The 72,089-nt window shown below is 42.2% G+C and overlaps 1 protein-coding gene and 1 pseudogene across 1 annotated transcript; both read left to right on the forward strand.

The window, feature by feature from the left end:
• LOC110435605 lies at positions 11,117 to 12,151 on the forward strand (annotated as a pseudogene).
• On the forward strand, positions 21,046 to 54,020 carry LOC8064404 (obtusifoliol 14-alpha demethylase). Its single transcript, XM_002449391.2, has 7 exons — positions 21,046 to 21,115; positions 21,272 to 21,794; positions 22,969 to 23,687; positions 48,837 to 49,114; positions 50,547 to 50,652; positions 53,755 to 53,837; positions 53,938 to 54,020. The coding sequence occupies exons 2-7, from the start codon at positions 21,300 to 21,302 to the stop codon at positions 54,018 to 54,020; spliced, it is 1,764 nt and encodes a 587-aa protein (XP_002449436.2). The 5' UTR covers positions 21,046 to 21,115; positions 21,272 to 21,299.

The following is a 72,089-nucleotide window of genomic DNA, read 5'->3' on the forward strand; positions in this document are numbered from 1 at the left end:
CTCACATTGCGATCCGGACACTTGTAGAATATACGACCCTTGTTTACTCCCTCTTTCGACAATTTGTACTCCATCACAATCTTCTGCCCACACTTGCCACAAGTAATGAGAGGGAGTTCCGGCCGGTATCGCTTTTGAACCTGTTGAGAGACCGAAGACCCGGTCACGGTTGCCATCTACTATCCATACTCAATTTTTAAACAACTATAAATTCCACATTTACTAGTAAACATGTATGATTAAAGAAGAACCTAATAATATCCTTTATTTGTCTAGTTACTTCAACAAATCTTCTAAATTATACAATGGACATTATGTAGTAATAAAAATAAATCAAGTGATATTAACAAACCAATTAATTTAAACTATCCTACTTTCTAAGATCATAAAAAGATACTATAATTCATTCTTGCAAACTACATTAATACTAGGTCAACCATGAAATATGATATATATATATGGATACTAATTCATGTGAATGATTCAAAATAACAAAGTGGATTTGAGCTAAAAATGATGAGAACATCACAAGTCAAAAACAACATGAAAAAGACAAGAAATGCTGAAGTTAGTCACCTCCAAGCACGAAGAGACGATGACGGAATCGAAGAAGATCAACTATGGGCGTTGGAAATGAAGAACAAATGAAGAAGAAGCAAGAAGAAGCTCCAAGAACAGCAATGGTGCTCTCGGTTTCAAATGGGCAGAGGGGAGGAGGGGGCGGGCCTATAAACCGGAGCTTTAGCACCGGTTCACGACAAAAACCGGTGCTAAAGGGTCACCCTTTAGAACTGGTTTGTGTGCCAAACCGGTGCTAAAGGGTTTGCCTCGGCCCATGGCACTGGCCGGTGCCAAAGGGGACCCTTTAGCACCGGTTGGTAACACGAACCGGTGCTAAAGGGTCCCTGCCCCGACAGCACCTGTCAGTAGCCGTTGGGCAGGACCCTTTAGCACCGGTTCGTGTTACGAACCGGTGTTAAAGAGGCCTTTAACACGGGCCGCAAAAAGGCCGAGGTTTTTGGCCATTTTAGATATCGATCAATGCCTGTGAGGTCCATCAGTTTGTGTAGTCATGGCTCCGGCCAAAGTGTTGGCACTGACCAACGTCTGCACCAGGATCAACCCAAGTCTCTACCGGCCGGGACGAGCGCGCCATCCCCTACATCCCATCTCCCTGCATGCATGCACGCACACAAACGTGTGGCACCGTGCGAGCAAGCAGAGCAGTCGGGAGGGCATGCCATCTTGCTAGCTTGATGATGATGTGATGACTACACGATGACATCACTTGAGTTTTGTTGACGTTTTTCTTTAAAAAACAATTCTAGAAATACAAAGTGAGTACACAAGCTTGAATTGACCATATAATCTCCGTTTTAATTCCGTTTTGATCCGTTCAAGTTGTGTTAGACTCATAGCAATGTAATCTACGTGTTAGTGCTAGTGTTTCCATGTCACATGTTTTCCATATATTGCTAAATATTTAATTTCTTAATATGATTTTAGTTAGTTTTATAATTAAAAAATAATATAGGTTTCTTTGTAATTATATGAGCATGAATTTAGCTAATATAGCAACTTGAATATGTTTTAATTATATGTTGCTTAGACAATCACGATATATACCATAAAACTTATTTCAATTTAAGTTTAACCGGCATAAACAATATATGTATGGATAAAATATGATCATCTCCAACAGGTATCATGTATAATTTGAATAGATATTCTCAAACGTTCTTTGAAATGTTAAAGTTTACTATGATTAAAATGATGCGTGCATGCTTATATTTAAAATATGATTATTGATTATATAATAGACATGTTCATAAGTAAAATATAACTTGACTAATCTGAATTAGTAGGTTACACATGATTTCTCTTAATTTAAACATATTAAAATCATAGTTGTTTCTTTTTAATGACATTTTTGATTGACGCGTTGTTCTTAGTTGTTTCTAATTGTTGCTTGTATGTTTGTTGGTGTGCTTGGTTGCTGCGATGTGCGAGTAGACAAGAACCACGCTTGTGAGTGTTTAAGATGAGAAGATGATGACCAAAAGCTGATGGTGTGAGAATTGAGCAAGTGCTTAAGGCAAGTATAACTTGGGACTATCCTCGTTACCTACACACTTTTAATACATATATTATATGCATGTGTCCACCTTGATGACCTTAGCAAAATCATAGATGATTGTTATCCTGAATTCCTTGTTACCTATTTGGATATGCATTTGGGTAGTTCTTGCTAGTGCTTGACTATAATCCATGATCTTGTAACATGAATATTTGGATATACAATAAACAATAAAATAAGCTTTCTAGCAACTTGAATATAAAGGGTGGAAAGAACTCTAGCTTCTGCTAGATTGATCTTGACCCTCCATAAGGACATATCCCTTGGCAAAAGCTGGGACAACTCGTACAACCATGAGGGCTATATGGCTCTTGCTTTAGCTCAGTATGAAGACCTTTTCTAGCTTGTTAGAGGTTACTCGAAAGGGCGGAGGGGCTGAACCGACACGAGTATAGTGCGAGCCCCTGTCCCTATGTGTATAGGCTGCGCGTCATTGTGCCATTCGGAAGGGGGGTATCTGTATCTGCTCGCGAAGGAAACCTTGCGGCCCTAACATGTTAGACGATCTTTTGAAAGGCTTCATAGTGATCCCTGCCGACCTCCCTAGGAAGGGGGTTAAGAGACTAGCTACCTCGGGCGAAAGGGTAAATCATGAGTCATGGATAAAGATGTACAACCTCTGCAGAGTGTGAAATCTGGTATACTAGCCGTGCCCACGGATACAGGCGGCCCAGAAAACTGACGGAATAGATGGACACTGATGAACATAATTAATGATGATAAATAATGGTTTATTATGTTGTCCATATGTGATATTCTTAATTCTTGTATACATTGATCATGTGGTTATGGGATTTAATTATGCTACCTTGACATTTCTTATCTAAATATAAACTTGCTATCTACATATAAAAGCTAAATGCAATAAAACCAGTGTCAGCTTATTGAGCCTCATGAACCCCTGGTTATACTTGTTGGGTACGACATGTGCTCACTCTTGCTATTTCCCACCACTCCAGTTTACTAGTAAGAGTGGATCAGAAGAGCAATGGAGTCACGAAGGACATTCTTCGGATACAAGAAGTGCTAGGCATATGTTACCCCCAGTCAACCGTCCCTGTGAAGATTGAGCCTGAAGTTTATTTACCGTTCCGCGATACTCTGATGTAAGTGTTAATTATAAGTATGTTTCCGCTATATAACATTGTTTCTGATACTGTTTCTTTCTGTTGTTATATGTGTGGACTTCGTGGGCACATATATAGCTAGCCTGGTTTTGTTCTTTAAAACCGGGTGTGACAGAGTGGTATCAGAGCAGTGTTGACTGTAGGACGTATGCCTAGGTAGCACTGGTCGATTTGAAAAGTCTAATTTGCTACAAAACTATTTTCTTATCCCTTGACTCTTTGACTTTGATTATTTCTCAATCCTTGTCTCGTTGTATCCCCTCCTTGGTAGCTTCCTTTGAGCTATTACTGCTTACTCCCTTGATTTTTGTTTTATATAGTTTTACAAAAAGTTTTCTGATCCTACCTCATTCAAAAGTTGGATGGCCTTTCATCATCTCTAATCTTCCCTTTAGGATGACCACCATTGTTGAAGAAACACGTGTAGTATCGATGTGTGTTGTGTGCTTGTCTTGTTTGGTGTGTTGCTTACATGTCGTCTCTGTTCTTGTGTTTTGAAGGAGGCCCACAAGGTATTGTCTTGAGAAATAGCTCAATCTTGTTAAGTGGGGTAGCGTCCGCTACCGTCATTTAAGTATCTCAAGTTTCAAGATATGACCTAATGATCAATCTTATTCTTCTTGCATATCTCTTTCTTGTATACAAAATTTTATCTTTTCCATTATCAATCTTCAACTTCTTATGCTTCTTTGTAAGTCTTTACCTCTTGATCAATTACCCTACAATATAACAACCTAAAGATCAACTTCACCTTTCCTCTGCACTTTTCTTGTCATCGATCTGTGTGTTTCTTAAGAACCAATCTTTGACATCCCTGTCAACTTTTTCTAATCCTTAATTCCTAAATCATGTCCTGTCAAAAGTCTCGAAACAACCTTGATGATCTACTTTATCATGATCTATAGTCTCTCTAGATCTCGGGACGAGATTCATGTGAAGTGGGGTAGATTGTCACACCCCAAAATTTTTAATTTTGGGTTGTGCATAGAAAACACTAAACAAATATAAAATGAATTTAATATTTGTATAACATTTGCCAAGTTTAGTTGAGTTAGTGCGAATTAGTTCTAGAAAAAATATTAATTTCCAAATTGTTTTGAATGATGTGATATTTGCTTGCTACTTGACTTTGTGTTTGAGTGTATAGAGTTTTCAAAATACGTTTAGAAAACATCACCCTTGCTAATCCTTCGCCAGTAGATTTGTTCGATCTTAGGCTTTCAATTTGCTGCTTGCACTTCTTTCATTAACGTGATGATATAATATAGTATAAAATAATGATCCATTAAAGGAAGTAATCTACTGCTCCTAATTTTCTTCCTTATTTAATTAGACGTTGGTTTTCTTCTAGCTGAGTAGTTTCCTTTCCTTGGATCGTGGATGATCTCTCCCTATCCAAGATGTAGGACGTGCACTACAAGGACTCCATCTCAATCTCTATATGACTACGACGTTTGCCCTATGACCATATCTAGTTATATTAATTGAAAGCCTAGGCCGTCGTTTCTTTTCTATACCCTAAAACCAAGCCAATCAATCATGATCCAGCCGCCGCCGCCGCCGTTGTGCTCGCCGTCTGTGGCTCCGCTGCTGCCCAGCACGATATACAACTTTTCATAACAAAGTAGCCGCTGCCGAACGCCGACGCTGAATGTATCCCCGTCGTCAAGCTCCACTTTCTGCTCTCCGTATTAAGGCTTCGAAGCTGAAGCTCCGCCGTCGCAACGAACTGCACGACCTTGTTGTCCGTTCTCTACCGACGAGAACCATAGGTGAGGTCTGCTTCATCGGCTCTGTCACCCACCAGGGCCATCAGTTTTGAAAGAGCATCTAGGCCCCTAGTGGTTTCGGTGATTAATGACATTGTTGGTTACTATGACTAATGTGTGTTTTGCAGAGGCAAAGTCATAGGTAAGGTCATGAAAAATAGGTACTCGATGGACAGGGACGTACATGCCAACTTAATAGTGGAAATCGTTTCGGTTTTCAAAGGATGGAAGGACATCGTCGAGACTAGACTAGGTCTAAGTGCCATATGGTGAAGAAGGGCACTTAGAGTAGTTTAGGACATTGTTTTCCTTTGACCGTACTATTAAGAGGGGCTTTGATCTAGTAGCTTGACTTAGGCAAGGCTTTAGGTTTAGGTGTGGTGCACACTTGGTAAACCTAGCACTAGGCAGCTCAGAGATAGTCCTAAGATCGAGAGGAACCAACTTCGTTTTGGAGCGATCGCGTTTCGACGAAGTTTGGGTGCCCAAAGGGGCACCGGACGCTCTATGAGTGCGTCCGGTGAGGTCCTTAGCCATTAGAACAGTGCCGTGCTTAGGGTTAGGCACCGGACGCTAGCACCGGACGCACCGGGTAGCGTCCGGTCCCTTACCCAGGGAGCTTGCAAAGTTCCCCTGAGCACCGTACGCTAGCACCGGACGCACCGGGTAGCGTCCGGTCCCATGCGCAGGGAGCTTGTAATGTTTTCTCGAGCACCGGACAGTGCACTGGACGCTGAGAGTTTAGCGTCCGGTGACCTGTCAGAGTAAAGCGCAGGTAGCCGTTATGTCACACCGGACGCTCGGTGCAGTGCGTCCGGTGCAACATAATGTGCGTCCGGTGACCCCGTTTTCTGTGAAAAACGGTTGGCCGAGCTTTGGACTTGGTGGATAGTATTTATACTCCTCCACCTCGTCCATGAGACCTCTCTTGCCCATTTGAACATCAGAGAACCTTGTTGTGGAGCAAGAGAGTTGCAAGAGCTTAGAGAGGATTGAGATTTGAGTAAATTCTTAAGAGAATCCTCATCTAGTGAGTTCCAAGAGTCAAGTGTGCTTCCACCCCTCTCTAGTGCCTTGTTTGGGTCAAGTGAGAGTTCTTTGCTTGTTACTCTTGGTGATCGCCATCACCTAGACGGTTCAGTGGTGATTGGAGGCACGAAGATCACCCGGAGTTCTTGTGGGTGGCTCGTGTCAAGCTTGTGAGCGGTTTTGGGCGATTCACCGTGACGGAGTGTCGAAGAATCAGCCCGTAGAGAGCACTTGGTCCTTGCGCGGACCAAGGGGGAGCAAGACCCTTGCGCGGGTGCTCCAACGAGGACTAGTGGAGAGTGGCGACTCTCCGATACCTCGGCAAAACATCGCCGAGCACCTTCTTCCACTACTCCTTTACTTTCTAGCATTTACTTTGTGCTTTTACATTCTTAGAAATGTCATGCTAGAATAGGATTGGAACGAGGTTGCAAAACTTTTATCCGGTAGCTCTCTAAGTCACACAAGGCACAAGGGGTTGAATTGGAGCTTATAGGTTGCTTAAATTTTTAGAGAAGCCCAATTCACCCCCCCTCTTGGGCATCTTGATCCTTTCAATTGGTATCGGAGCCTAGTGCTCATTATTTAGGCTTCACCGCCTAGAGAAAGATGTCTAACGGGGATGGACCGCCACCCATGTTCGATGGGGATGACTTCCCGTATTGGAAAATACGGATGGAGTCATACCTTGAGGCATGCGATGTAAAGTGCCTAAAACCCGCGGCCGAAGGGTTTGCCCCTCCGGAAAGAGCCACCGCTCTTACTCCACAAGAGCAAGAGAACAAGAAGTGGAATGCAAAGGCCAAAAACCACATCTTTAGAGGTCTTTGCAAAGAGGTGTTCAACCGTGTTCGGAGCCACAAAACCGCCAATGAACTTTGGAAGGAACTTTGTGCGCTCCATGAGGGAACTAAGAGTGAACGCGAGGAACGCTATCACCTAGTGATGAACAAGCTTAATACTTTTGAAATGCTTCCTAAAGAAAATGCTAATGAAATGTATTCTCGCTTGAATGTCATTGTAGAGGAGCTAAATGGACTTGGGCTTAGACAAATGAGTACGGCGGATGTAGCAAGGAAGATACTATGTGTGCTTCCCATTGAGAAATATGGGCACATAGTAACCGTGCTTCATCAAGGCGATCTTTCCACCGCTACACCAACCACCATATTGGGGAAGATCAATGCTCATGAGATGTACATGCACATGAACCCTCAAGATGGCTCCTCGTCGGCCAAGAAAGAAAAGAAGGACTTGGCTCTCAAAGCTTCTCAAAAGGGCAAAGCCAAGAAGATTGAAGTTGAGTCATCAACTTCAAGTGATGATGATGCATCTATTGCCCTCTTGGTGAGAAGAACCACAAAGATGTTGAAGAAGCTCAACAAAAATGGAGTCAACTTTGACTCCAAGAAGAAGAAGTTCTTCACAAGTAGCAAGAGGAAGCCCATCTCCGAGATGGATTGCTACAATTGTGGTGAGCTTGGTCATCTTGCCCATCAATGTCCAAAGCCCAAGAAGGACAAGTACAAGAAGAAGAACAAAGAGCAAGATGATTCAAGTGATGATGAGAAGAATGACAAGAAGAAAGGTGGCAAGAAGAAGGAGCACTACAAGAAGAAGAATGGCAAGGCTTATATTGTTGGTGATTGGCTCACCGACATTGAAAGCTCAAGTGGTGACTCCTCCGAAAATGAAAGTGATGATGAGAAGGTTGCCGCCATCGCCATCGATGCTCCATCACCATCATCTTCACCACCATCTACATCCTCTACACACCTATGCCTTATGGCCAAAGGTGACCGGAAGGTACAAAGTGAGGATGAGAGTAGTGAAAGTGATAGTGAATATGAATCACCTTCTTATGATGAACTTGTAAAATTGCTAAATAAGTACACTAAAGTCATAAGAAAATCTAGAAGTGAAAATGAAAAGCTTGAACTCGAAAATGAAACACTTCTAGCAAAGCTTAAGTCTAGTGATGAGCTTAGAGACCAAAATAAGATCATGACCACTAAGCTCAAGGAGCTCAAACTCTCTCTTAAAGAGCTCAAAGAAAAACATGATAAACTTGAGAGTGTTCATGATGAGCTTATCACTAGATATAGAGCAATGAAAGAAGAACTAACAACTCTAAAAGCAAACTATGAAAACCTTGAGATTGCTTATGAACTTGCAATTGATGAAACACATGTTGCTACTAACAATGTTGCTAAGCTTAATGTAGCTACATCTTGTGATGACTTACTTGTGGAGAGCACAAGCAAATGTGTTGATTGCAAGGGCAAGAAAGTGGTAGTGGCCGAGAGTTATGAGGACACTATCAAGCTCAAGGATGAGATTGTCATGCTCAAGAAAGAATTGCAAGAACAAGTCAAGCACAAGACAATTGTGATTGAGTCACTTGATCAAGACAAGAAGCTTGCATATGAGAACAAGTTACTCAAGGAAGAAAATCAATATCTCAAGCTTGGCTTGATGTATGATAAGCAAGAAGAAGATGAGACATTCATCTTGGATGAGTTAGCTAGCAACAATGACCCAATCATCAAGAAGCTAACTCAAGAGAACAACAAGCTCAAGAAAGAGAAGGAACACCTAACTATGGGGTTAGCAAAGTTCACAAAGGGGAAGGACCTTCAAAGTGAGCTTTTCATGAACACCGTCATGAAGATGGACAAGAGTGGGATTGGCTATAAGGCTCATCAAACAAAGCTCATCAAGTCTCTAGCCACTCATGATCAAGCAAGCAAGCTAAAGCCAAAGAGATGCTTTGAGTGTGGTCAAGAAGGACACTTTGCTCATGAGTGTAAGGCACCACTACCACCACCCTTGCCCAAGCATGCAAGACCATTTGCCTTCAATGCTCATTACATTGTAAGGAAAGACAAGTGTGGCAAGGTCAAGGTTAGCTTCATGGGGCCATCAAACAAGCAAAGGCCAAAGAAAATTTGGGTGCCAAAGCAACTAGTAGAGAAGGTCAAGGGCCCTAAGCAAATGTGGGTGCCAAAATCTCAAGCTTGATCTCTTGTGTGTAGGTGAACTACAAGACCGGTGGATCACATTGGGTAATTGATAGTGGTTGCACTCAACATATGACCGGAGATCCCCGGATGTTCACCTCTCTTGATGAAGATGTTGACAACCAAGAGAAGATCACATTTGGTGACAATTCAAAAGGGAAAGTCAAGGGACTAGGAAAGGTTGCTATATCAAATGACAACTCCATCACCAATGTGCTCTATGTGCAATCTTTGAGTTTCAACTTGCTCTCGGTTGGACAACTTTCTGATCTCGGATTTGAATGCCTATTCAAGAAGAAGGAAGTAATTGCGACCAAGGAAGATGACAATGAAGTGATTTTCAAAGGCTTTCGGCACAACAACTTATATGTAGTTGATTTCTCATCAAATGAAGTTGATGTCAAGACTTGCTTATTCACCAAGACTTCACTTGGGTGGTTGTGGCATAGAAGGTTAGCACATGTTGGAATGGGCACACTCAAGAAGTTGATGAAGAAAGAATTGATTAGAGGCTTGAAGGATGTGACATTTGAGAAAGACAAGCTTTGTAGTGCATGTCAAGCGGGCAAATAAGTTGCAAACACTCATCCAACCAAAGCCTATCTCTCTACTTCAAGAGTGCTTGAGCTACTTCACATGGATTTGTTTGGACCAACCACATATGCTAGTCTTGGAGGCAACAAATATTGTTTGGTCATAGTTGATGATTACTCTCAGTACACTTGGACATTCTTTTTGCAAGACAAAGCCGAAGTTGCATCAATATTCAAGAAGTTTGCAAAGAATGCTCAAAATCAATTTGATGTGAAGATCAAGAAAATTAGAAGTGACAATGGCAAAGAGTTTGACAACACCAACATTGAAGAGTATTGTGATGAAGTGGGAATCAAGCATGAGTTCTCCTCAACATACACACCACAACAAAATGGGGTTGTAGAAAGAAAGAACCGGACATTAATCACCTTGGCAAGAACAATGCTAGATGAGTATAACACTTCGGAGAAGATGTGGGCCGAGGCAATCAACACCGCATGCTATGCATCAAACCGGCTCTTTCCTCACAAGTTCCTAGAGAAGACACCATATGAGTTGCTCAATGGGAAGAAGCCTGATGTCTCATTCTTTAGAGTGTTTGGATGCAAGTGCTACATCTACAAGAAGCGTCAACACTTGGGAAAGTTCCAAAGAAGATGTGACATTGGCTACTTGGTTGGCTATTCATCAAAGTCCAAAGCATATAGGGTTTTTAACCATGCCACAAACATGGTTGAAGAAACTTTTGATGTTGAATTTGATGAAACAAATGGCTCCCAAGGAGCAAGTGATAATCTTGATGATGTAGGTGGTGAACCATTGAGGGATGCCATGAAGAACATGCCGGTGGGAGACATCAAGCCTAAAGAAGATGATGATGATGTGCAAGTCATTGAGCCACCATCCACCTCACAAGGACCACAAGATGAAGACAAGGATGTGAGAGATGCCCATGAAGACACTCAAGTCACTCATGAGCAAGCAGTGGCACAAGCACAAGATGTTGATGCTCCCCAACCAATCCCTCAAGTGGCACCAAGAAGAACATCACATCTTCTCCAAGATCACTCTCAAGATCTCATCATCGGGAGTCCATCACGTGGTGTAACTACTCGGTCTAGACATGCTTTATTTATTGAACATCACACTTTTGTGTCTCTTGAAGATGAACCAAAGACTATAGAGGAAGCTCTTCGTGATGTGGATTGGATCATGGCCATGCAAGAGGAGTTGAATAACTTCACTCGCAACCAAGTATGGACACTTGAAGAGCGACCCAAAGATGCAAGAGTGATTGGAACAAAGTGGGTCTTCCGGAACAAGAAGGATGATCAAGGCAAAGTGGTGCGAAACAAGGCAAAACTTGTGGCAAAAGGCTTTTCACAAGTGGAAGGTCTTGACTTCGGTGAAACCTTTACACCGGTGGCAAGACTTGAAGCAATCCGTATCCTACTTGCATATGCATCTAGTCATGATATCAAGTTATTTCAAATGGATGTGAAAAGTGCCTTTTTAAATGGTTATATTAATGAGCTTGTCTATGTTGAGCAACCCCTCGGTTTTGAAGACCCTAGGTACCCCAAGCATGTCTACCGGTTGTCCAAGGCTCTCTACGGTCTCAAGCAAGCTCCTAGAGCTTGGTATGAGAGGCTTAGGGACTTCCTCATTGAGAAGGGTTTCAAGATTGGGAAAGTTGACACAACACTCTTCACCAAGAAAATGAATGGGGAAATCTTCATTTGCCAAGTTTATGTTGATGATATTATTTTTGGCTCTACTAATGAAGATTTTTGCAAGGAATTTGGTGATTTGATGTCCAAGGAGTTTGAGATGTCCATGATTGGCGAGCTATCATTCTTCCTAGGATTTCAAGTCAAGCAAATGAAGGAAGGGGTCTTCATCTCTCAAGAGAAGTACACTCAAGATCTTCTCAAGAGGTTCAAGATGATGGATTGCAAGCCAATCAAGACTCCCATGGCATCAAATGGGCATCTCAACTTGGATGAGGGAGGTAACCCTATTGACAAGACTCTCTATCGCTCCATGATAGGAAGTCTACTCTACCTCACCGCATCTAGGCCCGATATAATGTTTAGTGTGTGTATGTGTGCGAGGTATCAAGCTATGCCTATGGAATCTCACTTGATTGCCGTCAAGAGAATTCTTAGGTATCTAAAATACACACCTTGCCTAGGCTTGTGGTATCCCAAAGGTGCAAGATTCCAACTTGTAGGCTATTCCGATTCGGATTATGCCGGGTGCCGGATTGATTGAAAAAGCACATCCGGAGGGTGCCATTTCCTAGGTAGATCTCTTGTCTCTTGGATGTCAAAGAAACAAAATAGTGTTGCTTTGTCAACGGCCGAGGCGGAATACATAGCCGCCGGTGCTTGTTGCGCACAAATACTCTACATGAAACAAACTTTGCTAGACTATGGAGTAGTACTAGACAAAGTACCTTTGTTGTGTGACAACGAAAGTGCCGTAAAACTTGCAAACAACCCGGTTCAACACACCCGCACAAAACATATTGACATCCGCCACCACTTCCTTAGGGATCACGTTGCTAAAGGTGACATATCCCTAGAGAATGTGGGAACGGAAAATCAATTAGCGGATATCTTTACAAAACCCCTAGATGAACCTAGGTTTTGTATGTTGAGAAATGAACTTAATGTGCTTGACTTGTCTAACTTCACTAAAAGATAAAAGTTGTGTGTTGAATCTTGTAAATAACCTTTGTTTTGCATATCATGCATACTAAAACTAAAAATATAACTTGCATGTAGGGCTTGTCTAACATGGTTAAGATAACCCCCTTGAGTGTGTGAAAAAGCTTAACCTTGGATCAAACTTGACAAGCATTAGCTTACTTTCAAGTTTTGCATTAAAACTCATATCATATGCATGCTTGTTTATTGACCGTTTCTTTTCGGTTATTCGTTGAGCATCCGCTGTGTTCGTCCACAGATAGGGGGAGCATTCAAAGCTCATTGTGATTCCAACCCCTAGCTTTATGGCCATACGATGCTCCTTGATGCTTTCTCGAACTATTTTCATAAAAATCTACTAAGCCTATGGCTAATTATTTGTGAAAACTTGAGGGTTTGAGAGATGTCACTCCTACCAGTTCCATTTGGTGTTTACTTGAGTGTTTTTGAAGATGGAACTTGGTTGGATCAAAGTCGGACATGGTGCTTAGTTGAAAAAGTGCTCAGAGGAGCACCGGACGATGCACCGGACGCTGCCTCTGAGCGTCCGGTGTGGTGAGTGTGCTAGATTGCACTCACCGGACGCAGGAACAGTGTCCCTGTGGCGTCCGGTGCGGTGCGTCCGGTGCTCACCTGGCGTGACCCAAAGCACCGGACGCTAAAGCCAGCGTCCGGTGCCCCTCGTCCGGTGCAATGTCAAAATGCAAACCTCTCTGCGCATGAGTCCGGTGGTCACCGGACGCGTCCGGTGCCACTTTAAGTGCGTCCGGTGACCCCGCGACGGGCGGATAAAGCCCGCGCCCAGAGGGTTTCGCGGGCAGTTTCTCTTCTTCCTCCTCCAAATCTCTGGCCGCGCCCGTGCCCTAGCGCCGCCGCCGTCGTCCTTGCGCCGTTTCCCGGCGAGTTTGGAGCTTTCCCCCGCGCCAGATCTGCTAAGGGACTTCTTCCCTTCCCTCTCCTCGCTCTGGTTTCCTTCCTTGCGAAGAAATTAGGGCTTGGGGTAAGTTCTCTGCTCTATCTCCCAAGGTGCTCGAGCCTTTGTGTTCATGACTTTCGATTTAGGTTTTGATTCCAATCTCGATGGTCTTCTCGTTGCAGCACCTCTAGGAGAAGTTTCGTGGTCTCCGGAGGTTTCCGATCGCGACTTTTTAATCCTGAACGCGTCTCGTCAGTCGATCGTAAGCCGTTCGTGCCCGTGTCTTATCTTTTCTTGCGATCCATAGGTTTATCTCATCTCTAGTCGATGTATCTTCTTATTTAGACCCTATCCTGTCCATTCTCTGCAGTGCATTGTTCTCCATTGCCAGTCAGTTGTTTATCGGACGCTTGAGTTGCTATGGCTCGTTGCAAGAATGTTAGCGGTCCGACAGCTGGCTCAGGAGGTTCCCCAGGAGGCGATGGTGGAGGTGATCCTCCTCGTCGTTTCTCAGCGGCAGAGAAAGGCAAGGGAAAGAAGCTGGCCACCAAGAAGCGCAAAGTCAGTGACAGAGATGCAGAGGTCGCCGAGGCAGTTGCAGCAGCGGCTGAGGCAGCCGAGAGGGGTGGTCGTTCTGGTTCTCTGAGGATTGGGGATGATCTTACGCCGCGTCAGAGGCGTGCAGTGCTTGAGGCAGAGGCTTTCCATGGATCCCCTCCAGGCACCGTGACGATTGGAGGACAGAGGGTTAGGCTTGTGGTCAGGGATCCAGCTCAGGAGGATCCAGACACTGAGACAGAGACCCAGGCAGAGGGTCCAGCACAGGAGCAGGAGCAGGAGCAGCCACTCAGGAGGTCGACTCGTGCTCGTACCCAGGCCGTTCCTCAGACCGGCATGCCGGGTCAGTCCACTTCCACAGCTCATGCCACACCAGCGAGAGGTACACCAGCTTCACGCCCGAGGCCAGTCAGGATCCACAGGGATCTTTCTCTTGTGTCAGCCAGAGAGATCCAGCAGCTGAGGTTCGTTCCGTTTCCCACCTGGTTTCCAGCTGCCAGGGATCCTAGAGCCGGTGCCAGGTTCTACACAGTCATCCAGGAGGACATCTATGAGGCACTGGTTTGCTCTCAGGCTCAGTTCAGGGAGCACAGAGTGATCGACCTGGAGATACTGGGGAACGTCGTTGGAGCTGATATTCGTCAGTACTTTACCTACCTCCACGGACTTCCAGAGTTACTAGCACTTCCCGGGACTTACTGTGAGCAGTGGGTCAGAGAGTTCTACGCGTCAGTGTGGGTTTCTCCAGATCACAGCTATATCCACTACGCACTGGCGGGGACAGACTACAGAGTGACAGCTCAGAGGGGCAGAGAGGTGCTTGGACTGCGAGCCTCTCCCACCAGGATTCACCAGCTGTGCTACGGGAACGTGGATCCCCCTCGTCGTCCTCACGGTGGTGAGATACCACCAGTTGACTTCGTGGCTCCCTGTTTCCGTGCACCTTTTGGGGAGGGCTCCAGCAGGACAGTGGCAGACTTGACACGCCCAGCCAGGATCCTCGACTTTGTGTTGAGGAAGACTCTTCTCCCCAGGACAGGCTACAGAGATGGATTCACTCGTATGCAGCAGTGGCTCCTCGCTCACCTTATCTCCCAGACACAGTTTGACTTGTGGGATCTTATCGTCTCAGAGATAGAGGACACCATCTCAGAGAGCTTCAGGGGCCGGCGTCAGTTGCCCTACGCACATTGGATCACCCTGCTTATACTTCGTGCTAGGCCACTGCCCCTGCCAGCTCACTTGCAGAGTGAGTTGACAGAGTCAGACACCGTCTTCCCCCACTACGACCCCCGGCAGATGTTGAGAGCGCATCACGACCTTCGCGGTGCACCTCCTCCTCGTGCTCCATGTGGACCCGTGCCCCCACTTTCTCCTAGGGGCACCCGCAGTACAGCGGCAATTGCAGAGACAGAGGAGCAGCAGGATATAGCTATTGGGGCGTTCGCCGATGCAGAGGCAGAGGGCGAGTTTGACTTCGCCTCAGACAGTTCAGACGACAACTATCAGCCGCCAGTGACTGACCTTCCTCCCAGAGCTCACGACCACGAGGCAGGCGGTTCTTCGAGTGCTTCACACCCTGCCCTGCTTGCTATCCTAGAGGGGATGAGGGCAGATCAGCGCCGTGCAGCTGAGGAGCAGGCGAGGCGCGACAGGGATCAGGCTGCTATCAATGCAGCCATGCAGGCCAGGTAGGATGAGCTCCAGCGTCAGCTTCTCACCTTTCGGGGGCAGCAGCTTGCTTTTCAGGCCCAGCAGACAGCGATGTTGGCCGCTCTCATGGCCGCCTCCGGGATTCAGCTACCGCAGATACAGCTCCCAGGCACGTCGTCCATCAGGCCCCCTACTCCTGCGCCCCAGACTCAGAGCCCGTCTCAGGAGCCGCTCCAGCTACCAGCTCAGAGTCAGCCGTTTTCGACGCCCCAGCACCAGGTCTCTCAGGGTGCTATCTCTTCAGGCTTTGAGCAGGTACCGCAGTTTACCCCTCTCCGCTCAGGCTTCACCCCTCAGTCAGCTTCAGCATCGCAGCTTGTGTGGGACTCGCAGACAGATCCACACCTCAGCTTCACCTACAGTGCTCTGACTGGTGACCCTACGCCTCCTCCTCTGCAGGCTCCTGCAGTCTTTACGACGCCAGTTACCACTACAGAGCTTCTGTCGTCGTCCGTAGCGTCGTCCGAGCAGCTTGCACCGTCTACTACCGTACCAGAGACGACAGCTACAGCGACCGAGTCCGTGCCAGCCTCGTCAGCCGGACTTGAGCAGCCAGCACAGCCTGTGACAGCGCCAGAGCAGACCCGGACCGCTTCTCCAGCACCTGCAGCTTCAGAGGGTCACTCCACCTCCTCCGCCTCGACGGCCGACACCTCAGATGATGCAGCTCGCTTCGTGGCCGCGCCGAGGGACTCTACTGCTCCGCCTCCTCCGCCGTCTTCTTAGGTTTTTGGCGCTTGATGCCAAAGGGGGAGAGAGTGCATATGAGAGAGTTAGGGAGTTAGGGGGAGCTAGCTAGAGAGAGAGTTTATTCTTATGAGATACTTTCGATGTGTACTATGTGTGCTACTTCATCATGCATCATGTTTACTTTTACGCATTGCACTTGTGTGAGGTACACTGGTTATGAGACATGATTTGTGCTTTTTGTGATATCTTCTTGTCATGTGTTTGGCTTATATTATCTTTGCTTCCGCATTTTTACTCTGATATAACTATGAGCCTTATGTTTATATCCTGTCGTATTTCACTCACCTATTTGGATGCAGGGTATTGGATTTGGTTGATATAAGCATGACTAATTCCTTTGTTCTTATTGTATCATGCTTATTGAAACCAAGTCCCCTTTAAAAACCTCAACTCTTTTCATACTCGAGGTTGTCATCAATCACCAAAAAGGGGGAGATTGAAAGAGCATCTAGGCCCCTAGTGGTTTCGGTGATTAATGACATTGTTGGTTACTATGACTAATGTGTGTTTTGCAGAGGCAAAGTCATAGGTAAGGTCATGGTAAATAGGTACTCGATGGACAGGGACGTACATGCCAACTTAATAGTGGAAATCGTTTCGGTTTTCAAAGGATGGAAGGACATCGTCGAGAATAGACTAGGTCTAAGTGCCATATGGTGAAGAAGGGCACTTAGAGTAGTTTAGGACTTTGTTTTCCTTTGACCGTACTATTAAGAGGGGCTTTGATCTAGTAGCTTGACTTAGGCAAGGCTTTAGGTTTAGGTGTGGTGCACACTTGGTAAACCTAGCACTAGGCAGCTCAGAGATAGTCCTTAGATCGAGAGGAACCAACTTCGTTTTGGAGCGATCGCGTTTCGACGAAGTTTGGGTGCCCAAAGGGGCACCGGACGCTGCACCGGACGCTCTGTGAGTGCGTCCGGTGAGGTCCTTAGCCGTTAGAACAGTGCCGTGCTTAGGGTTAGGCACCGGACGCTAGCACCGGACGCACCGGGTAGCGTCCGGTCCCTTACCCAGGGAGCTTGCAAAGTTCCCCTGAGCACCGGACGCTAGCACCGGACGCACCGGGTAGCGTCCGGTCCCATGCGCAAGGAGCTTGTAATGTTTTCTCGAGCACCGGACGGTGCACCGGACGCTGAGAGTTTAGCGTCCGGTGACCTGTCAGAGTAAAGCGCAGGTAGCCGTTATGTCACACCGGACGCTCGGTGCAGTGCGTCCGGTGCAACATAATGTGCGTCCGGTGACCCCGTTTTCTGTGAAAAACGGTTGGCCGAGCTTTGGACTTGGTGGATAGTATTTATACTCCTCCACCTCGTCCATGAGACCTCTCTTGCCCATTTGAACATCAGAGAGCCTTGTTGTCGAGCAAGAGAGTTGCAAGAGCTTAGAGAGGATTGAGATTTGAGTAAATTCTTGAGAGAATCCTCCTCTAGTGAGTTCCAAGAGTCAAGTGTGCTTCCACCCCTCTCTAGTGCCTTGTTTGGGTCAAGTGAGAGTTCTTTGCTTGTTACTCTTGGTGATCGCCATCACCTAGACGGTTCGGTGGTGATTGGAGGCACGAAGATCACCCGGAGTTCTTATGGGTGGCTCGTGTCAAGCTTGTGAGCGGTTTTGGGCGATTCACCGCGACGGAGTGTCGAAGAATCAGCCCGTAGAGAGCACTTGGTCCTTGCGCGGACCAAGGGGGAGCAAGACCCTTGCGCGGGTGCTCCAACGAGGACTAGTGGAGAGTGGCGACTCTCCGATACCTCGGCAAAACATCGCCGAGCACCTTCTTCCACTACTCCTTCACTTTCTAGCATTTACTTTGTGCTTTTACATTCTTAGAATTGTCATGCTAGAATAGGATTGGAACTAGGTTGCAAAACTTTTATCCGGTAGCTCTCTAAGTCACACTAGGCACAAGGGGTTGAATTGGAGCTTATAGGTTGCTTAAATTTTTAGAGAAGCCCAATTCACCCCCCCTCTTGGGCATCTTGATCCTTTCAAGTTTGTGTAGTCATGGCTTACAGGCCATTATTTTTTGATCACCCGCTAGCTCCGGCCAAACTGTCGGCACTGACCAACATCTGCACCAGGATCAACCCAAGTCTCTACCAGCCGGGACGAGCGCGCCATCCCCTACATCCCATCTCCCTGCATGCATGCACGCACGCAAACGTGTGGCACCGTGCGAGCAAGCAGAGCAGTCGGGAGGGCATGCCATCTTGCTAGCTTGATGATGCTGTGATGACTACACGATGACATCACTTGAGTTTTGTTGACGTTTTTCTTTAAAAAACAATTCTACAAATACAGAGTACACAAGCTTGATTTGACCATATAATCTCCGTTTTAATTCCGTTTTGATCCGTTCAAGTTGTGTTAGACTCATAGCAATGTAATCTACGTGTTAGTGCTAGTGTTTTCATGTCACATGTTTTCCATATATTGCTAAATATTTAATTTCTTAATACACTTTTAGTTAGTTTTATAATTAAAAAATAATATAGGTTTCTTTGTAATTATATGAGCTTGAATTTAGCTAATATAGCAACTTGAATATGTTTTAATTATATTTTGCTTAGACAATCACCATATATACCATAAAACTTATTTCAGTACTCACATGTTACATTATTTTACAAGTTTAAGTTTGACCGGCATAAACAATATAAAATTATGTATGGATAAAATATGATCATCTCCAACAGGTATCATGTATAATTTGAATAGATATTCTCACACTTTCTTTGAAATGTTAAAGTTTACTTTGATTAAAATGATGTGTGCATGCTTATATTTAAAATATGATTATTGATTATATAATAGACATGTTCATAAGTAAAATATAACTTGACTAATCTGAATTAGTAGGTTACACATGATTTCTCTTAATTTAAACATATTAAAATCATAGTTGTTTCTTTTCAATGACATTTTTGGTTTCGACGTTTCTCGTAGCCTTAGCATCAAGTCGTGTCGTTTAGTGCGCTCTCTTTTAAAGCTTTTCTTTTCGATTGATGCGTTGTTCTTAGTTTTTTCTATTTGTTGCTTGTATGTTTGTTGGTGTGCTTAGTTGCTGCGATGTGCGAGTAGACAAGAACCACGCTTGTGTGTGTTGAAGATGAGAAGATGATTGCCAAAAGCTGATGGTGTGAGAATTGAGCAAGTGCTTAAGGAAAGTATAACTTGGGACTATCCTTGTTACCTACACACTTTTAATACATATATCATATGCATGTGTCCACCTTGATGACCTTAGCAAAATCATACATGATTGTTATCTTGAATTCCTTGTTACCTATTTTGATATGCATTTGGGTAGTTCTTGCTAGTGCTTGACTATAATCCATGATCTTGTAACATGAATATTTGGATATACAATAAACAATAAAATAAGCTTTCTAGCAACTTGAATATAAAGGGTGGAAAGAACTCTAGCTTCTGCTAGATTGATCTTGACCCTCCATAAAGACTTATCCCTTGGCAAAAGCTGGTACAACTCGTACAACCATAAGGGCTATATGGCTTTGGCTTTAGCTCAGTATGAAGACCTTTTCTAGCTTGTTAAAGGTTACCCGAAAGGGCGGAGGGGCTGAACCGACACGGGTATAGTGCGAGCCCCTGTCTCTATGTGTATAGGCTGCGCGTCATTGGGCCATTCGGAAGGGGGGTATCTATATCTGCTCATGAAGAAAACCTTGTGGCCCTAACATGTTAGACAAACTTTTGAAAGGCTTCATAGTGAACTCTGCCGACCTCCCTAGGAAGGGGGTTAAGAGACTAGCTACCTCGGGCGAAAGGGTAAATCATGACTCATGGGTAAAGATGTACAACCTCTGCAGAGTGTTAAATCTGGTATTCTAGCCGTGCCCACGGTTACGGGTGGCCTGGAAAACTGACGGAATAGATGGACACTCATGAACATGATTAATGATGATAAATGATGGTTTATTATGTTGTTTATATGTGATATTCTTAATTCTTGTATACATTGATCATGTGGTTATGGGATTTAATTATGCTACTTGACATTTTTTATCTAAATATAAACTTGCTATCTACATATAAAAGCTAAATGCAGTCAAACCAGTGTCAGCTTATTGAGCCTCATGAACCCCTAGTTATACTTGTTGAGTACGACATGTGCTCAGTTCCCACCAATATAGTTTACTAGTAAGAGTTGATCAGAAGAGTAATGGAGTCACGGAGGACATTCTTGGGATACAAGAAGTGCTAGGCATATGTTACACCTAGTGAACCGTCCCTGTGAAGATTGAGCCTTAAGTTTAGTTACTGTTCCGCGATACTCTGATGTAAGTGTTAATTATAAGTACGTTTCCGCTATATAACATTGTTTCTGATACTGTCTCTTTCTGTTGTTATATGTGTGGACTTCCTGGGCACACGTATAGCTAGCCTGGTTTTGTTCTTTATATAGAGATAGATAGATAGATAGATAGATAGATAGATAGATAGATAGATAGATAGATAGATAGATAGATAGATAGATAGATAGATAGATAGATAGATAGATAGATAGATAGATAGATAGATAGATAGATAGATAGATAGATAGATAGATAGATAGATGGATGGATAGATAGATAGATAGATAGATAGATAGATAGATAGATAGATAGATAGATAGATAGATAGATAGATAGATAGATAGATAGATAGATAGATAGATAGATAGATAGATAGATAGATAGATAGATAGACAGATATATATATGTAGACGGAGACACACAGACATCATTGCCCTTTGTAAGGAACACATAGTGTAGCTTGTGTAGGTCATTACGTATAGTGATCCATCCCTTGTGTATTGTGCTTCCTGTTCTGCCTCAGATTACGAACCTACGTCAGGTGAGGCTACATACCCCACGGATTGTATGTCTAAACTAGCCATAGACATTTTTTAGAAAAATTCTAAAGTTCTCTTGCTTGTTTTTTGTTCCCTGTATCTCTTGAATAAACTTTCAGTGCAGTACTGCTCTAATTACATGTCACTTGGTTCTACAGGTTTTCAGTAAATATTTGTAACTGCAGCATGGACATGTTAACCAGTAGTGTCGTCCCATTCTCCATTGCACTTGTTTTCATCACTGCAGTAATCACCAAGGTTGCATGGGCAAAAGTAACAGCTGATCCGGCATCATCAAGCAATAATACTCAACCTCACCCCCCTATGGTTATCACTGGCATCACCTCAGCTATTCGACTTCTACATACACTTCTCACCAAGGGTTTCATAGCCATGCTTCATGAGCAATACACAAAGTTAGGAAGTGTGTTCACAATAAGTTTCTTAGGGATGAAAACAACGTTCCTAGCTGGGCCGGAGGTCTCAGTTCATTTTTACCAGGGACTGGAGTCTGAGATCAGTCATGGTCATTTACTTGAGTTCACTGTACCCATGTTTCGCAAAGATGTTGCTTTTGGTGTGGATATCGTCACCCGAACTGAACAACATCGCTTCGATATTGACGCACTAAAACCAGCTAAGTTGAGGTGCCATGTTGCTCCAATGCTTCAGGAAGTGGAAGTAAGTAACATAATATGCATGCACGCCTACTTTCATTCATTCTCCTTTGCCCGTCCTCTCGCTTTTTCTCACACACACATATGATGCATTGTCAGAAAATTAATATAGTTAACAGGATATATATAGTTTTAATGTTATATATATCCATCATACAAAATGTAACAACTTTTAGTAAGAGCAACTGAGCATGAACAAATAATGAAATAAATATGAGTTTATTGGCAAAACAACCATCAAAATAGGTTCCTCTTGGTTTGTACTGATTTTTGAATTTTCTCTCATGTAAGTGGATATCCTGTTGTGTTTGTTTCCATCCGTTATTGCCTTGTATATAAGAAGGATGAAAGGCAGAGTTTCATCAATGTTAACTAGAAAAGTATGACATGTTAATTCATTTAGAGTGTATTCTTTCCAAAAACAAATTATTTTTTCTGAAAGATGGATAAATTAATTCGATTTAAGGTAACAGGCAAAAAGGATATATATCTTCATTTATTAATACTCTCTCCATTCTATATAAGGTGTCCAATCATTCAAAATTTGTCCTAAGTTAGTAGAGTTTTTAGGAGAAATAACTCTGCACAACTCAATATAGAAGACAACATCCACATGCATCATGGGTAATCACATCTTCCTAGTATACGTTCTATTTAGGACACAATGTAATCTTTAACTACTTATCATTATTCAGAATTTTCCATTATATGTTGCATTAGCATATACTTTACTTATAAACTATTTAGGCTTGATATATAATTTCCTGTGTAACTATATAGGTCGCTGTACTATATCACTATGGTATGTGTGCGTACTAGATGACAGATGACCATACCATTGTGGGTCTGTGGTTTCGTATCGCTATCATTTTTCTAATTTTGTTGCTCCATCTAGTGACAAATGGAATATATATTAGATCAAGAATTTTTGTTGCCCAACTTCGCAAGTATGACTATAAAGATATGTTTCAAATTATATATTACGGAAATCTGATAATGATATTATAGACATGCCTTGACAAGTAAAATCATAACATCAATAATTAAAAAAAAGAATGTAGTGTGGGCATAGCTAATAGATATTGAAGACTGCATCACTATTAGGAGTATCTAAAAAAAAGTTCTTGTCCAGAATACTACATATATGTTAATAAACATACATGCATTTTTGTATGCAGAAATACTTTGCAAAATGGGGACAGTATGGTACCGTTGATCTAAAGCAGGAACTGCAGCAGTTACTCATGCTGATCTCAGCACGCTGCCTACTCGGGAAAGAGGTTCGGGAGAATATGTTCGATGAGGTTTTCTCCGGATTCCAAGAACTCACAGAAAACAGCTTGCAGCTAATCAGCTTACTATTTCCATATGCCCCAACGCCAATGACTCGACGGCGCGATAGGGTGTGTACTATGCTCTCAAGCATTTTCACTCAGATTGTTCGATTGCGTAAGAGCTCCAACAGAGTCGAGGAGGATGTTTTACAGAACCTGATGGACTCCAAATACAAGGATGGACGCCCCACAACTGAACCTGAGGTTACTCGGCTCATAATTGCCATCCTCTTTGCTGGAAAGCAGACAAGCACGACCAGCAGCACGTGGACTGGAGCTCGCCTTCTAAGCCACAAAGAGTGCTTGGAGGCTGCCCTTGAGGAGCAGCAGAAAATCGTCAAGAAATATGGGGACAATATAGACTATGATATCCTCCTGGAGATGAGCTTCCTACACTGTTGCATCAAGGAGGCACTACGGATGCACCCTACAGCACCAATGTTTCTTCACAAGGTGCACAAGAACTTTACCGTACAGACTAGAGAAGGCTTTGAGTACGAGATTCCAAGTGGGCATACCATAGCAAGCCCTTTGGTCATAAACCACAACATTCCATACCACTAGTACAGGGAAAGGCTTTAGCCCCGGGTGGTAAGGGCCTTTAGTCCCGGCTACCGAACCAGGGCTAAGGTTTCGGGACTAAATGTCCCACCTTTAGTCCCGGTTGGTAACAGCAACCGGGACTAAAAGGCGCGCCAGGATGTGCCATCTGGCCTCCACTTTTAGTCCCGGTTGTTGCTACCAACCGGGACTAAAGATTTTTTTCTTTTTTATTTTTCTTTTCATTTGGTTTTCCATTTAGGGTGTACAATTATGTTATTGTTATTTTCGAATGCGTATTGTTTGCTGGTAGTTTATGGAACGCGCATCTATAATTTATATAATTTAAAGAATTATATAGAAATATACTATAAAACACTATATATATATAAATAATATGTATCTATAGGTCCATAATATAATATTTACACATATGCTTCACAGACAAAGTATTTACAACACAATTTATCTCCGCCACTCAAGCATCGTACAAATGATCATCCTTATTTGGTTTCATTGGCTTCTGATGGTTGAAGTAGCACTCGCCGCCGGGATTCAAGACTTGGTCGTTAAGAAATCCTGCGATTGTCTCCTGAATTCCTTTTAGACGCACCGCATCCAACACCTGCTCCTTCAGCCATATCTCCTTTAATAGACATTACAGAAAAAAGTTAGAGGTATGAATAGGATTTATTAAATAGCAACAAATAAATGAAATAAACATATTATATATACATGTTACATACTTTTAGGTGCTCAAGATTAGTTCTTTTGGCGTACACCGTCATAAACTCGCACACATAGTAGTCACACAAATTGTTGCCCGGTGTCTGCCGTAGAACCCACTGAAGTAAGATGGGCTTTGAAAGTGCTGCATTCAACTCTGGACGGTGTTTCTGCACGAACCCAGCCCAAACCCTAGCAATAAAATGATCATTATTAATTATCCATTACCAAGTTAAAAGAGCAGCATTTAATATATAGATATCGGAGTTACCCTTAGATAATATTTATTATTTCTTGGTAATCGTCCTGTGGTTTTCTCAATGAGTCATAGATTACCAATTGACTTTGCCAAAGATCAATGACAATTAGTACCCAATGAAAGCTGCATTTGTATGCATATGTAGGCAAAATTAGTATATATCTTCATATTGATCTGATTAATTAATTAAATAGAATGTACACACAATAACGATACTTACTTAAAATTGTAGGGAAAGATTATATATCTTTTATCTTTTTGGTTGATCAAGAACCTCCGTAGATTTCTCTAAGTTTGAGTTCTCCATAAGACATACGGGGTCTTGTGGTCTTTGAATACAACATTTGGATCCACAAATCCAATCTCCTTGTCATTTCTAACTCTGAGGTCCCTCATCATGTTTCTGCATATGTATAGCGGGTTTCTGTAATTAGTTATATATATAGATGATAAGTTACAGAGACATTATTGAAAGGAAGAATCACTTACAGACAGAAGCAGCTCATTAGAGATTTGTCAAGAGCGTCCATGTGACATAGTTGGTGTAGCTCATTAAATTAAACATAAATAATATCATCACCACGGAAGTAATGATAGTTTCTAATTTGGATACAAAGATAGCCATCTACTTTTCTGACACACGCTTCCATGTACCATTTGTTTAGCATGTACATTTGCGTTCCAAGCTTGCTGAGGGCCGCAGGGTTGTATAAACTCTTGCCATATGTATATTCCTTCTGCCAATGATCAATTTGTGGAGCACTTTCAATTGGTGCCCCCGCTATCATTTCGGCTAAGCTAAGACCAGTTTTCGCAAAAAAAATTCAAGCTCTTCAAATTTTAAATCTGTCGGTATCTGCTGGTCTAGCACGTCAATGTTTGAACCATATTAATTTCCAATGACTAGCGGGGGCACTGATTGCTTTGATTGTTCCCCGAGCTGTGCTACACCCTTGCGTGCTCTTTTCTCTTTCTTCTTCTCTTCTTCTATGGATTTTCTTAAAGTGCGATCATAGTCCGATAAAGATGATGATTCTTTCTGAGCTTCATGCCTCTTTTTTTGTTCAGCCTCAACCATTTGTCGTAGATCTTCTGGCCGTAGTAAGAGGTATGACTTCTCAGGTTTTGCTTGGCTTCTCTTTCAGTCTTAAGTTTCTTGAAGAAACTATCCATGTCTGATTTTACTGAAGCATTTAGTTCTGCATCAGTCTTCTCATAGGACAGCTTCTTATGAATGATAGCTTGTTTCTTTTCGGAGGCTTTCTTTTTTGGTGGCGGGGCGGCCGACACATTTGATTGTGTGGCTGGCCTCTTCTTTCATGCTGGAGCCACGTGTGGAGGCGATGGGGCGGCCGGTGGCGGTGTTGGAGCCCGAGGAGGCGGCGTTGGAGCCCTAGGTGGCGTTGGAGCCCTAGGTGGCGGTGTTAGAGCCTGGGGTGGCGGTGTTGGGAGCCCGAGGTGGCGGTGTTGGAGCCCATAGGTGGTGGCGTTGGAGACCGAGGCGATGCAGCCGTGTCATGCACTCCCTCATCATCACCTGCAGCACTATGACATGTAGGTGACCACCTGTGAAAACAAAAGGTATATGAGTAAACCATTAACTAAGATAATGCAAAATAAATTTAGTGAACAAATGTATAGTCAATTTTCATCCGCAAATAGGATTAGATTCATGACGAGGAGGTGGTGGTAGACTAGTAGGTGATGCCCTAGGAATAATGATGTAGCGCTTGCGCCAACAAATAAAAGTCTTCTTTGCTTCTCCTAGAGTCTTCTCTCCATCACCTCCTTCAATCTCAAGCTGCACATTAGTGAAGCCTTTGACAACTCTATCCACCGAGACACTAGCATATCCAGGTGGAACTATCGCCCCATGGATTCTTCGTGTCCTCGTAGGGTCGACAGGAGTTACAACACTGACAGCAACCATGACTGTGGCAGTCCCCTATGGAATGTGCAGCTCACGTGTTGTCAGAGGTTCAGTGATGTCATCCACCGGAAAGTGCAGCCCCACGTCGTCTTGAATAGTTCGCATCTCCGTGGAAGCGCAACTACTTTTCAACTGACCGGGGGGCTAATGTTGACTCTAGGCTCTGATGCTGTTTGCCCTTGTATATAGCTTACTGCAATCTGCACTTGTCTTTTGATCTCCTTGTTCATTCTCTCTTCAAGCGCTTTCTCTCGCGCTATCGCTTCACGAGCCGCTTCACGTGACTCAATCACCATTGCCACCAACCTATGCAACCGCTCTGCTTCCTCTTCCTTCTTTCGTTGGCGGCTTCTATAAGTCGGTCTATCTTTAGGGAAGCCATGCTCCCATGATACCTCCCCATAGCCTCTGGTTCGCCCACCGTGTTCAGCAGTCTCCAGGGCGTATGTCAGCTCATCCTTTTCTCTATTTGGCTGCCATGTGCCGCTTTCAACTAATCCTCTAGCATAGGCCATTCTCTGTCCTACTCTCTCAAGCTTTTCGCCGTACACTACCTTTCCGGTCTCTAGGTCTATGGTTCCCCCGTGATCAAAGAATCAATACTTGGCGCGCTCAGGCCAGTGCATTGATTCTGGTTCGATCCCTCTCCCAAGAATCTCTTGTTCCAGCTTTTGCCACTTAGGAATAGCAGTCTTGTAGCCACCTGAACCCAAGTGATGGTGGTATTGCTTTTGTTTAGCATTTTCTTGATTCTTGATCATCCATGCCTGACCCTCTTCTCAGTTCTTAAAATCTACGAACTCATCCCAAAAAGGCCTCAACTTGACGTTACGGCCTTGTTGGTGAAATCTGGTGTGTGGCCTTGTGCAACAAAAGTCTTGTATAATGTCTTCTTCCAAGCCTGAAATTGTTTGGCCATCTTCTACATAGCCCAGATTTTAACCTTCTCCTTCAAAGCTTAATCCTGTGTATTGAGCGTGAAATATTGAAGGATATCTTGCCAAATCAATTTATTGTCACGATCTGAGACAAAACTAATATTAGGGTTCTCTTTCCGTTGCCTCCATTCACGAGCACTGATCGGGGGCCTGTCCCTTACAAGGTAGCCACAGTGCGCAACAAATTTTTTAGAATTAGCCCCAAGTACTTGTCCTCTACCGTCATCGAATTCCGACAGAATGTACCGACCCTCCAACGGCTTCTTCGGGCCGCGCACTTTTCTACTCTTCTCAGAAGTTGTCGCCGATTTAGAGGGCTACACAAACAAGTATAATTATATTAGTATAAATGTCATTTATTTTAATTTCATATATATACATATATACTAGATTGTAGATAGATTGTCTTCTACAAGTTCTTCATAATCAGCAAAGTACTGACTCCCATCATCTTCGCCTTGGGGATCTGGATTGGCGCCGCTGTTGATTAGGTCCATTATTGCATCATCCATGTTGTCATTCAGATTGGCCATTTCTGCAAATAAATCAAGTGTTAAAAGTTTTTGACGCGATCAACAAAAATTATTTGGATAGGCTAAACTTAGACAATATTCGATTATATCATATAAATTATAAATCTCATCTCAATATCTATCCCTACTAACTAATTAGAACACATCATAAATTTTATGATATAAATTATATAATACAAAAGATAAATTATAAAATAGAAATTATACATCTCATCTCAATATCTATCCCTACTAACTAACTACAACATAGGATAAATTATATCATATAAATTATATAATACAAAAGATAAATTATAAAATAGAAATTATACATCTCATCTAAATATCTATCCCTACTAACTAATTACAACACATGATAAATTATATTATATAATTTATATAATACAAAAGATAAATTATAAAATAGAAATTATACATCTCATCTCAATATCTATCCCTACTAACTAATTACAACATAGGATAAATTATATCATATAAATTATATAATACAAAAGATAAATTATAAAATAGAAATTATACATCTCATCTCAATATGTATCCCTACTAACTAATTACAACATAGGATAAATTATATCATATAAATTATATAATACAAAAGATAAATTATAAAATAGACATTATACATCTCTTCGTCCATTTTATTATTTTTGGCAAAAGACTTTATGTATATCAATTTTGGGAATATATTATTTTTGGCAAAAGACTTTATGTATATCAATTTTGGGAATATATTATAAATATATAATATAATATACTCACTTCGTCCATAAAAGAATGCAATTATGTGATTTGTGTCGATGAAACTAATTCAAATTTAACCAAGTTAGTAGCATTTATTTCTCAAGCAATTATATGATTTGTGCCTTTATCATAACAATTTGTAACTTCGCTTAACAATATTTATCAAACAAACGAAAGTGCGACGATTGTGCCTTTGAATTGGGACTAAGTCCTTGTTTACTTCCCCAAATATTTTGGAAAATATTTCAAATTCTCTATCACATCGAATCTTGCGGCACATGCATAAAGTATTAAATATAGGTAAAAAATAACTAATTACACAGTTTGTATATATGTAATTCGCAAGACGAAAAAATAAACATGCCACACTGTTCACACTGTTCAAATTTTGCATGTATGAAAAAACAAACAATTTGTATATAGGTAAAAAATAACTAATCACACTTTTCACATTTTGTATAATTTTTTGCAAGTAAACATGGCCAGGAACGACAATAACTGCTCGGTGCCGGTCGGACAAGATCGAAGCTCGCCGCGGCGCAAGGAGGGTCCTCGGCTCGGGCGAGCCGGGACGAGGGTCGGTGCAAGGAGCTCGGCGGTGGCGGCGCTCTGTACGTCCTCGGCTCGGGCCGTGGAGGAGGGTCGTCGGTGCCGCGCGTAGAAGAAGAAGGGTCCTCGGCTCGGGTCGTCGGAGCTCGACGCGGCGCTCCGTATGGTCCTCAGCTCGGGCCGGGGACGAGGGGTGGCGGCGTTGGCGGCGGCGCTCCTGGGCTCGAGACGACGGCGACACTCGGCTGGGGACAAGGGTGTGAGGCGACTGCGGGGAGCGGCGCGCGGAGGAGTAAAACTAGGGCTCAGTCGAACTGGATCGAGGAGGAAGACGTTTCTTATATACACGCGGGGACCTTTAGTCCCGGTTCCTGGCTAGAACCGGGACTAAAGGCCCCCGGTTCTAGCCAGGAACCGGGACTAAATGTATTTTTTAGTTTCTTATTTATTTATGCATACAATAATTAGATTAATGTTGTTAATTGCATAGTTAATAGAATAACAGGTATTAATTTGTTAAAAAATAATAGTTCCATTTCTTTTTGTCTAATTGCTTACATAATAAATTTGGAAACATAAAATCTTTTCATCACTTATATTAGCAATCTTAAATATGAAAAATAATTAGTATTTTGTTAATGCAAAAATGTATTATTTAATTTTAATATCTTAAAGCATATGTTTTTGATAGAAAAATTTGTTTGTGCAATATTTAAATGTAAATTTTGTTTATTTATGATCATTTATCTCCAAAATCATGACATACGTGATATTCACCATTACATCGGATTATTTTTTTAAAATTTTTCTCTATTTCTTATTTATTTATGCTTACAACAATATTCACCATTACATCGGATTATCTCTAACAACTTTGTATTCAAATTTTTTTCATTTCAAGTCATCAAATGGGTCATTTGACCAAGTTTGACCTAAGTCAAAGCATTGGTTTATAGAAACACACACTTTGACCAAACCCTATATGGTCCCAAATAGAAAAGTAATGAATACAAAGTTTTTTGCACTCATAAAGTTCTACATTTTGTCTAATGGTCGACATTTCTTTTGGAAAAGTTTGAACCACTCAATTTTGAATTTTGAAAGAATTCATAGCCACGCATCGGTTTTCGAAACCCTATATGGTCTCGAACGGAAAAGTTATGAATACCAATATTGTTTCACTCATCAAAATCTACATTGAATATATAGACCATTTTTGCATTTGACAAAGTGTTGCGAAGGTGTAGTTCAAAATCCACAATTGACACATGCAGTTTCATATAGTTTGTGAAGAAATGGTGGGTATTGAGAACTTAAACTTTCTCAAATGGAAAAATTGTCTATATAAAAAGTTTAGATCTTGATGATATCTAACAACTTGGTATTCAAATTGTTTTCATTTTAAGTAATTTAGTTTGTCATTTGACCAAGTTTGACCAAAACCCGTCTTGGATTTTGAACAAATGTGCTTAGGATTGGCTAAAATTTATCCAAATGGAAAAATGGACAATATATCAAATGTAGATCTTGATGATCTCTAACAACTTTGTATTCAAATTTTTTTCATTTCAAGTCATCAAATGGGTCATTTGACCAAGTTTGACCAAAGTCAAAGCGTTGGTTTTTAGAAACACACACTTTGACCGAAGTCAAAGCATTGGTTTTTAGAAACACACACCATTTCTGTGCCTTCCATTTTAACAATTCTAGTGTTGTACCCAATTTTTTTGCCCATCCTGGGCAGATGCGTATAGTAATTTCTTGTGATCTTCTAACATGTGATCAAACTTTGTCTTCTCTTTCGCAATCTTTTTGTGCATCACGAATGACATCACCAAGAGCATCATCTTCAACATGTGCGCCTTCTGCACCTGCCTCATCTCCAGCTTCTCCCATTGCTGTATCACCGAAGTCACCGTATTGAGCAATAATGTCGTCAGGCTCCAACTGTTCTTCTTCACCTTCTTCCATCATTATCCTGTTTTCTCCATACTTGGTCCAACAAATATAGTTTGCCATAAAACCCGACTTCAACAAATGTGAGTGAATATTTCTAGAGCTAGAATATTCCTTCAAATTCTGACACAAGGCACATGGGCAACATATGAATCCATCCCGCTTGTTTTCCTCGGCCACTCTTAAGAAATAATGCACACCATCAATGAATTCTTTGGAGCGGCGATCGACATTATACATCCAATGACGTGTCATTGTCTGCATTGCAACGTAAAGTATTATAAGTTTTTATTTTTTTATAAAAAATTAAAGTAACAAATAACCTAAAATTCTCTATTTCTGTTTTTTCTAAACCAACAAAATTGAAAAGACATAAAAGTTCTCTATTTTCTAACTAATCATGAAATGTGGCATGCATACTAGTTATAATTAACTAATTAACCATGTCATAAAGTGCAAATTAAAGAAATATAAGTTTCTAATTTTTAATAGAGAAATTAAAGTAACAAAAAACCTAAAATTCTCTATTTCTAATTTTTCTAAACAACCAAAATTAAAAAAAGCACAAAAGTTATCTATGTTTATAACTAATCATGAAATGTGGTATGCATACTAGTTATAATTAACTAATTAACCTTGTCATAAATTGCAAATTAAAGTATTATAAGTTTCTAATTTTTAATAGAGAAATTAAAGTAACAAAAATCCTAAAATTCTCTATTTCTAATTTGTCTAAACAAGCAAAATTAAAAAGCACAAAAAATCTCTATTTTCCTAAATAATCATGAGATGTGGTATGCATACTAGTTATAATTGATTAACTAAATCGGTCAAAATTGCAAACTAAAGTATTGTATGTTTTTAAATTTTTTTCTAAACTAATTAAAATAAAAAACATATTATCACTATTTCTCTAAAAAAACGCGTCGCTTTTGAAATGGCGATGAAGCTAATAACCTCTTAAAAAACCATAAAATAAAAAACAATATACATAACACTAGGAAATGACATATGCCACTTCTAAATGTTGAGAAGATGAAACTAGTGACCTCTTAACAAGTGGATGACGGTGTAGAAACGATGAAATGAATCAATAGCCGGAGATGAGAGCAAGAACAAGCAACTGCAAATGAAGAACACAGCTGTTGGGTTTTTAAACGCAAACAAAAAAATCCGCAAGCGCACGGATACCGATGTAGCCTTCACCCGGGAGTATTCCAGAGTATCGATTTTCCACAGGGAACGTGAGTGTACTAATTAAGAATCAAGATCGCCCAAGGATAACTATATAATTATTTTTGGTGGGAAGAGAGGAAGTTTCTCGAGAGTTCTCTAGTTGATCTAAGAATCAAGAATTACTTCAAGATTATCTATTTCGGGACATCAGAACACTAACCACAGAAAGAGATGAGAAGGGGGCTAGGAAGCTCTGACTACGGTCCTACAAACACCGATCCGAACGAGGTGGAATACATCGACCGTTAGGGCTGTCACTACCCTAGGTCTACCACAACAATCCGTAGGATTGGGTGCAATTCTAGGTAATTGTAAGACTAAACACCACGTCTAATCTATTAATTACTACTCTAGCGTTTCAAAGACTAGAGCACTTCATGCAAGCTGGAATCCAATAAATAACTTGAATGTAAATAAAAGTAATTAAAGAACTCAGGAATTATGAATTGAAGAACCTAGAGAACGATGAAGATCGAACCAGTTGCTGCAAAAGTACAATGTTGAGGATCATGTGACAGATCCGGCTCCTCTTCCTCCGCTCTCCTCTTCTCTCTCCCTATTTTTTAGATTACAACTAGAACTAACTAGAACTAGAACTAGAGGAACTAGAACTAGAACTAGAACTAGAGGAACTAGAACTAGAACTAGATGAACTAGAGGTAGAACTAGAAGAACTAGAGGTACCCTCTCTACTTGGATGAAGAATTGAAACCTTAACTTTGATTCTGTAGAAGAGGTATGATCTCCAGGGGCCAGGGGGCCTTGCTTATATAGTCTTTTCAGATGAATCTGTGCCGTCGGATCAAACCGACATTAATCGCACGGTTTTCCTTAATCCGTTAGGTCGGTGGAGCACGATCCGCGAGTTTGGACGTGATTGGGCAGAACTCCAGGGCGGACGCCCTCAGGACTTGGGTGGGCGCCCTGTCCCTGAGCCCTCTCGGCTTCCCGTTCGTTCCCGTGGCTTCTGGAGTCTTCTAGATGGTAGAAAATTGCGTGGCATGTTAATATCTCTATGTAATCCTGACGTATTTCCTGATAACCCCCTGCAGAAATAGGCAAACACCAAAACTCATAGAATTCTGTCAGATAAAACCCTAAGTCTAGGTGTTGGTTGAATTTGGATCCTTTTCTATGATTAGTTGATGGTTAAATGTGAGCATTAAGGACCGTCAACAAGCTCCCCCAAGCTTAACCTTTGCTAGTCCCTGAGCAAAGATGAACTCAAGAGTTTCTTCAGGGGTTTCATGTCTTAAAGGTACACATGTGTTCAAACAAGATCTCATCTCTGGGTTAGGGTAAACTGTTAAGATTTAAACTTACTCATTTTACCTTCCACCATGGGGCTTGCAACCGTCATCTGTGTCTTGAGCAGTTAAAAAATAGAACGATCTAGTCAAGCGCCATATCTCTTGTTCTTTGATTAACTATAGCTCTTGAGTTTTTGTAGATATTCAAATAAAACTCAGAGATTCCTTGTATGACTCTCTCTAGTCTCTCTTTTGTGGTATTTCTGGATCCTTACCAAGGCAGTAATGGTGTATGCCTTCTCTCAAGTATGCGGTATTTTTGGTATGAGGCATAGTGACATTGCCTTCTCTGTCACCCTACTCTAATAAGGCTTTTGATATCTGGAGCTCATAGGTGGGACACAGCTAATACATCCTTACAAGACATTTATTGCATAGTCAAACCATGGATCCAGAAAAACAAGTCAATAAGTCAAATCAAGATATGCATGTGTGGCGAATGAATGGTGAAAACAATGGTGATGATGGTGATAACAATGGTCAAATTCTAATTCTACGTTTGCTCTTTTCAGGGGATACATACCTTTCTTGCACTTTTTTTTTGAGGGGAATGAGATGCTCTATATTTTCTTCTCTCAGGTGGGTATCTTGTACCCCTAATTCTACTGTCGGACACTTGTCTATTTTTACCTCTCGTCTCACTTTTTTCTTTTCTTTTGAGGTTCCGGGCACTTGCCCCTTTTTATTTCCTGGTATCTTCTTTTTCTCTTTTTTTAGAGCACTCACCTCTTGAAATAATATAGCAAGTGGTAGTAACCAAGATAACTTGAGCATTTATTTCATAGGGGGAAATAGAAATGTTTTTGGCTATTCTCTCCCGAATTAGGAGTAGAATACTTTTGGGTGAATCTGGAGATGGAAATGGATGGATATATGTGGATGTGTACTTTCGGAGTAGAAGCAGCATGTGTCAGTGAACGTGCAAGTGAATCTTGATTTAACCACATGACAAGCTCCTAAGAGTCTACACAGCTTGACCACACTCAATGCTCATAAGCAGTAAAAAGTAAATGTGTGGCTCAAAGTTTAGCAAGCATGTATATATGGGTGTGGTAGGAATTTAAACTCTCATCATACAGGAACTCATCATGCAACATTTTAAAGATAAAGATAAATTTCTACAGAATTCTAGCATCTCTAGGAAGAGATAAACAACAGCTCAACCTTCCCATATCATATCCATTAACAACTTAGACTTTAGATCAAGTTTCCCACAAGTTCAGGTTTAGAGCAGGTTTAAATTATAACAATTATGCCTAAACTTGAGAGAGAGCTCAAACTTGAAAACTAGGTACATGGCAGCACAACAATTTATTATATCCATGTAAGAGTTTATCATGTGGGTTCATAGCAAACTTTATTTATTTATTTAGCAAACTAAGCAGAAGCACAGAAAATTTTATTTGGGTTTTCATGATTATGCATCTTTTTATTATTTGAGTAAAGTATAAACACGAGTAGAAACACTTAGCTGGATAAATGGGGGTGCTCTCCCCAAGCTGGATTTTGACGTAATTTCTTCTGATGTAGCTAGCAGGTGGCGGAGGTGTATTTGAATGTCGGCAACACCCTGACAGTGAGTAGGATGTCCTCCGTCTGCTAGTCTTCTTTGATCCTTGAATTCTGTGGAGCTCAAATAGACAACAAAGCATTGTGGAACTGATTGAGTGTTAGCATAAAATCTCTTAGCCGTTATCATGTTGAACTTCCTCTACTAAATATTACTCTCTTTGGTAGGATCATAAATTTATTTTTATATTTTCATTTTTATAGGATAGGAATATATTTATTTTATTTTTACGCCACCACAGTGAATGTACTTATGGGTTTTATGCCATGAGCATACTCACATGGGGCTTACTATTTTTAACATTTTTATTTTTTTTCAAGATGATATTAACCTGATTAACTAAGCAAACTATTTTAAATAATTGAAAGGAAAAAGATAACTACCAAGTTTACCTCTTGGCAAGGCGTTCGGTGTTTTTACGTCCTCCGAACGGGACTCCGTTTTCTCATTCGTCCTGGGATTCGCTGGATGGCGTAGTCGCTGGTTCCGGCGGTGCCTCCTCTTCGTGTATAACTATATTCTCTTTCATAGTCTGCCCATCCGTCCTTGATGATTTGCCTCCTCTAGTTACGGTTGCGTCGTCTTCTTCTTGTCCTAACCTTCTTAGAGTCTTCAACTATATAGTTAGGGTCAGTAAAATAGCAGCGTACCTTCTCAGAGGGGAAGTGCATGTGGAATTCTCTGGTTCCAATGTAGATGATTGCTTTAACGGTGCTGAGGAACGGTCTCCCAAGGATGATGGGTGGACCGTACTCGTCTTCTCCCATGTCAATAACCTGAAAATCTGTATGGACAAAATGATCGTCTATTTTGATAGGGACATCAATTACTATACCTTCAACCTTTTAGAATGTCTGATCTGCCATCTGGAGCTGAATGTATGTCGGTTTTAGGGGCATGGTTCCGAACGGGAGTTGATAGGTGACTGCGGCCATTATGTTGACGCCTGATACGGTGTCGCAAAGCGTCTTCTGCAAGTTGTATCCATTAATGGAGCACTGGATGCTTGGCATACTTGGGTCATCCTTTTTGGTCAGGAATGGTGACTTAAGTCGACGATGTTGACCTCCTTGAACTGCAGTGACTATCTTAGCTGACTTGGTCCACATTTGCTTGTTCCCATTCCTCCTGTTGGTCCTCTTTCTTGGTTCATGTCGGGATTTCTGTGAGATTTGTGTAGTCTTGTTCTTGAAGGAAAACGTCTCCTTCCGCCCCTTGATGTAGAAAGTGATCTTGGTAGCACTAGCGTGGATGACAGCTCCCAAGGTGTTCAGGAATGGCCTCCCTAAGATGACGGGTGCCCTCTCGTGAGAACCGGTCTCTATCACAACGAAGACTGCTGGGCGTACAAGGTACCAACTCGGACGCAGAGGTTCTTCAATATTCCCTTTGGGAAACGTAGCGTACGATCTGCATGCTGCAAACACATGGCTGTTTCTAATACAGGATGTGTAAAGAATTTTTCATTGAGTACCCTGGGCATAATGTTGACGCTGGAGCCAAAGTCGTAGAGTGCTTCTGGGAAGTCCACCATGCCGATGGAGATCAAGATGACGGGGCGTCCTGGACCGCCTCTCTTAACCGGCAGAAGGTCAGTAATTACTTCCACAGCAGGGTTACTCCAGAAGTTATGTCATTAAGCATCTCAGGGCAGTGATTGCCTAAGTGTCCAGTATCTCCAATGTGTTTGAGCTCGTAGATCTAGGTTCTTCACTTGGAGGAGTCTGGGAGTTGTAAAAGTCCTTCATATTTTGCTCGAAGTGTACCTGCTCATAGAGACAAGGCAGAGATCAAGTGCATGGGCCCTGTTGGTGGAAAACACCAACAGAACCAAAAGTGTATTTGTTCTTCTCTAACCTTAAGCATAGTGAGCAAGACAAAGTTGATGGATAATAAGATCATGAGTGTAAGATTTAAAACATTTGTCAGATCAGATCACTCAACCTTATGGAAAGATAATCTATCTAAGTAAATGTTTTTTCTTTACATGACTCTCATTTTCCAAAGATTGAGTGTGCAATATTTTAGTTCATATGATTAGGAGTGTGGGATCACAAAGGTGGAAGGACTAGACATATTGAATCGACTGGGTTGGTTATCTAGAGTTGTAAATCATACATTTTTGTCTCTTTTGTTCATGTGAACGCCAGAACCAAGGAGAAGCTTATAAAAGTGATAGTCAAGTACCTTAAGATGTTACCTTACTTGAAGAGTGATGGTACAATATCACCTTATGGAAGCATTCCCTTCTTAGCGGTTGTGCATCGTGTTTGTGGGACCCTCCATAGATCATCTCTTGTGAGCTATGTCTTCCTTGTGTAAATTGTTAAATTTCATGTGTCTCTCTCTTTGTCTCCAATGTGAGTTTATCTCAGGACCTCCCAGGTTGATATTGAAAGTTTTCCTGCAGGGGTTAGTCCAACAAAATATCCAATATCTACTATAGCATACTATCGGCTAAAAAATCAACCTAGACACCTTGTCTAATTTTACTTAGGAGGGTGTTGACACTAGCTAACACCACTTAGATACTAGGTTGTCATCCCCAGCATGGTGCCAGAGTGTACAAAGGTATTTATAAATGTAAAGGCTCTCTAGAAAATAATCTATTCTATCCGCATGTGCACAGATTAAACACCTCATTGTAGCATTTCACCAGGATAAGTATTCCAGGTATCGTTATTTATAATATTGCTCGAGAAAATTAAGGAGATGAAATTAAGGGCAAAATCTATCAATGCATAGACTAGAGATAAACTTGCAAGGACATGATTACTAATGAGAAACTCGTCACATAGTCACTTACTTTAGCAGGGGGTAAACCATAAAGATAATGATAATGAATTATAAGTTCATGGGTAAATAACACAGCGATTAGAAAATAGACTACTCCTCATATATCAAGGTGATGTCGGATTAGCTAGAGAATGGATTCTAAGTTATCTACTAACTACTAAGTCATAATCTAGTCTAGTTATCTACAAGATCATATATAGCATAAAAGACTCTTCATTCATGTATAAGGAACATTGATAAAGTAAATCAGAGCATCGCATGAATTACTCCACAATACCGGTTCTGCCTGTCCTATCAACGGAGGGTGGACTATATAAGAATCAACGAAGCTGTCACTATCGCGAACTACCACACAACCCGGCCAATAGGATACATTTGCAGATAAATAACATCTAAGCACCACGCTCACATGTGATCTATCACCTAACTCCCTCGCGTCAAGAGCTAAGCGCTTTGCAAACTTATACATAAACTCATTATCAATTAGAACTATATCAAATATAGAACTAGAGCAAACTAACAACATAATAATTAGAGACATAATGCAATTAGAACAATAGAATTAGAGAAAGATATGAATAATACCAATCTTTATTACCGAAGATCCGAATCCAGAGCGTAGTGCTCTACTTCTCTAATTGCTATCTAATCAAATCTCTAAACTTGAAGGATTAGGGAGTAGCTAATTCTAATTCTCTGTGGGAGAGAAGCTCTAAACCCTAACTTTGATGGCTACCTCTGAATAATGATTTCTTCTCTCCTCCTCCAGGGGCTAGGGGGTCTGGTTTTATAGTCCCCTCAAGTGAACGTGAGCCATTGGATCAAACCGACATAGATTGTATGGTTTAGATTGATCCTTTAGGTCGGTGGAGTTTTGCCCTGAAGCAGAGTCCTGATTGGACTCCTGGCCTGGGCGGGCGCCCAAGGGGGGTGGGCGGGCGCCCTGCCACCGAGCCCGATTCCCTTCTCATTCGTTCCCGTGGCTTCTGGAGTCTTCTAGATTGAAGAAAATTGTGTGGCACATAATTATCTCGTTGTAAACATGACTTGTGGGCCTTCTATCCATATTCTCTAATAAACCCCTGCAGAAATAGATAAACACCAAAGCTCGTGGAATTCTGTCAGATAAAACCCTAATTCTAGATGTTTGTTCCATATTGATCCTTTTTCATGTTTATTTGATTATTAATTTTAGTACTTAAGGACCGTCAACAAACTCCCCCAAGCTTACCCTTTGCTCGTCTCTGAGCAAACAGCTAAACTCAGATGGATCAGGAGTTGCTTCGATGTTTTCTTTCCTGGCAGGCACACATGCTTTTACATAAAATTCTTCTATATTAGAGTTAAGTGTTATGGAGTTTAGTACCTGCACTTAAATCTTAAGTAATCGAAAGAAAAAATAATTAAGTCAAGCACTATTTCTCGTGTCTATACTTCACCTTTGTTCCAGAGTTTTTTTATAAGTTTTCAAAATAAAACTCAGAGTTCCCAGCAATGATCTCTCAAGTCTCTCTATATGTGATATTTGTGGATCCTTACCATAATGTCACTTACCTATAGCTAATGGAATATTTAAGTGGAGCTCATAGGAGTGAAAACAGCTCATACATATGTTGTCTAATCGAGCTATGGATCCAAAGGAACTCAGCATATAATTAAATCAAGATGTGCATGTGTGGGGGAGTAAATGATAGTGATGGTGAAGATATATATAAAACTTACTTCTCATTGCTCCTCATATTGCTATCTCTTCTCTTCTTTGATCTTTGCTTTGGGAGAACATGGGCTATCTCTCTTTTTTTTTCAGGTGGGTAGTAGATACCCCTAATTCTACTCTCGGACACTTGTCCATTTTTTCCGCTCAAGTGGGCGTCTTTGTACCCCTAATTCTACTGTTGGACACTTGTCCATTTTTACCTCTCGTCTCACTCTTTTCCTTTCTTTTCCGAGGTTCCGGGCACTTGCCCCTTTTTATTTCCTCGCATATTTTTGCATAACCCATGCCTCTTCTGCATTGAATCTTTTTAGAGAGAGAGAATAACAATATTTGGGACAGTGAGTGATAATATTTTTAGCAATTTTAATGAATAGTGATGAATGCTGTAGTGGATGTGTGCAAGTGAATATCTTAATTTAACCACATGAAAAGCTCCTAATGGTCTACACAGCTCGATCAAACTCAATGCAAATATAGAAAAAGATGTTATAGCAAGTATGGCTGCGGTAGGTAGTTTGTTATGCTAGGAACTCATCATGTGATTTGTAAGTTTTCAAAATAAATCTCTAGAACTTAGTGTAGTAGGAACAAGATAAACAGTAGCTCAACTTTATATTATGCCTTTCTCTTACCTAGACTTTAGTTTTATGCTTCCCAAAGATAGTAATTTTAGATCTAGTAATTCCTAGAAGAACTCTAATATAAAAGCTAGGTACTTGAAAGTAAGCAAACAGAGCAACTGTTCATCATTTCCATCATGCATTTCTAGTAAGTGAAGATTAAAGGCTAGACGAGTGATAAGTGAAGTGCATCCTACTGGTCCCTGAACACTAGGTATGCTAAGACAATGAGAAACTAATAGTGTAATAGGTGAAGTGGGTACTTTATTAATAGCAGCATATAAAAGTTGTAAATCTCCTACTCTTACTTTTCTAATATCATCACGATAGAAAAGATTGTACCCAAGCCATTTGTGGAACATACTAAGAGTGGGGTGTTCATGTCACTGGTTCAGGCCTGACTATAAAAATTATCTCTAGATATCTCTCTCCAAAACTGGTGTCTCTCAAAATTGGGTAAATCGGAGTCAATGTTCAGGATGCATCTTGAAGAGAAACCAAGATGGTCGCTCAGCTCTCTCCAAGACAACATGATCTCCTTTTGAACATCCGAAAAACAATCCCCCCTCATAATATTGTAAGGTGCAAAGAAATTCGAGGGTGAGAAGACGAGAACCCAGCTTAGTTATATTCCAAAAATTTGTCCAACCTATCATCTGGAAAATTAAGTCGAATTCAGTGTCCATACCTGTTTCATGTAGTGAGATTGGATCAGGAGTAGGGGTGTGAATGAAATCTTTGTTCTTCAGTTGCTGATATACTTCTTTCTCCCTTCAGGTCTTCAGTCCAAGGTCTCCTATCTTGAGAAGGACCTTGACTTGCTGACCTGATGAATATGACAGAGCTTGTGTGGGTGTCGGGTCGACGCTCATCTCTGATGGGTGTGAGGAGTGTCGAGATGAACTCCTTGTACCAATGTTCTTGAGAGCCTTCCCTGCATTCTTCACCTTCTTAAACATCCTATAAACAAAAGTTGGCAAAAACACAACTAGTGGAAAATGTGAGAGAAAATGTTAGTGGTCAGCAGTCCGGAATGTCAGTAGTCCTGGGGTTAGTCGTTCAAGATAAGTTTCTATTTTAGCAAAACCTCCCCCTAAACAACTTTTACTTCCGCTTAGATAGCGGGATCACTACTTGCTAGGTGATACTTACTCTCTATCAACTTCTTTCCCACTCTTCTCTCTTTCTCCACTCTCTTCTCTCTCCACTACAAGAGCTCTTTCTGGAAACTGATACTTGTGTGGTTTTCTGGAGTGCTTGTGTGGAGAGGATGGAGGTAGAATGTGGCTATTTATAGGAGGAAGAGGGAGCAGGGCGGGCGCCCTTGGTAGGTGGGTGGGCGCCCACTCCTGGTGTCCATCCTGGGTGTGCCTCCTCCAGTTGCTTCCTTGCTTTGATCTCACGCAGAATAATGTTGTGTGGTGGTGGTTGGACGGTGGAAAGTTGTCTGGTGAGTGGAAACATATTGGTGGATGAAATTATGTGATGGGATGTATGTGAGGTGTGGTGTATGACATGTGTAACCCAAGGAGTGTGGGTCATGTTTAGGTTACTATCATTAAATATAATGCAGGAAAATCTATGATAAATGAAACTTAATTTAAAATAATAATGGAAAATATTTTTGTGCCTTCACAATAATTAATAGATATGGGTTGTTACACACCATAAATATTATTTATATGGGGCTTTTCATTATAATAATGCTATGAATTAATATGACTTAATGCAAGATTTAATTATGCAAGAATTTAAATATGAGAAAATTAATAATGCGGATAAATACCGATTTAAGGTCCCCCAAGCTGGACCTCCAAATCTTTTAATCTTCTGAATTACCTTCCTCCGGAGAAGGTGTCTCCAGTGGTTCTTCATGAACTTCCTTCACTGTAGGGTCTCTCTCTGGTCTGGGTTTGAATGTGAAATGTTCTTCTTGTCCATTTATGTTGAACTTGATTTCTCCTTTCCCGACATCAATGTGGGCATTGGCAGTGCTCAGAAATGGCCTTCCAAGGATGATGGACACTTTTGAGTCAGGACTCATGTCCTCTACTACAAAGTCTACTGGCACCAGGAAATCTCTGATCTTGACTGGAATGTTCTCGGCGATACCCAACGGATGTCGAACCGATTGATCCGCTAGTTGCAGGCACATCAATGTTGGTTCTAGGGTCGCATGCTCAAGCTTCTTGTAGACTGATGCTGGCATCACACTGACACTTGCTCCGAGATCCCAAAGTGCATTGTTGAAGTGTTGGTTTCCGATCGAGCAGTCAATAGTGGGACATCCGGGATCTTCCTTCTTCTTTGGTGGTTTATTGAGGATGGCCGCACTACATTCTTCTGTCAGCTTGATAACCTCAGTGGTGGGCAGTGGTCTCTTCTTGTTAAGAATATCTCTGATGTACTTTGCATATGTAGGTACCTGTATGGCATCCAGCAGAGGTATGTTGACATATAATTTCTGAATGACCTCTACAAACTTACCAAAATGCTCATCCGACTGCAGTCCTCTGTTTCTTCTGGGAAATGGTAAATAGTTCGTGTCGTAAAAATCTTTCCTCATTTCTCTAGTTCTTGGTGGTTGGGGCAGATCTTCTGCTTCAACTGGGCTTTCTTCTTCTATCATTGCTGGTTGTACTGGTGCTGATGTTCTTTGTTTCTCTTTTGGGTATGGAGGATCTCTGGTGGCTTTGCCTCCTCTAGTAGTTATATTCTTTACCTGCTCAATGTTAGTAGCAACAGGCAGTGCAGCAGCTAACTTTATTAATTTAAGCTCTACCCTTTTATTAAGAGTGTTTTGCTCATCAAAGGCAGTTAATAGAAAATTCATTTTATTATGTATATCTTTTAGAGATGATTCATTTGTATCTAGCGTTTGTTTAACTTTATCATTAATTTTGGTTTGTTGAGCAATTATTTCTTTTAATGAAAGTTGCTTAAAAGTATTACCTGAATTCATACCTTTGCTATTGGGTTGACTCGAAGTTGGTTGATATTTATATGCTGTCTTGATGTCCCTTTGATCTTCTTTAAACTTGGCCCTCTGGTCAATCCAATGGAGCAAATTTTCCATCTTAGTTGATAATGCATTTACTTCTTCTAGTATTTCTTCAGTTTGATGACATTGTTGAGCTTTATCTTGGAACCAGCTTTGGATTTCTGCTATCTTATCCAAAAGTATCTCTGCTTTTCCAGTTGTAAGCTCCAAGAATGATCCTTTAGCAGATGCATCTAGGCACTCACGAGCCTTCTAGGTTAATCCATGGTAGAAGGTCTGCATAAGTAACCATGTGGACAATCTGATATGTATCCTTGAAAACGCTCCCATGCTTCTGAAATGGCTTCTGTCTTCTGTTGTTGGAAACTGACAATATTTCCTCTTAAGGCAGTTGTTTTGCCTATAGGGAAAAACTTTGATAGAAAGGCATCTGACAAGTTCGTCCAGTTGTTGATGTTATCTTGATGAGTGTAGAACCACTTCCTCGCTTTCCCTTCTAGTGAGAATGGAAAAAGGTGAAGCAGTATGACATCTTTGTGAACTCCGTTGATGTGGATTGTGCTTCCAATCTCTAAGAAATTCGGCAAGTGTGCACTAGCATCTTCATGTGCCTTTCCACTGAATTGTGTAGCTTACACCAAATTGATGAGGCTTGACTTGAGCTCAAACTCGGGTACTCCTTCTTCTACTGCAAATCTTGGACCAATTGGAATGTTCTCAAGACTTGGAGCAGAGAATTCTTGCAAGGTCTTCTGTGCCATAGCTTCAGCAATTGGTAGCTAGCTTCTTCTTCTCTTGATTGCTTTGGTTCTGATGATGAAGAGTTGAATGTACCCAAAGTCAATTCTGATATACCCTGTATAAAAATATAAACATAGAAAAACAACAGGGTGAACCTGCCAAAGCAGAGGTGCCTTGTTATGATTTCTCACTTAGTATGTGTTTTTATGCAATTATTTCTCTGTATAAAAATATAAACATAGAAAAACAACAGGGTGAACCTGCCAAAGCAGAGGTGCCTTGTTATGATTTCTCACTTAGTAGGTGTTTTTATGCAATTATTTCTCTATAGTCTAGTCTAATATTTTATATGAATAACCTTGACTGATTTTCTGGCTTTCCTTACCGTTCCTAAGTGTTATCCTTTTGCTTCCCCTTATGACTTACACATGAGACTCCCCGGCAACGGCGCCAGAAATGCTTGTTGACACTAGCTAACACCACTTAGATACTAGGTTGTCATCCACAACATGGTGCCAGAGTGTACAAAGGTATTTATAAATGTAAAGGCTCTCTAGAAAATAATCTATTCTATCCGCAAGCGCACAGATAAAACACCTCATTGTAGCATTTCACCAGGATAAGTATTCCAGGTATCGTTGTTTATAATTTTGCTCGAGAAAATTAAGGAGATGAAATTAAGGGCAAAATCTATCAAGGCGTAGACTAGAGATAAACTTGCAAGAACATGATTACTAATGGGAAACTCATCACACAGTCACTTACTTTAGCAGGGGGTAAACCATAAAGATAATGATAATGAATTATAAGTTCATGGGTAAATAACACAGCGATTAGAAAATAGACTACTCCTCATATATGTAGGTGATGTCGGATTAGCTAGAGAATGGATTCTAAGTTATCTACTAACTACTAAGTCATAATCTACTCTAGTTATCTACAAGATCATATATAGCATAAAAGACTCTTCATTCATGTATAAGGAACATTGATAAAGTAAATCAGAGCATCGCATGACTTACTACACAATACCGGTTCTGCCTATCCTATCAACGGAGGGTGGACTATATAAGAATCAACGAAGCTGTCACTATCACGAACTACCACACGACCTGGCCAATAGGATACATTTGCAGATAAATAACATCTAAGCACCACGCTCACATGTGATCTATCACCTAACTCCCTCGCGTCAAGAGCTAAGCGCTTTGCAAACTTATACATAAACTCATTATCAATTAGAACTATATCAAATATAGAACTAGAGCAAACTAAGAACATAATGATTAGAGACATAATGCAATTAGAACAATAGAATTAGAGAAAGATATGAATAATACCAATCTTTATTACCGAAGATCCGAATCTAGAGCGTAGTGCTCTACTTGTCTAATTGCTATTTAATCAAACCTCTAAACTTGAAGGATTAGGGAGTAGCTAATTCTAATTCTCTGTGGGAGAGAAGCTCTAAACCCTAACTTTGATGGCTACCTCTAAATAATGATTTCTTCTCTCCTCCTCCAGGGGCTAGGGGGTCTGGTTTTATAGTCCCCTCAAGTGAACGTGAGCCATTGGATCAAACCGACATAGATTGTCTGGTCTAGATTGATCCTTTAGGTCGGTGGAGTTTTGCCCCGAAGCAGAGTCTTGATTGGACTCCTGGCCTGGGCGGGCGCCCAAGGGGGGTGGGCGGGCGCCCTGCCCCCGAGCCCGATTCCCTTCTCGTTCGTTCCCGTGGCTTCTGGAGTCTTCTAGATTGAAGAAAATTGTGCGGCATGTAATTATCTCGTTGTAAACATGACATGTGGGCCTTCTCTCCATATTCTCTGATAACCCCCTGCAGAAATAGATAAACACCAAAGCTCGTGGAATTTTGTCAGATAAAACCCTAATTCTAGATGTTTGTTCCATATTGATCCTTTTTAATGTTTATTTGATTATTAATTTTAGTACTTAAGGACCGTCAACAGAGGGCATCTTAACCTAAGCATCATGCTTAATTTAAAATCCTTTGGAAGTAAGATCATCATTCCTAAACTAAGCACCATGCTTAATTATGAGATAAATGAAACTACTCCAAACCTAGACATATACTAAAGCAAATAAAGGTAGTATGAGAGCATTTATAGAAATCTACTCAAGTGGAGATGAAGTAGTGTGATTAGTATTTAACAAATTGAGCATGTCTCAAAGGTAGGGACAACCAACATAGCAACATGGCAAATGATGTTTTTATGTAAAGTAATTCCCCAAGCTTGAATTTTGCAAAATTCAAGTTTGGATGAATTTAATTCAATGTTGTATGATGATTGGTTGGACATACCTTGTGCTTGTCATTCATCTGATCTTCTTGCTCCAATCCTGGAAAGGTTAGTGACAAGAATACCCGAAGGAATATTTTACAATTATCCTTATATGCTCAACACACAAGGTAATGTTGCAAATAATTAAAAGCTCATGTTACAATCTGATCAGTGCTTGTTTTAGGACACTAAGCTTGTCCTTCGGAAACCATCAATTTATGTCGGTGAAGTGGTTTCCCCTCCAACGCTGACCTATATCAAGATCAACTCAACGAGATCTGCAATATTTAATATAGACATATGCATCGACAACCGCCCTTTTAAAGTTTTTATAAATAGCAAGGATGAGGGGGGTGGAGATCTCGAATGTGATGATGTTGGAAAAACCAATGGATTGGGAAGATGTTGCATATGAGCATGGAGTAAATGAAGTGGCTATGAAATAAATTCCATGCTCGTTAATGCTTAGAGTGAAATCCATATGGTATGGTGAAAATGATAAGGTGATTGTGGTAAAAAAAGGAAAAGAAAAAGGATACACGGACGACTTGGTTCGAAACTAGCACAGCTACCGTTCCCCGGCAACGGCGCCAGAAAGCTTGTTGGGTATTTTAAACACAAACAGAAAAATCCGCAAGCATACAGATACCGATGTAGCCTTCACCCGGGAGTATTCCAGAGTATCAATTTTCCACAGGGAACGTGAGTGTACTAATTAAGAATCAAGATCGCCCAAGGATAACTATATAATTATTTTTGGTGGGAAGAGTGGAAGTTTCCTAAGAGTTCTCTAGTTGATCTAAGAATCAATAATTACTTCAAGATTATCTATTTTGTGACATCAAAACACTAACCACAGAAAGAGATGAGAAGGGGGCTAGGAATCTCTGACTACGGTCCTACAAACAACGATCCGAACGAGGTGGAATACGTCGACCGTTAGGGCTGTCACTACCCTAGGGCTACCACAACAATCCACACGATTGGGTGCAATTCCAAGTAATTGGAAAACTAAACACCACGTCTAATCTATTAATTAATACTCTAGCGTTTCAAAGACTAGAGCACTTGATGCAAGCAGGAATCCAATAAATAACTTGAATGTAAATAAAAGTAATTAAAGAACTCAGGAATTATGAATTGAAGAACCTGGAGAACGATGAAGGACAAACCAGTTGCTGCAAAAGTACAATGTTGAGGAAGATCCGACAGATCCGGCTCCTCTTCCTCCGCTCTCCTCTTCTCTCTCCCTATTTTCTAGACTACAACTAGAACTAACTAGAACTAGAACTAGAGGAACTAGAACTAGAACTAGATGAACTAGAGGTAGAACTAGAAGAACTAGAGGGATCCTCTATACTTGGATGAAGAATTGAAACCCTAACTTTGATTCTGTAGAAGAGGTATGATCTCCAGGGGCCAGGGGGCCTTGCTTATATAGTCTTTTCAGATGAATCTGGGCCGTCGGATCAAACTAACATTAATCGCACGGTTTTCCTTGATCCTTTAGGTCGGTGGAGCATGATCCGCGAGTTTGGACCTGATTGGGGAGAACTCCAGGGCGGGCGCCCTCGGGACTTGGGTGGGCGCCCTGTCCCTGAGCCCTCTCGGCTTCCCGTTCGTTCCCGTAGCTTCTGGAGTCTTCTAGATGGTAGAAAATTCCGTGGCACGTTAATATCTCTATGTAATCCCGACGTGTGAGCCTTTCCTCCATATTTCCTGATAACCCCCTGCAGAAATAGACAAACACCAAAACTCATGGAATTCTGTCAGATAAAACCCTAAGTCTAGGTGTTGGTTGAATTTGGATCCTTTTCTATGATTAGTTGACGGTTAAATGTGAGCATTAAGGACCGTCAACAACAACGAAGGAGTGAAGATTGATGGGCTCGGCCAGGGGAAGAAGAGTTCAAATATGGGGAGGGACATTTAGTCCCGGTTCCTTTTAAAAACCGGGTCTAAATTCCAACACTAGTCCCGGCCGGTGGGTCGGACCGGGACAACAGCTTTTAATCCCGGTTGGTGGTACCAACCGGGACTAAATATGTTTTTGTCCCGGTTGGTGAGACCAACCGGGGCTAAAGGTCCCCATAGCCGATGTCTGACACAATACCCGTTGGGCAGGGGACTTTTAGTCCCGGTTGGTCTCACCAACCGGGACTAAATATGTTTTTGTCCCGGACGCTGTTTGGGCCGAGATTATTGTTCATTTTGGGCAAGTGACCAAAGGCCTGTTTCTGTAGTAGTGTACATTTACAAGGACCCTATGTGTATGACCCACACTGGTTTGGTCATGGAAGGGAGGAAGACAGAGTTGGTGGAAAGTTCACTTACAATGCGTTCAGTGGTGGAAGACATGCTTGCCCGTGGGAAGCTTATGCCTATATGCAAGTGAAGGTGATATGGAGCCATTTGCTAAGGAACTTTGAGCTCAAGTTGGTGTCATCATTCCCCGAGACAAATTGGCTAAAGCTTTCCCCACAACCTAGAGGGAAAGTGGAGGTCAGTTACAAAAGGCGGATGCTATCTAGGAGCATCTTGGAAAACTTATGATTACTTTTGTATGAAATGTTTTATATGTGCATGCTTGTGTAATAAACAAGTTTGTATGCCCACACTTGTTGTACACTGAGGAAGGGATCTTCAAAGTCTCATACAAATATACAATGAAAATGGAATCAGTGTACATCTTTTTATGCCATATGAAATATTTCACTGAATACTTACACTGAGTAGCAGTTTTAGAGATCTAGCTCTGCTTGGCATAACAATTTAAAATATGAGATCTTTTCTTGGTTTCCAAATATCCCAATCTCATAGTAATGATTTTCAGATAAAGGATATAAAATCAAGCCTCTATATCTACTTGGGACATATATGAGCTCTTATGCTCAAAGTGTCAAAACTAAAGAGCAGAAAACAACAAGAAATAGGGCTTACAAACCAATTAAAGCTACACACACTAAGATTTAAAAGTTCTTATCTCTCCTAGCTTCCATCTTGTCTTGATTTTGTGTAGGAGGAACTCTCTAGCTCGTATGTCTTCAAGTGGCTACATGCATCTAGTGAAAATTGCATGCATCTTGCTACAACTCGCACGCTCAACAAGGAAAAGGTACATCAAACACCTCAATTTTTTGATTTGTGATGTCCCCTCCATCTAACATCCAAGAACTCTTGGACATTATGCAAGCATGCATGATAGGTAGAGGGGACAAACTGAGGTCTACTTAAGGCATCCATCTCTATTAATTTATTAATAGAGGCAGACTTTCTAATGAAACCACCTCTATTGTATCATGAGTAATGGAGGTCGGCATCATAAATGACTCACCTCGATGTTGACGGTAGATAAGTACTTTTTTAACCGTCAACAAAGAATGAGAAAGGACTAAAACCACAATACTATCAAGCTATAGGGATTATCATTAATAGAATTCCACAAGTTTTGGTCATTGTCTATTTCTACAGGGGGTTATCGTAATAAGAACAAAAGGAGGTCCACATGTTAGATTTACGTAGAGAGAATACATGAAACGTCAACTCATGAATACTCCAGAAGACTCAGGAAGACACCACCTGAAAGGTGGGGCCCACCTACCATAGGGCATGGGACGGTGCCCCAATGAGGCTCCACCTCGTGGATCCTGCCTTCACCGCCTTTGAAGATTAATCCTAAGCATACATTAAAGTGTTGTCGTGCTTCCTAGGGTGCTATAAATACAAGCATGACCCCCCTAGAGGAGGAGTTCATAATTATTCTCTGAGAAGATCAAGAGAAGAATTAGATAGAGAGGGGTCCCTTGAATGGATCTGTCTCTATAGGATTCTTAGCCGCAATCTTAATTAGATCTATATAGTTCTTTAGCATAGCTACATAGGAATAGATCTAGAAGGAGTCAAGACAACCTTGGAGTCTGGATCTATCTTCAGTTCTTTGTAAACTCTTATTCTTTTTGTTATATTTATATTAGTTCCTGCTACTATGAATATGACTTTGATCTATTTGATTATATTAGAATTGACATTATTCTATTTGCTTATGTTCTTAGTTATATTGTTGTTAGTTTACCTTGATTATATGCTTAGTGTAGTTAGATTAGAATTATGTTTATGAATAGGATCGTATAGTGCTTACTCATTAGATCGATGGTAGTGGTAAATATTGTGTGGGTGTTGTGCCTAGACCATATTTATCCGCGATTAACCCTTATAGTCCGAAGCTTGAGGTAGATCGTGGGGGTGACAGTCCTATTGAGTCCCTTGTATTCCTTCTCCCGATTATAAGGATTGCAGAGCACCATTATTATAGGGAACTGATTGCTATGTTCATGACCTTTCTTTCTAATATCAATATGCACAGATATAACCTTTTCTAGTGATGATGCTCGGTGTACTTGCTGTAATCAAAGTATGCTTTGACAGTATAGTTAGATCACATAGGATTTATTCATGTAGATTGTCTTAATACCATACTTGTGCTATAGACTTAGAGTAATCTAATTGAGATGATGATCATGTTTATCTTACGGCTAAGAATTCTTATTTATCTGTCCCTTATTATTCATATCTGTAATAGAACCGTGCAAATTATAATAGATTAACCGTCACAGCGACCACCTGCGTAGTCAAACTATGAGGCTTAGGCCCATATAGTCCCGGTAGTTCGTGAAATCTCGAGGGATTTCAAATAATATTTCGCACATACAACCAAGATCGTATAAGTTCAGTAGTCGCCTTTCACAAGTACCTCCAGATCACAGCATTCAAAAATTACATCAGAGTTCAAACATAGTTATTAAAAACCAAGTTCAATTGTAGTAGCGGAAGCCTTTCAGTTTCGGAAGTACACACACATTTAGTCTGTTATAGTGCCAGAGTCTCATCATTCCCACAAAAGCAAAATAGGAAGTAGAGTGACCATTTCCCTTGGTCTAGTCATCAACCATTGCTGTGTACAAGTAGTTGATGCAATAATCATAATACATCTGACCATCTGCAAAATGACATGGGAATGGAACCCTGAGTACGAGAATGTACTCAGCTAGACTTACCCGTCATAAACCAAAAAAGACTCTTCAAGGATCATGAATGCTATATAGTTGTATAGGTGGACCCTTTTTACATAAAAGCTTTAACCATCAAGGAATATATCCTAAAACCCCTTTGCTTTTATTTAGCTCAAGTTAGGTATTATTAACTACCATCTATGTTAGCACTTGTACTATTGCAAACAGTTGTTTCACTATGATAGTACCATATCATAGCATTCACCAATCATCATTTACCATAACCAAAGTGTTTCATAGTCCTTACTACGAGGACGAACCTAAAGTCAAGTGCTCACTATCCAGGAGCGATGGCGATTCGAATCAATTTCTGACCAGTTGGCGAGTTATTCCCCACGCAAACCATGGTCACTGATCAAGTGAGCTACAGGTCAGCGTATTACACTATCCAAGACCAATTCATGGGTTCGACAGGCACCGCCCGTACCTGAGGGCCATTCCGGCGACCGAGGTATCCAAGGTATACCAAGGTTGTGCACCGCGCCGACGTCGTTCTCCTCAACCAGCACCAATACAGCGCGTACATCGGGAGGATTCCTGGCCTAGATAGTATTCAGGCTTCACGGTTGGAACGACTTATCCTTCCAGCTAAGTGTGGGGAATGTGTTCAACATGACAAGAGGACCGTCAATGATCGGTCCTAAATTCGACACAGGCAGGGGCACTATGGTCAACACCACCATAAGACCCTACCCGATCTCAGTTTCATCTACACACTTGGTTACTTCTCACCATAGCATCAAACAGCTAGACTTTTAGGTATCCACCTATATCTCATAGGTGATAGGAAATCACCCGACTTCTACTACTCTAAGCCAGCTAACCATAGACTCCGATCCTACACTACTTAGGACAAGGCAGGTAGACAGATGGTAAGCCAAGGATTAACTATGCATCAACGGTATCAAACAACACCTATAAAGTAATGCAACAAAACAAACCATCATGATATAACTAAGTAAGTTAGAGAGAAATAGGAAGACTTATTAGAATACTCTAGGGCTTGCCTCTCTCGAAGGTGCTAGGCCTGTGGTCGGGGCACTCCTGCAGCTCTCCTTCTGGCTCTGGTTCTTCTGGAAGTCCCTGCATTGGGGTCTCCTCCTGCTCCTCGGGTTCTACCTCGTTCTCCTACGAGCCTGCATGATTCATACGTACATATAAGTGGAAGTGCAGTATGCCCGAGGTGCAGTGCTATGCAAGTTAAGGCAGGATGATCATGACATGGTGCTAAATGAGTATGTGCAGATCTCATCTCTAGTGGGGAAGAGATCCGACGGATGAAATGAGAAACTATTACTACTAGATAGTTAACATCATCCAAGAATATGTAGCCAAAATAAAACATATATTGTATTCTCCTCTACAAGCTACTACTACACCAGCAAGCTACTATAGTGCTTCAAAGATACACCAAACAAATTTCATTGCAACCATTTCATGCATAACAAGGGTTTATTTATTTATTTATTATTAAGCTTACAACAGTAGCATATACTTTGGTGCTTCAATAAATTCTACAAAAATTACAGACGGCTACAAGTCATCTGTACAGTCTACTACCAAATTTTCACATCATTTGGGCAGATGGCATGGCCCACACAAAAATCACAAGTTTATTAATATAATTAAGGGAAAATACCCTTCTAGTGTCAAAGTATCAAATAATAGATTTTATATTTTTATAAATTACTTATTAACATAAGAAATGGTCACGAAAATTTCCAGATTAATTGCATGATCCAACTATTTATTAAAATCATAAACCATTGCCATGCAAGCATTTAAATGATCATAAATTAAGATTGTGCTACACATTTTTCGCAGCAACTATACCTCCATGCAAAGCTAGTAGAACAAGAATCACATTTTACTGAGTTATATTTTATTTACTGTGCATTTTCTAAGAATAGCAATAACATAGATTAAATATATTTTCAGGAAATGTAATCAAACATGACATGCAAGGGTACTAAGCTAAAATTTATTTCATCATTTTTTGAGCTACATAACTCAAGTTATGAATGAAACAAGTTTTAATCAAATTTCTGGAAACATTTTTCTGAAAATCGAATTCAAACCCCCTGAGTCTGGCTAGGTGCAACCGCCCTCATCGCGAGCAGCAGACAGGTGGGCCACGGGTCCCACCTGTCAGCCACTGCAGTAGGGCGGAGAACTCCGGTGAGCCAGAGCTCACCGTCGGCAAACCCTTTCGTCGAACCGAGCACTCCTAGACGTTCTACTGCCCAAGGGAACACGATGACCCTCTTTGCGTGACCAGGGATGGACCAGATCGAACTCGCCACCAGCCATGGTGGAGCGGTGGCGCTGCTCACTGTGGAACTCACGCTTCCGGTCCAGTAGAGCGCGATTGGAGGTTAGCACGAGCTGCACGAGGCCAAGGCGAACACAAAGCGCCAGAAAGGAAAGCGAGAGGGGCACGGGAGTGTGCTGGCAATGTGAGCCATGGCGGCGCTCACGCTGGAGAGGGTGGAAAGGATGGAGAGCTCCTCACCGTGCACTACGAAGGCCAAGAAGGCGTGTTCGGAGACGGGGATGACGAGGTGGAGCGATGGCCGAAAGGATTCGGAGCTGGGAGCGACGGAGGAGGGAGAATGCTACGGGTGGTGCTCGGTGGCTGTTGACGGTCCTTAAGTACCAAATTTAATTATCAAATAAACAAAGAAAAGGATCCAAATGAAATCAACATCTAGACTTAGGGTTTTATCTGACAGAATTCCACGAGTTTTGGTGTTTGTCTATTTCTACAGGGGGTTATCAGGAAATAAGGAAGAAAGGCCCACATGTCGGGATTACATAGAGATATCAACCCACTGCGCAATTTTCTACCATCTAGAAGACTCCAGAAGCCACGGGAAGGAAGCAGAGCCCGAAAGGGGCCAGGCCCAGGGCGCCCGCCCCCTGCTGGATCCAGTTCAGGACTCTCTTCGCATGGGATATTCCACCGACCTATTGGATCAAGAAAAACATAGTACCACCTCGCCTACCGACCCAAAAATGCATAGAGGAGGAGGACTATATAAGGAAACGCCCCTGGCCCCTAGAGAAGACATGAAGAAATTATCATAGAGACTGAGGGGTGCCCTCGAAGGAAAACCTCTTCTCTAATTAATATTTCTTTTTAGGCTTAGCAACCAATGTAAAGTAGAAATAGATCTTCTAGTTTCTACTAGATTGAGAGAGATAGAGTGGAGGTGTAGATTGGAGGAAGCCCAGCCTGTCGGTGTCTACTCCAAGCTTGTACCTGCGGGATCAAGTTCTCCTAACCCGAAGCTTGCTCCTAGGATTCTTCAGTATTTCGACTTCTAAATTCTAGTAAGTTCTTGTTTTATTGTTCTTCTGGTTTATGAGTTTACTTTAATCTCTTCGCGTAGAGTTTAGAGTAATCATTGCTGGCGTAAACATGGTGTTTAGGCTGGGGTACTCATAGATATTCCCTGACTAGCTGGACTGTGGTAGTAGTGAGGAACGTGACAATTCCGAGTTACCTTTGCAGATCACATCTCGTTAGCAGGAAGGATAGGGTTTATAGGTGCGAGTTGAACATCCTTTGTGGTGTCTAGATTCCATTAGCCTCCCCATTAGAACAATAGATCATCCTTACCAAGGTTAGAAGGAGACTACGGCTGCAGTCTTCTCTATTTATCACTCACATCGAAAGACATTCTTTGTGCCTAAAGGGTTAGTAGTAATAGACCGGTTAGTCAGATGCACTCTTTCTCCTAGTGGTAAAAATGTAAATACGATACTCTGGATAATTTCCCGGGTGAAGTGCTCACCGATATCCGTGCGCTTGCGGATCAATTCCTTATTGCGTTCCCAAATATCAACAAGCATTTCTGGCATCGTTGCCGGGGAGAAAGACGGTTGCTAAGATAACCTGAGTCTTACTACTAGCTTGTATCTATACTTTTATCTTTTCTTATCTTTTATATTCTTTATTTATTTGCTTTACTCTTACCTTATGGAAAACCAAAATTCTAAATCGATCCATGAATCTGCAATCCCTTTAGCAACTGACCTTTTACCATGGGAGTCATCACAGCCTATCCAAACATCCTAGTATAAGTTAAGTTCTAGGTTGATTGCCATGATTCAAAACCTATCTTTTTCGGGAAAGGAAGACGAAAACCCTTACCTTCATATTAGAGATTTTGAGCAAACATGTGATTGTCTTCGCATTGAAGGCATTTCTGATAAAACTTTACGTTGGAAGCTTTTTCCTTTTTCTTTAAGAGGAGAAGCTAGACAATGGTACAGTCAGAAGGTAAGACAACAACAAGGTGAATGGGGAGTTTTACGAGCCAACTTTTGTCTAGATTTCTATTCCCTTGACCGTATAGCCGACCATAGACTCGAAGTCCTATCTTTTAAACAAAAAGATAATGAAACTTTGGGAAAATCCTGGAAACATTTTTCTGATCTTTTAGAATCTAGTCCAAACCTTAATCATGAAGACCCTGTTCTTTTATTTCACTTTTTTCGAGGTCTTCAGAAAAATCACAAACAAATGCTACACACAATGTCTAGAGGTTCTTTCTTTAGAATCCCTACAGATGAAGCTAGAGTGATCCTGGATAGAATCCTAGAAGCTGAGATGGATAATACCCTTCATGATGAAACATACGAAGCCGAAGTAGACACTTTGCCAAATTCTTTATCTACTTTAGCTATCCCAAGTTCTGAGCCACAAGAGGAAGAAATTCCACCACCGGACTTCATGCAGGATATAGAATCCGATCTTTTTGCCGATTTTGGAAGCATTTTAAACTACCATTCTATAGACAAACCCCAAAATGGCTAGTTTAGCATTTATTTACCAAGTGAACAACAATTAAGAAAGCTTATCTCAGTAATGAGTAGCGAATGGTTGGAGGAATCAGAGCTTTCCTCTGATGTGATCCGTTTGGACACACCCTCTATAACTATACGCTGTGCTTATAATTCTGATAGATTTAATGCTCTCTATAATCCTGTTGTGGGGATCAACATCATGTCTGAATCTTTTGCACTTAAACTATTTAAAAATCTTGTCTTAACCCCCACAACAAAGGTCATAAAGGAATCTTCGGGACGATTAGTCCCCAGTCTTGGAATTATTAATGTCCTACCTCTTACGGTAGAAGGCTCCATGGTTCATTTGAACTTCTATATCTTTGATACATGGGACATCGACCTGTTGATAGGACAACCTTTTAGAAGACTCTTTTATGAAGGTCATACTGGAAAGCTACACATTTCTTTTGGAAAAGCCATTAAAATCCCAATAACAATTTCACACTCCTTAAACAATAAGGCCGAGTCATATCTTTTGCCTGACCCTATGGAGGAGGCAAAGGCTGCATCTCTAGAGCTTTTAGAAGAATCAGACTTAGAAGACGAAATGTCACAGAACCGACCAAATTATAAGAGTTCAAGTGCAGAAACGATCGTCAAGCAATCAAGTTTCCAAACTTGAGCCCATATAATCCCGGTAGTCAATTGAAATCACGAAGGACTTCAAACCAACTCGCAACAAACTAAGATCGTAATAGTTCAACATAAACACAACAAATGTTACATAGTCATACACTGCCGTCGAAGCGGCACCACATCGGAGTATTAAGTTATTACAACCCTTGTTCGAAGTAGCGGAAGCAAAATAGTACACACACTTGTTCAAAGTTCAGTTCACAAGTTTCTGTTACTCCCAGAGTCTATGCCATCCTTCCAAAAGCATCAGAGACGAGATTGTTAGAGAACCGTGCCCAACGGTTAGTCCTCATCCCCAGCGGGATGGAGACAGGTCTTGCAGAAACCGTCATAAAAGATGTCATCTGCAACAGGTGGGAAATAAACCCTGAGTACGGGAATGTACTCAGCTAGACTTACCCGTCTAGTAAAACATGAAAGACACCAAGGATCATGCAAGGCTAAATATCAAGTGGAGCTGGTCGACTCAACTTTTGCCAAAAGCTTAACTTACAACTAAGTTATTTCGAGAGCATCAAATTTATTTATCATCAGCCTACCACTAGATTAGCACCTGAACTACAACACTTCATTCGATTATTACAAACAATAATAACCATATCAAGTTCCTCATATGTTCTTCTTGCTATCCTCATTACCATGAACCAAGTTCATTAGTGAATGCTACGTTTGCCGCTGCTCTGTCAAGTTCTCACTAACCTGGAGAGACGGCGATTCGAATCGAATTCCTATCCAGCTGGAGGGTTATTCCTAGCACTGACCGAAGCATCCCCTGCCGGAGAGCCAACGGGTCACCTTTGGTACAACTCAGGAATCACGGCTCCGATCAGCGCCGCACTCCCAGGGCTACCACTCTGCCAGGGAGGTCAGGAATTTTAACTCACCTGCCTTTGGACTTACGCCAATGGTCCCCCGCACACCGCACTTCCTCCGGTAGTGCACACTTTATACTTGCCGGTCTTCCGGCCTGAGTCATACTACTCAGCTTCGCGGTCGGAACGAGTTATCCGGCCAACTAAGTGTTAGGCATGCGTTCAACATGACAATTGGACGTACAACGATCGGTCCTTAGCTGCCACAGACGGAGTTACTAGAAACTTGCAAAACTCCGCCCGGCTTAAGTCAAATTAATCAGGTTCCATCCACGATAGCACATATAGACCATCGTGATCCGACACAACCCTATCTCGCGCAGGTGACAGGAAATCACCCGACTTCTACCGATTAAGCAAGGCTAAGCTGCTACTCGATCCTAACTCTACAACCAGGGTGTGGTGAGTTATCTGGACAAGGATAGAGTAGAATGCAGCAACAGTTTCATCACAACTCCTACACGTAATGCATCAATAGATAGAACATATTAAGTGAACTTTCGAAAATAAGGGAGACTTAGAATGCTCCGGGGCTTGCCTTTCACGAACGATGCCAGCTCGTGATTCGGGCACTCAACTTCTTCTTCGGGCTCCTCGAGTCCGGCTTGCTGGACCTCCACCTCTTGGCTGCTCTCCTGGCCTTCGGGATTCGCTTGCAGCTCGTAGGAAACAGTCACGTCCGGTGCACCTATTGCATGTTCGAACAATAAGAAGATGCACATGCTAAAGATGAATGCTTGATAACATAAGCAACTCACTGGACACTCATTTACAGAGCAAAAGTTATACAAGCTCACACAAGTAAACAAGTTAGCTTAGCCCCAAAACCTAACATGATACCAAATCACAAACAACACAAAACAGGAGTAACCTGGTAAATAAATCATAACTAATGATAGACAGATCCAACAAACACAAATAAAGACATTCTGGAAAGCTTATGAAATTGTCTACAAATCATCTTTAAACATCACAGCATGATTCAAACATTAAACCAGTCAAATAAACAAAGTTCCAGGTTCTGTCCCAGAAAAACAGAGAGCACCTATTTCTGGAACCCAACTTGGAACAGCTATAACTCTTAAACTACTTGGCCAAATGACCTCAAATTTAAACCACAGCTAGTTCAACAAGTTTAGAACAACTTTGATTTAGACAAGTTTCACAGAAAGTTAAGTTATCATTAAGCAAAGTTAAATCCTTTCCTTGCTGTCCAGAACAGCCTTAAACCCTTTAAATAATTATTTAATGACATAACCAAAACATAACCCATGCTAACCACATGGCTTATGAGCACAAAAATATTACAAGGTTACCAGAACACCAGATGAAAACCCCCAAACATTTACTTAACAAGGCATTTATTAATTAATCCTAAATAAGAGCATAATTACAAGATACTAGTCAAAGTGCTCAGAAAAATCTATAAAAATTACAGAAGCACAAATATAGCACCAAGACATCACCATAAAAATTTCAGAGCAAATGCACCTACTAAATTAAAGATATGTATTTAACATGTGCCAAGGTACTTATTTCATAAATTCCAAAACATGACTTATATGATGTCAAACAACAGATTTCAGATTATTTCTATATTAGAAACACCATAAACAAGTTCACCACCAAGGTGGAACACCAGCATAAGCACCAAGTATTTTATATGATTTAATTAAGGAAACCAGCCACATTTCAATCACAAATTACATATCACAACTGCAGAGCTCCAAAAATCATGAAATATTTATCAAAGCATTCTATTACCATGCAGAGGCTACCATAAAATTTTCAGAGTAAACCAAGCAGTATAACAAGAGATATACATTTATCCATGAATAACAAGATTAAATCTTTAATAAATAATTTCCCAGAAAACATGGTTCATTTTATATTTTTATTAAAAACTATCCATCTCAAGGAATACCACAAAAATTGTTTCACAATTTTTGGATCTCAGAAACAGGAGATATAATTTTTGCAAGAAAGTCAAAAATCAGGATTTTGAAAAAAAGAAAAGCAGGGAAAGAGGAGACACTGACAGTGGACCCCATCTGTCGGGTCCTTCTTCCTCGCGGCCGAGGCGACGTTCGCCGGCGATTTCTCCGCGACGGCGAGGTCTCCGGCCAAACCAAGGGCACCAACGTGATCCCCAAACCCTAGCGACTCGATTGACCCCCTTTTCCCCACGGCGGAGCCACCGGAAGGGGCTCACCGTCGACGATGGCGGCTCGGCGGAGGTGCTCGACGGTACGCCGGAGCCCATCAGGCCGGTAGAGCGCAACCTAAGGCATTCTACAGCACCAGCAGACTACGGCGAAGCTTCCTAGGTACACAGCTTGGCCTGGATCCTCGTGGAACACACTGGCCGCGAGAGCACCCATCTCTGGCGGAAGCACGGCGGCGCTCCGCACCGTGTCCGGCGACGGAGAGCTTGGCAGAGCGTCCACCAAGTGGCGCAAAAGCTCGCTAAGGACCTAAGCTACCTCTAGGACCTAACCAGAGACGACAAGAGGCTTCACAGGGCTCGGCATTGAGTTCGCCGGAGAAAACGGTCACGGCGACCCGATTTGGGGAAAGAAGGAAATGTCGGCTCACCGGTGGGATTCTCGGTGAGGTGGTGGGTGGAGAATGGAGAGCGGTTCACGGCGGAGCTTTGGGTGAAGTTTGGTGGACCGAGACGCAGCGACGAGCGCACACGAGTTCGCCGGAGTGAGCTCGCGACGGTGAGCTCGCTGCGGCCGGTTTACAGGCGCGAGAGGGCGAGGAAAGCGAGAGTGGACGCGTCCACTCTGCTCGGGGCGTCGCCGTGGACATCATGCGGGCGCTGGGAGCTGACGAGCGGGGCCATCGCCGGCGTACGGATGACATCTGGCGGACAGATGGCGCTCTGGCCATCCACGACGACGAGCTCGGCTTCGATTCAGAGAAATGGCGACCGACTGACAGAGCGACTTTAGCAACGAATAACTCCCAAACCATCCCGAGATAGAAGATGATGGAGTTGACAAAGTTGGAGTTCTAACTGAGTTCTACAACTTTTTCAATTGGAGCAAAGGCCAGATCGGCCTGGATTGAAAGATATGGAGTTTTCAAAATCGATCGAGCAAACTGGTTTCGTTCCAAGACTTAGAGAATTTTCTAAGTGTTGGAAACAGCCCCAAATCTGCCTTGTGGGTCACTTTTGAGCTATTTGTGTTCATTTTCATGAGATGGCCATAAAACAACTTTTGTTACTTATAAAATTTGCTACAACTTTTCTGTAGAAAGTTTTGACATGCAAACATTTTATGAAACACTTTTTAAAAGCCTAAGCAAAAGAGGTTTTTAGGGCCTATTTGCATAAGTATGACTTCAAGGCATAATTTGGAGGAGTGATCAACATGAACATTGTTCCCAAAGTCAAGTTAAGCATAGATAAACTAATTACCAAGGCATTAAGCACAAACACAAGCATGGTTCACTCAAACATAAGCATAGCAAGCCTATTTAAGCAATTTAAAACACATTTTTGCATAGAATGACATGGCTCAAGAGAGATGATGATCATGATATGCTTTGAGTAGATGATGATGCTTATGCTATGCACATGATCAATGCAACCATAACACTGGGGTGTTACAGCCTTCCCCCCTTACAAAAATCTCGTCCCGAGATTTGAAAGCTTACTGATTTTCGAAGAATGTTTTGTAAACTTCTTTTAAATAATCCTCCGTCTCCCAAGTGGCATCTTCTTCCCCGTGGTTACTCCACAACACTTTGTAGAGCTTAACCACACGATTACGCGTCTCCCGTTCCTTGCGATCAAGAATCGCTATGGGTTTCTCCTCATACACCAAGTCAGACTTCAACTTGATATCTCGAATTTCCACTCGCTCCTCCGGTACACGAAGGCACTTCTTTAATTGTGATACATGGAATACAGGGAAAATAGCCCGAAGCGCAACTGGAAGTTGAACTTTGTATGCCACATTCCCTTTCTTTTCAAGAATCCGATAAGGTCCCACATAGCGAGGTGCAAGCTTTCGCTTGACTCCGAACCTTTGTACACCCTTCATCGGAGACACCTTGATGTACACATGGTCACCGACTGAAAACTCAATCGGCTTGCTTCTCTTGTCGGCATAACTTTTCTGACGAGCTTGAGCAGCTTCCAAATGTTGCTGGATAGTCTGGACTTTCTGCTCGGCTTTGTTCACGAAATCGATGTCGTAAAACCTTCTCTCTCCGGCTTCTACCCAATTCAACGGGGTTCGACACTTTCGACCGTACAAGGCTTCAAATGGAGCCATCTTGATACTCTCCTGATAACTGTTGTTGTAGGAGAACTCAGCTAATGGCAACCACTTAACCCAAGAACCTTTTGATGAGAGAGCGCATGCCCTCAACATGTCTTCGAGGATTTGGTTAACTCGTTCAGTTTGACCAGCCGTTTGAGGATGATAAGCAGAGCTACGGACTAAATGAGTACCAATTTGCTCATGCAGACATTCCCAAAAACGAGCAGTGAACTGTGGTCCACGATCTGATATGATTGTTCGAGGCACACCATAGTGACGAACAATGTGCTCGAAATACAACTCCGCACATTGATGTGGACGATAGTCAGTTCGAATTGGAATAAATCGAGCAACCTTGGTCAAGCGTTCTACAATCACCCAGATGGAGTCGTAACCCTTAACAGAAGTTGGGAGTCCACTGATGAAATCCATGCTGACTTCTTCCCATTTCCAACCAGGAATTGACAAGGGTTGAAGCAAACCAGCTTTCATGTGAACAGCTTTCACACGACAACAATTGTCACAAAGAGCGACAAAAGCAGCTATCTCCTTTTTCATCTTTGTCCACCAAAACAACGGTTTCAAATCCTGATACATCTTGCTACTACCAGGATGGATAGACAAGTTGGATGAATGAGCTTCAGACAAGATCTGATTTCGCAGCTTGCGGTCTTTTGGGACCACTAGCCGATCTTTGAACCAAAGAATTCCGTTCTCATCAACCCGGAAATGCTTGGTCTCTTCTTCCTTCATTTTCCTCTTTATATGGTGGATGCCTACATCTGTCCGCTGCAATTTGATGACTCGATTGCGAATGGTACTTTCTAGAGAAATCTGGTTGAGTACCAGTGGATGCATAAGATGTGACAACAACGGATCTTCCACTTGGATTGAGTGGCAGTGCGCTTTCCGACTCAAGGCATCCGCCACCACGTTTGCCTTGCCTGGATGATAGTGCACTTGAAGATTGTAGTCTTTAATCAACTCAAGCCACCTTCGCTGCCGCATGTTCAGTTCAGGTTGAGTGAAGATATACTTGAGGCTCTTGTGATCGGTGTAGATATTACATAGATTACCCAGCAAATAATGCCTCCAGATTTTCAAAGCATGAACAACTGCTGCCAATTCTAAGTCATGAGTAGGGTAATTGACCTCATGTTTTTGAAGTTGGCGCGAGGCATACGCGATAACGCGACCTTCCTGCATCAGCACACAGCCTAAACCAATACCTGACGCGTCACAAAAGACATCGAAAGGCTTCTCGATATCAGGTTGAGCTAGGACAGGGGCTGATGTCAGCAATGTCCTCAACTTGTGGAATGCCTCTTCACACTCAGGTGTCCACACGAACTTTTCATCTTTCTGAAGTAGACGAGTCATAGGCTTGGATATCTTTGAGAATTCAGGAATGAATCGACGATAATATCTAGCCAGACCGAGAAAACTCCGAACTTCGTGTACCGAAGTTGGAACCTTCCAATCCAGCACTTCTTGCACCTTAGCCGGATCCACCGATATGCCTTCTTCAGATAAGACATGGCCCAAGAAAGGTACTTTCTTTAGCCAAAACTCGCACTTGCTAAACTTGGCATAAAGCTGATGTTCGCGCAAACGCGACAACACTACACGCAGATGCTCTGCATGCTCCTCTTCATTGCAAGAATATACCAAGATATCATCAATGAAGACCACCACAAACTTGTGCAATTCAGGCATGAACACTGAATTCATAAGATACATGAAAGGAGCAGGTGCATTCGTCAGACCGAAGGACATGACAAGGTACTCATACAACCCGTACCTTGTCGAGAAAGCTGTCTTAGGTACATCTTCAGGACGGATCTTGATCTGATGGTACCCAGATCGCAAATCAATCTTGGAGAATACCTTAGCTTTAGACAACTGATCAAACAAGATATCAATGCGAGGAAGAGGGTATTTATTCTTGATAGTCACCGCATTTAGGGGACGATAGTCCACACACATGCGCAAAGATTGATCCTTCTTCTTCACAAAGATAGCTGGGCAACCCCAAGGAGAAGAACTAGGACAAATAAGACCCTTCTTCAACAACTCATTTAGTTGGGTCTTAAGCTCAGCTAATTCATTGGGTGGCATTCTATAAGGTCTTCTAGAGATAGGAGCGGTACCTGGAATCAATTCAATTTTGAACTCCACATCCCGATCCGGAGGAAGCCCGGGTAAATCATCAGGAAACACGTCCGGAAACTCGCACACCACCGGAATGTCCTGAATAGCCTTAGATGTAACCGTACTCACAGTGCTACAGATTTGAACGCCACGAGGGAGTTGCACTAGAAATGCCTCCTTGGTATTTGGGTCTTTCAACATCACTACACGAGTGGTGGTGTCGATAAGAACTCCATTACCACTCATCCACTTCATCCCCAGAATTACATCTATGCCCACACCGAGTAGAACAACCAAATCAGCAAGAAACTGACGGCCTCCTATTTCCAGAGTTGCCCCCAAAACCACTTGATTGGTGGAAATATCATTTCCCGCGGCACTAATACAATAACTGCCCTTATCAAGTGTGATGGCCTTGATGTTATGCTTAGACACAAATTCAAAACTCACAAAGGAATGCGATTCTCCAGAATCAAAAAGCACTAGTGCATCATGTTGATTGACCAGAAACATACCAGCCGTGACTACCTCACCAGCAGGGATTACTTCCACAGTGGTGTAGTGAACACGTCCCTGACGAACGTTCCCTTGGTTGCCCTTCTTAGGCTGGTAAGGACAGTTGCTCTGCCAATGCCCGGTCTGATTGCAGTTCCAGCACGGACGGTTGGCAGGCGGAGTCTTGGCATAGTTGGGACCCGTGTTGCCCCTAGGAAGAGCAATAGAGTACCCCTTGCGAAAACCCGTCTTGGCCTGATTCTTCTTCATTGGAGGGCGGTACCTTAGATTTGGTTTTGGAGCACGAAACGGTGGCTTAGCTGCCACTGGAGCCTTGGACTGAGATGACCCAGCCCCAGCCTCAAAAGCCCTCTTGCGAGTCTTGGTTGCAGTGTACACAGTGTTATAGTTCTCTTGAGTGAGAGCATCACTGACAAACTCATTGAAAGTTGCACACTTAGTGCGGCCCATAGTCTTCAGCAATTTGGGGCCCAAACCCCGCTTGAAACTAGCAATCTTTTTCGTCTCTGTGTTCACAAACTCAGGAGCATACCTAGACAAATGATTGAAAGCATGCAAATACTCCTTCAAAGTCCTGTTGCCCTGAGTTAACTGCATGAACTCAGTATGCTTCATCTCCATAACACCAGGAGGAATGAAATGCCCTTTAAAAGCATCACGGAAAAGATTCCAATCAAGCACGGTGTCGGCTGGAAGAGCTTCCCAATACTGATTCCACCAGATACCGGCCGGTCCTTGCAGTTGGTGAGCTGCATACTCTGCCTTCGGACCTTCAGTCAACCGAAGCAAGCGGAACTTTTGTTCCACCATGTTCAGCCATTCCTCAGCTTGAAGGGGTTCTTCAGCTTCTCTGAAAGGTGGGGGCTTTGTGTCCATGAAATCCTTGAAGCTACTGTACTGGTTAGGAGCTGGCCCTTCCTGTGCATTACGACCACCCTAATTTGCCATCCGATTGATGGTCTCAGTGAGCATCCTCTGATTTTCCACCATCATTTGCATCAGCTCAGCTGGATTTGGTGGTGGGGGAGGAGGTGGTGGATTCATGTTTGCACGCTGTTCCGCACCTCGGGTGCCACGAGACATCTGTAAAGACACAGTCAGTGAGCATTGATGATGACAAGATTTGCCACTGAAGAACTTATATTCATGCCTGAAAGTATTCGAGAGAATAGCTTTACAGAAATGCACAACAATTCAATTCCACAAAACAACATCACCAATCCAACACATGACATAAATATCCGCAATACGCACCACAACGGAAAACATCGGCATAACATAACGATCATATTAAGACTGCACATTGGGTCCATAAAGTTATTACACCATCATAGTACATGCCATGAGTCAAGGTCAAAGTTCCGGATTATAACATGGGTACAAAAGCATCACCACTAGCTGCCAACTACAAAAGATCCTCACAAGACACTACCCACTACTCCCTACACTCCAGGCTCGTCGTTCGAGTTAGCGTCGAAGATTGCCTCTCCATCCTCATCACTAACCGGCTCAAGCTCCTCGTCCTCCACATCCTCGTGCAAAGGTGGTGCAGCCGCTGCTGGTCCATCAACCTCCATACCATCATCATCGACCACAATCACCTGAGGTCCCACCTCTGGATACACGGGTATATGGCAAGGAATAGGGTGTAGCAAGTTGTTGAGACGGTGAATCTCCTCAAGACCAGCCTCAATCTGATCCTACAGATAGTTCTCCCGCTCAAGCGACTGAACTCGGTGCATCTCCCACGCCTGGCGCCTGTTCTCCGACACACGGAGTGCAGTATCCCTCTCACGGGTGAGCTGCACCAAGCGCTCTTGAAGGATCTCCCTCTCTCTAGCTAACTGACTCATCTGATCCTACTTATGATCTCTCTCCCTAATGGCCTTCACCCACTTCTGCCTACGGTACTCCGCAATACCTTCCCGGTCATTGCGGTCCTTCTGAGCTTGCTCCAGGAGTCTAGCTTGCTTGCGAAACTTGCGAGCACGCTTTTCAGCCTTCCGCTGCATTTCCTGGGCCCTGCGAACAGCCACCATCACCTGTGCATAGGTGCCCTCTCGCTAACTGATCAGCTTGAGCACAGCAATCATAGCACTCATAGCAGGACTAGAACTCTCAGCTCTCTCTCCCCTGCCTCGAATCAAAGCATAACCATCAGCCTGCTTCCACTCCGCTGCTGCTGGGTCAGCACGGGGAATGGAGGCCGCTGGTCCTCCCGTCAGCTCATCACCACACCTCTGACAGATATCGAGCAAGATAGTCTGGGCTGCAACCTGAGCTGCCTCCCAAGGAGTCTGCCCATCTGAGCTACAAGTCCAGCCTGTCCATGCAGGCTTGTCCCCATGTGGAGGGACAACTCCCTGCACAGCAAACCACTGTATCCCTACTGTGCTCTCCATCTCCCACCAAGAATACTGAGGTGGCTCAGTATACCCAACAGTCCGTAACACTCTCCAGAGCAGGGTAGGAGTACCAAACTTGTGCAAGAAAGTGTCACTGGGACGGGGTAAAGCGGGTGCGTCCATCTGTGGAAAGGAATAGGAATACCATGGGTAAAAGAGGATTAGTTTAAGCAACATTTATTTATTTAAAAAGGGACGAAATTGTAAGGGAAGGAGTAGACAGAATGTATGTATGAATGCGACATGATGCATGCACGAACCGTACGTCCTCACAAACTTAGAAAATTAATATTCTAACGGATATACGGTGGCATACATTCGTCTCTCGATATGATAACTATCGGTTTACACGTGCGCTGTTAGAGTACCTGCAGAAAACTTCATTTCAACCCAACAATTCTCAATATATCACTCAAGAAAGCAGTAAACTAAGTGCACATCGCTTGGGCATACCAACATGCTCAAACAATGACACCACAACTACCCGAGAAATTAAATACTCCCCAATTAAGTTTCTTTCGTGGTTCCATGGTTTCGACATGTAACCACTCTAGAAAACCACCGCGAACACTCCCCTAGACCGCCGTTTGGACGATCATGCTCTCACAGCTCACACTTACCTGGGCGTAGATGCGACGTTGCATAATTTAAATCTAGCGACATATGTGGCTAATTCACATATGAAGGCTACCTCCACCATTAGACCACAGGGTAGCATAGTGCGGTCATCACACATCCATACCTGAGTACTGCCGGAGATGCATAAATAAAACCCCAAGTCAGTACTTAAATAGCCACCTAGAGTCCTTATGTGGGCAAGGAGGATTCGACCACTGGCATAACTTAATTATTTGTTTTACACCATTTTATTTAAAAACTCTTTTGTTTTAAATACACAAACGCTGCATTTATAATGCTGAACTTGCTCCGATGCCAGCTGTCACAGAACCGACCAAATTATAAGAGTTCAAGTGCAGAAACGATCGTCAAGCAATCAAGTTTCCAAACTTGAGCCCATATAATCCCGGTAGTCAATTGAAATCACGAAGGACTTCAAACCAACTCGCAACAAACCAAGATCGTAATAGTTCAACATAAACATAACGAATGTTACATAGTCATACACTGCCGTCGAAGCGGCACCACATCGGAGTATTAAGTTATTACAACCCTTGTTCGAAGTAGCGGAAGCAAAATAGTACACACACTTGTTCAAAGTTCAGTTCACAAGTTTCTGTTACTGCCAGAGTCTATGCCATCCTTACAAAAGCATCAGAGACGAGATTGTTAGAGAACCGTGCCCAACGGTTAGTCCTCATCCCCAGCGGGATGGAGACAGGTCTTGTAGAAACCGTCATAAAAGATGTCATCTGCAACAGGTGGGAAATAAACCCTGAGTACGGGAATGTACTCTGCTAGACTTACCCGTCTAGTAAAACATGAAAGACACCAAGGATCATGCAAGGCTAAATATCAAGTGGAGCTGGTCGACTCAACTTTTGCCAAAAGCTTAACTTACAACTAAGTTATTTTGAGAGCATCAAATTTATTTATCATCAGCCTACCACCAGATTAGCACCTGAACTACGACACTTCACTCGATTATTACAAACAATAATAACCATATCAAGTTCCTCATATGTTCTTCTTGCTATCCTCATTACCATGAACCAAGTTCATTAGTGAATGCTACGTTTGCCGCTGCTCTGTCAAGTTCTCACTAACCGGGAGAGACGGCGATTCGAATCGAATTCCTATCCAGCTGGAGGGTTATTCCTAGCACTCACCCAAGCATCCCCTGTCGGAGAGCCAACGGGTCACCTTTGGTACAACTCAGGAATCGCGGCTCCGATCAGCGCCGCACTCCTAGGGCTACCACTCTGCCAGGGAGGTCAGGAATTTTAACTCACTTGCCTTTGGACTTACGCCAATAGTCCCCCGCACACCGCACTTCCTCCGGTAGTGCGCACTTTATACTTGTCGGTCTTCCGGCCTGAGTCATACTACTCGGCTTCGCGGTCGGAACGAGTTATCCGGCCAACTAAGTGTTAGGCATGCGTTCAACATGACAAGAGGACGTACAACGATCGGTCCTTAGCTGCCACAGACGGAGTTACTACAAACTTGCAATACTCCGCCCGGCTTAAGTCAAATTAATCAGGTTCCATCGACGATAGCACATATAGACCATCGTGATCCGACACAACCCTATCTCGCGCAGGTGACAGAAAAACACCCGACTTCTACCGATTAAGCAAGGCTAAGCTGCTACTCGATCCTAACTCTACAACCAGGGTGTGGTGAGTTATCTTGACAAGGATAGAGTAGAATGCAGCAACAGTTTCTTCACAACTCCTATACGTAATGCATCAATAGATAGAACATATTAAGTGAACTTTCGAAAATAAGGGAGACTTAGAATGCTCCGGGGCTTGCCTTTCACGAACGATGCCAGCTCGTGATTCGGGCACTCAACTTCTTCTTCGGGCTCCTCGAGTCCGGCTTGCTGGACCTCCACCTCTTGGCTGCTCTCTTGGCCTTCGGGATTCGCTTGCAGCTCGTAGGAAACAGTCACGTCCGGTGCACCTATTGCATGTTCGAACAATAAGAAGATGCACATGCTAAAGATGAATGCTTGATAACATAAGCAACTCACTGGACACTCATTTACAGAGCAAAAGTTATACAAGCTCACACAAGTAAACAAGTTAGCTTAGCCCCAAAACCTAACATGATACCAAATCACAAACAACACAAAACAGGAGTAACCTGGTAAATAAATCATAACTAATGATAGACAGATCCAACAAACACAAATAAAGACATTCTGGAAAGCTTATGAAATTGTCTACAAATCATCTTTAAACATCACAGCATGATTCAAACATTAAACCAGTCAAATAAACAAAGTTCCAGGTTCTGTCCCAGAAAAACAGAGAGCACCTATTTCTGGAACCCAACTTGGAACATATATAACTCTTAAACTACTTGGCCAAATGACCTCAAATTTAAACCACAGATAGTTCAACAAGCTTAGAACAACTTTGATTTAGACAAGTTTCACAGAAAGTCAAGTTATCATTAAGCAAAGTTAAATCCTTGCCTTGCTGTCCAGAACAGCCTTAAACCCTTTAAATAATTATTTAATGACATAACCAAAACATAACCCATGCTAACCACATGGCTTATGAGCACAAACATATGACAAGGTTACCAGAACACCAGATGAAAACCCCCAAACATTTACTTAACAAGGCATTTATTAATTAATCCTAAATAAGAGCATAATTACAAGATACTAGTTAAATTGCTCAGAAAAATCTATAAAAATTACAGAAGCACAAATATAGGACCAAGACATCACCATACAAATGTCAGAGCAAATGCACCTACTAAATTAAAGATATGTATTTAACATGTGCCAAGGTACTTATTTCATAAATTCCAAAACATGACTTATATGATGTCAAACAACAGATTTCAGATTATTTCTATATTAGAAACACCATAAACAAGTTCACCACCAAGGTGGAACACCAGCATAAGCACCAATTATTTTATATGATTTAATTAAGGAAACCAGCCACATTTCAATCACAAATTACATATCACAACTGCAGAGCTCCAAAAATCATGAAATATTTATCAAAGCATTCTATTACCATGCAGAGGCTACCATAAAATTTTCAGAGTAAACCAAGCAGTATAACAAGAGATATACATTTATCCATGAATAACAAGATTAAATCTTTAATAAATAATTTCCCAGAAAACATGGTTCATTTTATATTTTAATTAAAAACTAGCCATCTCAAGGAATACCACAAAATTTGTTTCACAATTTTTGGATCTCAGAAACAGGAGATATGATTTTTGCAAGAAAGTCAAAAATCAGGATTTTGAATAAAACAAAAGGAGGGAATGAGGAGACACTGACAGTGGACCCCATCTGTCGGGTCCTTCTTCCTCGCGGCCGAGGCGACGTTCGCCGGCGATTTCTCCGCGACGGCGAGGTCTCCGGCCAAACCAAAGGGCACCAACGTGATCCCCAAACCCTAGCGACTCGATTGACCCCCTTTTCCCCACGGCGGAGCCACCGGAAGGGGCTCACCGTCGACGATGGCGGCTCGGCGGAGGTGCTCGGCGGTACGCCGGAGCCCTCAGGTCGGTAGAGCGCAACCTATGGCCTTCTACAGCACCAGCGGACTACGACGAAGCTTCCTAGGTACACGGCTTGGCCTGAATCCTCGTGGAACACACTGGCCGCGAGAGCACCCATCTCCGGCGGAAGCACGGCGGCGCTGCGCACCGTGTCCGGCGACGGAGAGCTTGGTAGAGCGTCCACCAAGTGGCGCAAAAGCTCGCTAAGGACCTAAGCTACCTCTAGGACCTAACCAGAGATGACAAGAGGCTTCACAGGGCACGGCATTCAGTTCGCCGGAGAAAACGGTCACGGCGACCCGATTTGGGGAAAGAAGGAAATGTCGGCTCACAGGTGGGATTCTCGGCGAGGTGGTGGGTGGTGAATGGAGAGCGGTTCACGGCGGAGCTTTGGGTGAAGTTTGGTGGACCGAGACGCAGCGACGAGCGCACACGAGTTCGCCGGAGTGAGCTCGCGACACTGAGCTCGCTGCGGCCGGTTTACAGGCGCGAGAGGGCGAGGAAAGCGAGAGTGGACGCGTCCACTCTGCTCGGGGCGTCGCCGTGGACGTCATGCGC

This window comes from Sorghum bicolor, chromosome 5, assembly GCF_000003195.3.
Source record: "Sorghum bicolor cultivar BTx623 chromosome 5, Sorghum_bicolor_NCBIv3, whole genome shotgun sequence".
Lineage (NCBI taxonomy): Eukaryota > Viridiplantae > Streptophyta > Magnoliopsida > Poales > Poaceae > Sorghum > Sorghum bicolor.

What these genes read in the sequence shown, in the direction of transcription:
- LOC8064404 (XM_002449391.2), top strand. Translation starts at nt 21,300, where the DNA reads ATGGACATGTTAACCAGTAGTGTCGTCCCATTCTCCATTGCACTTGTT. An exon ending in CAATGCTTCAGGAAGTGGAA is followed by an intron (nt 21,795 to 22,968) that starts GTAAGTAACATA and finishes TTTTGTATGCAG; the next exon opens with AAATACTTTGCAAAATGGGG. An exon ending in CACAACATTCCATACCACTA is followed by an intron (nt 23,688 to 48,836) that starts GTACAGGGAAAG and finishes TTTCTGTAGTAG; the next exon opens with TGTACATTTACAAGGACCCT.